Here is a 72089-nt window from a genome sequence, read left to right as displayed (position 1 = left end):
TTTTCTTTAGCAATTGGAAGCAAGGTTCAAAGTAATTTTTTTTGTTGTAGGGTTTTTGGGACCAAGAAAATCTCCCAATCCTTTTTTGGTTCTTAGCAAATTCAATATAGTTGGGAAGGATATCTTTTCGTGAATACATTTTTGATTTAAGATTCAGAACCAACTGATCAGTAGTAGATATTTCAAAATAATTATATTTGTAAATTTATAGAAATTAGGAAATCTAGATGACTCACTGTACAATCCATATAAGGTATTATTACCTTATATGGAATAATGAGTAGGTGATGATCCAAATATGGACATAGCGTAGGTGATGGAACTACTATATAAGCAATTCAATATAGATAAAAATCATTTTCAACAAGTAATCGGTGATGGCATCTGCTATGTGTCAAGCATATCCCACTTTTTATTCGGACTACAATGCAAAATCTCTTTTTATCTGTCTCAGAAAACTTTTCTGAAAAATTTATTGTCAACCAAGACTACTGTGTATCTAACCATTCATCATTCTGCCCAGTAGAAAATTGCAAATTTCACTTAGTATTAATCGGATCATCGCTCGATCAGATTTTGCAAAGATTAGATAAATATCATTTCACTTATCAAATTGTTGACTGTATATATACTTTATACAAATACAGATTTTATTTCAATATTATTTCATCAAGAGGTGAAGTTTTCAATCAATTGAATCGTGCGGTCGAACACAACTTGAAATGTAGAATACCGGAAAATCTACCCAGTGTTGCAAAGAAACGACTGCTGCGAAAAAAATTCAAAAGACATTATCTCAGTTCTGCTCAGAAGCTTGCGTCCACTCAGACTCTTGGATCAGTTTTTTTGGAAAGGATTCGAAAAGTTCAAAACTCAAAGCATGTGACTGACTTGTTGAAAATTGTTGATTGTTTTATTGATGGTTTTGGTACCGTAAATAGTGAGCATATCAATTTTTCTATTAATAATTGAATATTTGTTAATAAAAATCTTCTCAAAATTGTTTTTATTTAAATCAAGAGTTTTTTCGCAAGATGCAAATTTTGGTTTGATTTTTTCAACACGTTTGCAAAAATTTAATTAAAATTTTTTACAAGATGCAAAAACTGTTTTGGTTTTTTCAACAAGTGTGCAAAAATTTTCAACAAATTTTTGTGTTAGATGCAAGTTTTTTCGTGGTTTTTTTGAAAACAAATGCAAAAATCTAACTTATTTTTTCTTATTCATATGCAAAAACTGCAAATTTTATTGTAAAAAACTTGTTAAATTAATGCTAAAAATTTTTCATAATTGTTGGCTTTGAGTGCTATTCTTTATCTTAATACATTGTTTTTCCAGTATTTTTTATCAATATACATGCAAAGAGGAGATTTTTTTATGATCAAAATTAAAACAAAGGTTTTCATTTTCTTTAATTATTAAATGTGCAAGAAAATCCTCTTTCAGTTTTCTTTAAAATGCGAAAATATTTAATGAAATTGTTCTTAATTTGCGAGATTTTCTTTGACTTTTTTAACAAGTGTGCAAAAAAATTATGAAAAGTTTTGCATGGTGCAAAAATTAATGTAAAGTTTTTAACATGCTTGCAAAAATTGGTTTAATTTTTTTGCCATCTTTCTAACAAAATTCTATAAAAGTATTTACCAGATGCATAATTAGTTTCATTTTTAACAAATTTTTACCATTGAAATTTCTTAATAAACTTTTCTATGATCTCTTTGTTCCTATCTCTTGAAAATAAATTTACTAGATGTAAGGAAATTAAATTAAAAAGCACAAGACAGTAACCAATTTATTTACAAATCAAAGAGCTGTCGAGCAGCTGAAGAATTTTGCAAGTTCTCAATGGAGCGCAAAGCTGGTCTTGCCTCCATCACTGGTGGTTCGCTGACTGGAGTTCTTGGCTCAGAGAACCCCTCATACTCTTCGATGGTAATTGGGTTGTCCACAGATCCCTCTTCCCAAGGAAAGAGGAAATCGTCGAATGGTTGGGCCACACATCTAGAGTCAGGAATTTCGGGGTAGTTCATTCCACATGTTCGGCCACTTCCTCCATCATTTGCATTTCTCCAAATTGATTCTCTGTAGGAGGTACTTGCGTTATATGATGTTCGTTGAAATCCCTGCGCATCACCTCCACCATATGCCAGACTTGGATTGGGATGTCCATTCGTGCCAGAAAAACTCCACAAACTGTTTCTCGCACTTGGATTTGTACTAAATCAGCCGAAAATTCCACCGAGAACATAAGGTTGTTGTTTTGTACTGAGAAGATCATTTTGAGCAATAAGTTGAGTAAATGATTAAAAACAAGATTTACAGTTAAGAGGGAGAAAGTTGCCGGTAGTTATGTTGAAATTAATGTATTAAGAGCTGAGAGAGGAGGTAGTTGACGGTAGTTAAGTTGAAAATAAAATGATTTTTAGTTAAGAGAGAGGGGTACCTTCAACTGGAATGTGTGGGTTTAACCAATCAGAATGAATTTTCCTTATTTGGATTGTACTCGTGTCCAATCAGATTTTAGTTTCCTTTTATGGAATTCTTATAGAAAACTCGTGTCCAATTGGAAACAAAGCTCCATTTTACACATTGTCGTTTCCAATCACAAAAATGTTCATTTTTGTTCAAGTTGTCGTATCCAATCAGAGGAACCTTTCAAGGACTTAAGTCTTCCAAATAAGTAAAAATATACACAAAAGCAATCGCAAAAATAAATGACCAAAAGTTGTTTGCTGTAAAAATAAGAAATATTGCCGATATAAGTAACAAAAGAAGAAAAATTAATAAAAGTAACATCTCTGCAAGTCTTCTCATCAAGTTAACTGAATTTTTTGTATATAATCGATGAGAAATTGCTGATTTTTGAGCAGATAATCAAGTTCTTTGATTTTGATGTAGATTTGAGACGATAACTCAAAGTTGATGAGTTTTTCAAAGCAAATCTCTGGAAATCTAATACCAAACCTGATCATGCAAGATTTTGAACTTTGAAATTCCTTAAGAAAATGGAGGAATAACGAACTTTGCTGGGGAGTTTTGACAAATTTGGGAGTTGGATATGGAATAAAAAGAGTATTTGAAATATTATCGTACGACTTTTTTATTAACTTCAAATTTTCTAAAATGAATAAAATTTCTTTTCTAGTCAACTGTAACTCAGCAGTAAGTTTATAGCTTTGATACGCAATATGTGGATCAAAAATAAACTCTTTGATTGAGTAAGTTTCCCTAAAGAGACCTTTACTTAGTCGAATAACTCTATTTTGGACAATATAAACGTCCAAAAAATTGTGAAAAAAGTAAGAATCTACATCTATTTCATCAATAAGGAAATCACACGGAATATTTTCTTTTTTCTTGTAAAGTAATTCGAGAAAGTTCAAATGCTTTTTAACTGACATTCTTCAAAAATGAAAATTTTGGATCTAAAGTTATGTCTAGAAACAGCTTAGTTCTGATTGGTTGAGAATTTTTCTGGAAAATTCTAGAATTTTCCGAAAATTTTAGAATTTTCCAAGGAACAACGTGGTGATGACGTCATTACCATAAAAGGAAAATTGCGTAGGCGGTGACATCACTTCTATTCAAAGAATGACGTCATTACCATAAAAGGAAAATTGCGTAGGCGGTGACATCACTTCTATTCAAAGAATGACGTCATTACCATAAAAGGATAATTGCGTAGGCATCCTTGATAGTATAAATACACTTATTTTATTGGGTTAAATCATTCATTTTGTTTGCCAATCAGAAACAGTCAACTGAATTTTACTTCAAATTTTACATTTCGTTACTTCACGAAAAGAAAAAAGTAAGTATTTTCGTTCAATTGGTACTTTATACTTTTAATTTTGGAACATTTCTTAAGTCCCAATTTTTTTAGATAATGCCTGCCCTTAACCGAAACGAGGAAGTCAAATGTGAGGGTTTTGGTCAGGAATACAGGAGATCTGATGCTGCGAGACATCAAAAAAGATGTGCTAAAGTAGTTGTTTCTTGTCCTGAATGTAAGTATTCCACTTACAATCAACAAGAAATGAACTATCATATGGCTAAGAAGCATGCTCAACCAAGTTCGAAGCAGTCGACGGTTTGTTCTTCTTGTGAACAAGAGTTTCCCAGTTACTACTCTCTCCAACAACATCGGAGAAAGGAACATGGAGTAAAACAACGGAAACCCAGTGATACGGTGGCAGACTTGAACAAGATTGTGGAGGAGGAAGGGGAAGATGGAGAGAAACTCAAAGAGGAGTTGAGTGCTTGTCAGCATTTCCTGGTGGACACTGAGATGGAGAATGGGAGGCATAAGGTATTTAACTTTCAAATGTCAAAGTTAGATACCATGATTATCAACGAGAAGCTTGAAGAAGTCTTCAACAAGCTAGATTCCGCTGCAAAAATTAAAATTGCTCTTGGATTTGTTCTCCGTAATGTCGAAACGGGAGAATATCGGTACTACTATGCACACGAAAACAATACTTTGTTCGAAAAATCGCATTTACTGTGTACGAAAGCGGATTTGATTACAATCCAGGGAAAAGTTGAAAAGTTTGATATCGTGGAGCAATGCACCCAAGAACGTCAGAACACAAAGTGGAGGTTCAAGTTGATCACAAATGTTACTATTTTTGCTGCACTACTGGAAAACATCCCAATGCGATGTCCAGACTCTGTGTTGCCTGAACCTTTACTACGACATACGCAAGAAAACTGTCTTTTATCGGACAAAAATAAACAACCATACAAAGATCATCTTTGTCTTTTCCGTGCGTTAACAATGTATTTGCATGGTCATAGTAACCTCGATGCTCATACATCTCAACTATTTACAGAGTTTATATCAAAATCTGGATACAATCCGAAGAACTTTCTCGGAGTTGCCATTGATGATTTACCTCTTGTAGAGGAAATAGTTGAACGAAACATATTCATTTATGATTTTGACATTCAAGAAGGAGAATATGTTGGAGAATTAGCGAGGCGAAGTATTGGAAAATTTGAAAAAACCGTGAAATTGCTAAGATTCAACAACCATATCATTCACACGAATGATATTGATTCCTTCTTCAAGTGTTTTCGATGTCCTAGCTGTGACTGTTTCTTCAACAGATCAGACAACTTCAACAGACATCTTATGTCTTGTAAAGATAGAGTCTGACACATTTATCCAAAGAAAGTATATACACTTCGAGAAACGCTATTTGAAAAGTTGGAAGGTTTCAATATCCCAGTTTCGAAAGATAACACACTATTCAACAACCTAGCCATTTTCGATTTTGAGTCGATATGTGTTCCATCAGATGAACTGAAAGCTACCCAAACAACAACTTGGATTGAAAAACACGTTCCAATTTCTGTATCAATATCCTCGAACCTGATAGATGAACCAATTTTTCTTTATAACAAGGATCCGCAAAAGCTTATTATAGATTTTGTAATCAAACTCGAACTTTTGGCTGAGAAAAGTAAGCTCGAAATGAGAACTAAATTTCAAGATGTTGAAAGAGTAGTGAATGAGCGGATGTCGAAAATTTTCCAAGAGTTGAATGAAAGATGTCGAAATCTTCCAACTGAAAACTTTGAATACGAAGATGAATGTATAGAAGATACAGAGGAAACTGATATGTCAACTCAGTTTTTGAGAATGCAGAAAAATCAGCTGATTGATTTGAAACAAAATCTGGAGAGGTATGTTAACACGTTACCTGTATTTGGGTTTAACAGTGGAAGATATAATCTCAACTTGATCAAGAGCTATCTGATTCCTTACTTAATCAATGATAAAGAAGCTGAACCTATGGTTATCAAAAAAGCTAACGATTTCATATCCTTCAAGTTTGGAGATATACAGTTTCTCGATATCATGAAATTTTTGGGTGGAGCAACATCTCTAGATTCCTTTCTTAAAGCTTACAAAGCCAGTGAGGCAAAAGGGTTTTTCCCTTATGAGTGGTTTGACAGTCCAGACAAGCTCGAGAGTGAAGAATTACCTCCATACGAAGCCTTTTTCAGTAAACTGAGAAACAACAACCCTCTTGATAAAGACTTTAAGGATTACCAGAACCTGAAGTCAAGTGGACTTGATGAGCAGCAAGCACTAAAGAAAATTCAAATCAGGTCAGTACCTGCATCTGGATGGGATAATTACAAATATTTACAGGAGATTTGGCAGAAACATGGAATGACTACATTTAAAGATTTTTTGCAGTGGTACAACAACAAAGATGTTGTTCCAACCCTTGAAGCAATGCAAAAGATGGTTCAGTTTTATCATCAGAAAGAAACTGATATGTTAAAACTTGGATGTACTCTTCCAAATCTGGCAAAAATTTTTCTTCACAAATCAACCAATGAAAAATTCTACCCTTTTTGCGAAAGTGATAGAGATTTGTGCGCGAGAAAATTAGAGAGGATATGACGGGTGGACCATCAATTGTGTTTACTCGAAAAGCTGTTGTGGATGAAACCTTTATCCGGGATTCATCAAATGTCTGCAAATCAATTGTTGGAACTGATGCGAGCCAGCTCTATCCCTATTCAATGTGTCAAAACATGCCAACAGGATTGTACACAAGATGGGAGTTTGATTCCGATATGCAAAAAATCAAAACTAGACATAACCGATCTTGCAATTTTGAGAACATGGTCATGTCTTACTACCAAGAAACCAGACCAGAATGTAGAATTGAGAGCTTCCACACATCTGGAAATCAAAAGAAAATTGACTGTTTCAATGTTGATGGATATTGCAATCACTGCAAAACAGTGTTTGAAGCAATGGGATGCTATTACCATTTTTGTCCTTGCCAGGAGACTCGTCCCTCACTTAGCGATGAAGATATTGAGAGAGGAAACAAAAGGAGAGAGATGGATGACTTGAGACGTGAATATATTCGCGAAAAAGGATACAAAATCGAAGAGATGTGGGAATGTGAGTGGTGGCAAAACTTCAAAACGATCGAAAAAATAAAGAATCATATCCGATCCAACTTTCCCTACAAAAGACCTCTCTCTACTGATTCTCTATTGGAAAAATTAAGAGATGGGTCTCTTTATGGCTATATTCAGTGCGACTTAGTTGTTCCAGACGAACTGAAAGCAAAATTTTCTAATTTTCCTCCAATTTTTAAAAACACTGATGTTGGAAGAAATGACATTGGGGAACATATGCAAAATTATGCCATTGAAAATGATCTTCTGAAGCATCCCCAGCGTATGCTAATATCTAGTTTCAAACTAGAAAATGGTTCCATCATTACTCCTCTTTTCAATTTCTACATGGAACTTGGCTTACAGTGTACAAAAGTTTACCGCTTTGTACAGTATCTCCCTCGAAAATGCTTCAACAAGTTTGTTCAGTCGGTTGTTGATGCTAGAAGGGAAGGAGATGAGAACCCGTTATCCGGTGTTGTTGCAGAGACTATGAAGCTTTTAGGTTTCATCCTACGGTTACCAGATAATGGACAGATCGAGACATACGATCACAAAGTATTTGAATGATGAGAAAACACACAAAGCAATTAATGAACCTTTCTTCAAACGATTGAACACTGTTCAGAAAGACTTGTACGAGATTGAGTTACTAAAGTCAACAATTGAGCACAAAGAACCCATAATAGTTGGATTTTTCATTCTGCAGTATGCAAAGCTGAGAATGCTTGAGCTTTACTACAATTTTTTTGACAAATTTTGTGATGTAAATAAGTTCGAGGAATTAGAAATGGACACGGACTCGCTGTATTTAGCTCTTGCTGAGGAAAATTTGTATGATTGTATTCGTCCGGAGAAAAAAGGTGACTGGGAAAAATTGAGAGAAAAAAATTGCAGAGATTCATTCAGAGCAGATTCAAAAACAAACTTTTTTCCACGAACATGTTGTAGCGTTCACATGAAGCACGATAAACGAGAGCCTGGTCTGTTCAAAGAAGAATTTAGGTGTACGGAGATGCTATGTTTATGCAGCAAGACTTATTGTTGCTATGACAACAAATCAGACAAAATGAAGTTTAGCAGCAAAGGATTGAATAAAAGAATTCTAGAGGAATCCGGTGATGAACCTATGGAAAAATACAGGAAAGTACTCGACGAAGCAATCAACTTGACTTCAACAAACAGAGGATTTAGAACCATTAATCATATGGTTGCTACATACGAGCAAACAAAGAAGGGATTGAGCTACTTTTACTCTAAAAGACAAGTTCAGGATGACGGAATACACACAAAACCTTTGAACTTGTAAATAACTGATGGGGTAAGAGCATTCAATTCAGTATTGATTAAGTAACTGTAAACTTGTGGTTAAATGATTATACGAAGCAGTGATTTATATACTTTCTTTGTAATTTAAACTTTTTTCTCAAAAAACTTGACTTTTTTTCGATGTCTCTGTAGGTTCAGAATAGATTCAGATAGGTAGAAAGTAAAAGTATCTAACACATTTTTATTAGATCAAATTAAACAAATCTTATCGTGTTTTGAATTTTTTCGAAAAAGTTTTTTTGATAAAAATTCCAAGTTTTTGCACAACTCACCATTGACTCACCATGCACCAAAAAACTAAATACATAACCTTTATTCTACAATCTACACGTAATTAACAATTAATTGTTCCCAATTAGGTAACGCGCGCCCAGATTTTTGTGAAAAAATTAGACATTTCCGCACAAAAACTAAAAAAGTTACGTTTTTCTTTCCATTATCTTACCATCACACAAACCATAAAACCTTACCATCGGTATTCCCTATCTTAATACATTGTAGACTCTATACCCAATCTTAATACATAGGTGGCTGACCGGATACTCTATAGCCTATGTTAATACATGAGGGTCAGCCACCTCCCCCCACCCCCCCCCCCCCCACTCTCCCTCACCCTTCTACTACTGAGCAATTTGAATTTTTCAAAATTTGTTGTTAGAGTTTAACCGGTTTCATTTAATAACAACGAAAAAAAACAAGAGGTAATTAAGCCGACAGAAACAAAGCCGACCGAACTCGGTGCGGAAATTCAACCGAAATAATTTGGTACAGAAAAAAAGTAATTTACAACTTTCAATTTTCACCCAAGTTACATATACGTAGTTCATAAACTCCAAACAAGCTATTAGGTCGCTGTTTAAAAAATTACTTTGTGACCATTTTGTGGGCAAAGTAGTTTACGGGAAAAAAATTAGTACCCGGATGCAATACTCTTGATCATCGCAAGGGTAGGCCAAAAAGCGCAATTTGTGCAATTTTATGTTTTTCGACGCGCAACTTTCCTCAAAACAACTTTTCTTTGGCACCCTCAGCGCTGTTAGAGAAACTTCAAGTGATAGCTGACTTTGCGTGGAAAACAAAAAGAAAAAACTAAAACACAACCGAATACAAAGTTTCGATGGTCGGAACAACAAGCATTATGCTCATATCATGGCGATGCCCTGAAAGCTCTGACTTCCATCTACGGTTTTTTTTTTAAAAATGATACCCATACTATATTTAAAAAGTGATATGTTCAACATACAGAAACTTATTGATTAGAATGGATAGCAAGCCTCAATCTATGGCTTAGATGGCAGCTTACGCGTTAATAGCACAAATTAAATCGCGCGTTAATTTTGAAGACTGGCTATGTTTAAACCCCCATTAAACTTAACAAAAAATAATCACAGGTAAAAATAACTTATTCAGTTTGAGCTTAAGAGAACATTACTTTTCAGATGGTAACAAAAGTTTCCGCCAAAAATACCCTTTTAAAAAGCCGAAATCGATCTGGATAGAAAAACCCAAATATTCCGTCACATTCTTCAAAAGTAGTCGGAACAATTATAAGCAAATTGGTTAAAAATGAAAAAGAACTTACAAACAAACAAAAATGAGCCAGAAAAAATTGCCACTTTTTCTTTTTGATTTGGAGACCCACTTCAGAAAAAGTATGTTCTTTGTATTCGGCGCAGTTTTGGCAGATAAATAAACTTCCATCACTCACTTTTGAATCTGTTGTATTCTACCACAATTTCAGCAGACAACCTTTAGACGTCAGACACACGAGGTCGAAGACAACGCGCAAAGAAAAGAACTGAAAATAAAATAACTTAAAAATTCATTGAAATTTTACTTCTGCGAGTACCCTGCCTAAGGTTAATCAAGCCTGAGCAAGAATATTCTGATCTATCATTTCTCCACATTCTACACTCCAGGAAGCTTCTTCAGCAAAGCTTTTTTGTATAATTCAAGGTCTGTTAATTTTATGCTGAAAAATTTATGCTACCATTATTGAAGCCTAAATCGGCCAGGCTGTGGAAGCACTGACACTAGAGATCAAGTGAGAGCTCGTCCTCGCACACTATTTATCCTTCCGATTATAGATCGAATGCACTAACTGACGATCCCAAAGATATTAAAGATCTAATTAGTAGAAACAGCACTTGAATTTGATTTAATTTGCCGTGCATTACTGTTTCCTGGAACATTCCCATTGGCCCTACGCATTTAATTTTATTGCTAGTTATTTCTCATAACGTGTTGGAAGTTGGCCGATTACGCATGTTGAAGTTTGAAGCCCTTCGAGACGTCATTCGAGCTTTAACCAAAAATTTTCCAAAGCTCTTTAGGGGTAACTTGGTTCTGAGTTCGAACTCTCGGCAAATCAGAATAGAGCGTTTTACACGCAGCGCTTAGCAAATTCAGTTTAAAATGAACGCTGGGGTGGGGGATGTTAACTTGGTCTATATGGGGGAGGATGTTAACCTGATCCAAAATTAGAATGCAGCTCCAAGAGTGCAGGACAAGATATTTGGATGGAGTGTGTTATCCACACGGATACAGTACATACCAATATGAACTGTTATCCATTCGGATATACTAGAACTATGTGTATCTAAAACATTACATCCATCCCAAGTGCTAACCATATATACTTATTTAACACTATGTAAACTGAACTATATAGAAGTCTGATCTAAATTAAGTACCTACTAAACCTAACACCATATTCAATAGTTATTTATGAGTCTCTGTCTCTCTCATGATTTCGAGGTCAGATTCGAATCAGACTTAACTTTCTAAACTGAATTTAAGTTACTCTCAATCTCTTCATATTCCTATTCTTAGTTAGCGATCAAGCATAGACTTTGACTATCGATATTATACCGTATATACCTCACCTAACGGCTGAGGGTATAACATGGCGCAGCCAGCACTCACAACAAAAAACCCACTAGGTATCGCCCCATTCTGGCAAAAAGCCTCGGCGGAACCGCCAACAGAGTGGGAGAAGTGGAACCAGCAACTCTACTTAGGGATTGTCGCAAAAGATGGTATCAACCTACAAAAGCTGTTACGAGATCCACCCGCAATAAGAAAACCGCACGAACCTGGTTATGAACTTCCTATAGAAGGGGAAACTCAATCACAAACCAGGGACAGGAACATACGTAACCAAGAAAAAAAGATCCAATGGGATAACCAATGTGCACAATTGGACAATTTGGGACCCACCGTGGATGGAATACCATGGGAGGAAGCCGACATAAAAATCAAAAGCTACATATACCTATGCCTAGGTAACGAAGGTCAGAGACGTTTGAACCAACACTACCCAGACCTCAAGATACAAGAAATATCAACAAGAGTATTCTGGGATCGTTTGGAACACCTTTTCATTAAAGACCGTAATGTTACATTCGACAGATACGAGGCATTCACACGAAAGCAGAATAAAACAGAAACACTGGAACAGTTCCACTGCGGTCTCACGGAATTAGTCATCAAAGGAAACTTCAAATGTCCTAATTGCAACAATAACACGTTAGAAACAGAGATTATCCGAGACTTATTCACAGCAAATATGACAAATGATGAAGTACAAAAAGATTTACTAGCTGAGACTAAGACCCCGGAGCAAGCGTTCGAATATGCAATACGCAGGGAAAAAGGACTGGAAAACCAAATCCAAATCCGCAAGCAGGGTTCATCGTCATCTCCTTCACAAACAGGCATAAAAACCGAACCAGTTGGGTTCATCCAAAGACGAGGTGGGGACCCTTATCGTAACAACAGAAGAGGAAACAACAGAGGCCGAGGACAATCACAGCGGGGAAGCTCACAACGACCAGATAGAGACAGGAAACAATCTTGTTTTAAGTGTGGTAATCCGTTCGGACCCGGTCACCTTCAACAATGTCCAGCAAAGGACAAGATTTGCAATAAATGTACAAAACGAGGGCACTACGCAAGACTCTGTAATTCCCCAAACGTTAATGCCATCAGTGAAGAAACAAATCAGGAAGTAAACATCCAGGACACCGACATAGCGGCGTATGTTGACTACCTCCAAGCAGGGGACGTCGCTCCGGGGTGGGAACTCATCCATCCAGAGGACAACAGCGTAAATGCTGTACACTTCGAAGAGGAAACGGCAGGAAACTTATCAACAAACGACTTAATAGGACATCTCATCCGAGTCAGAATTGGGAAACACAATATTACCTTCATTGCAGACACAGGATCTCCAACATCGTTTGTAAATAACAAAACAGCGGCCATTTTGGAAAATACGGTGTCACAAGCTCGTCGTATTCAACTCAATCAAAATGATGAGGCTAATAGAATGGTCTGCTACAATGGATATAAAATTCCCGCGTTCGGTAGGCTGATTGCCCCTATAGAATCAGGAGGGTGGACAATCAACACGGCGCCATTTGTGGTGGTGGACGATAAACGGGCAAACATCTTGGGTCGAAATTTGCTACCACAACTGGGCATTCATCTTCAACAAGAAAAACCAACTGGTAAGTCAATCAATTACATTACAGAACCAGATCAATCAGACACGGCCATCACAAATTGGGTTAAATCAACATACCCGGGATTGTGCACACGCATTGGTCGGTCAAAAAACCACGTAGTCCACACCAAATTCCTTCAGGACTTCAAAGCACTGCAACAAAAAGGACGCCGGATCCCGATTCATATTCAAGAAAAGGTTGAACAAGAACTAAAATCCCTGATAGACCAAGGCCATATCGTGAAACTCGACAGCTGTAGCGACAAACAATTTATTAGTCCAATCGTAATAACGGTCAAGAAAGACTATTCAATAAAATTGGCAATGGACTCAAAACAAATCAACAAAGCGATACATAAAAATAAGTACCAGATGCCTAACATCGACGTCCTCCTTGATAATGTGGCACAATCAGCTCAAGAGGGTACTGGAAAACCAGGTACAACATATTTTTCTACCATTGACCTCCGATACGCTTATAGCCAATTAAAATTAGATGAAAAAACTAAAACGCAGTGTAACTTTAGTATAATTGGTGGACAAGCGACGGGAACATATCAGTTCCAAACGGGATTTTACGGGCTCACGGACATGCCCGCAGAATTCCAAAAAGCCATTGATCTGACGTTAAACAACGAAAAAGATACTTTCGCGTTTCTAGATGATATACTAATTATATCTCACGGAACAAAAGAACAACACATTGACAAACTAAAAAAGGTATTAGATAAACTGGATCAAGAAAATATGGCGATTTCTTTAAACAAGTGTAAATTCGGATGTAAAGAGGTCGAATGGCTGGGATTCATCATAAATGAATACGGTACAATACCAATACACAAGAAAACTGAGGCGATCACAAATCTTCAACACCCTAAAACTTTCAAACAACTCAAAAGTTTTATGGGCTCAATCCATCATCTAAATAAATTTATACCAAACCTAGCACAACTGTGCACACCATTAAGGCCACTCTTATCTTCTTCTTCTAAATTCCATTTTATGTGGAATCAAAAACATGAAGAGGCATTTCAAGCAATTCTGACAGCGGTGCGAAACATCACAGAAAATCGTCATTTCGTGAGTAACCGAGAAACACGAATAATCTGTGACGCCAGCCGCGAGGGTATCGGAGCTGCTCTCGAACAAGAAACGCCAGACGGATGGGCTACGGTGGCGTACGCGTCCAGATTTCTAAACGCATGTGAAAACAAATATTCGGTAAATGAATTGGAACTTCTGGCGGCAGTATGGGCTATTGATCATTTTAAATACTATCTGTATGGCCGCAGGTTTACACTAATTACGGACCATCAAGCTCTGGTCAGTGCCCTAAATAGCAATAAAAGTAATAAAACATATCAAAGTCGCCTAACTAGATGGATTGACCGTCTTATTCCATTTGATTTTGACATCAAACATCTTTCCGGCAGTAAAATGGGCTTAATAGATTATATTTCGCGCCATCCGGTAGGAAAACCACAGCCGCCTGCATATTGGGATGAACATTTCGTGGTCGCACTTATTGATGATTTCATTTCTTGCCTGGAATTCCAAGACAGCACTATAGCTAACATCGAAATGAACGAAAATCCAAACGGATTTAAACACACAGCACAGCTCGACCGGAACGAAAACTCTAATCGTTCAAATTCGCGCACAAAAGAAACACAGTTCACTGTTAACGATATTTCTCTAACAAACAGTCACACTCTCTCAAACTCAACAATTTCAAATTGCTCAAATCTCTCTCAGTCACATCCAATTATTTCAAAGTTTTACTCGATAAACTCAAACAGTTGCATTCAGCCCTCAATAGCAAAAGCACGGAAAGAAGAAACATCATCTATTCATCACTATCAACAAGTGTACCCTAAGTTAACATCCCCCGATCCGGTAGCAGACATGAGTCGCCAACTTCAGACAGGAATGTCATTACCCCCTTTTAAAAGAATTATGCGGAAATGCCACAGCGGCCAACAAACCAATTTATCGATTCCACCAACTAAGGTCACATCATTGAACGAGTTATCAGAAGAACCAGGCCGATCAACACTGTCATTTAGCGATGTGCGTTACCAGATAATTCCTTCCAAAGATAGCTTTACATTCACAAGGAAATCGGACCAAATATGTCAGACAGACCCAACGGAGGAGCAACCGGAGTGCCAGGCCATCTCTATGGAAGATGAAGATGTACCACTGTTCCGAAAGAACCTGAGAAAGGCACTAGATGTGGAATTTATTGCGGCCGCAACAAAACGAGATAGAAACCTCCAGCCCCTGATCAACATGATCCGGAATCAAAAATGGGAGCAAATAAAAGCCTGCTACGGTCCTTATTTCTATAACGTGCGAAACCGTCTGTCAGTTCGAGACAACGTGCTACTATATGACGATAGAGTAGTAATTCCGAAGCAGCTTAGACAGATTATTCTTGACTCAATTCATTTGACCCACCCAGGACAAGGCGGTATGCTAGAAGCTGCCAAACATATTTGGTACCCATTCCTACATCGTGACATAGTAACGGCAGCACAGAACTGCAAGGAATGCCGCACCAAAGGTAAGAATCTTCGGGTGATATCTGGAAAAAAACACTATACTAACCTTGACGCCGTAGTAGAACCAAACGAGGAAATCCAATTGGATTTCGCTGGACCTCTACCGGACGAAAATAATAAAGACGTGTACATTCTAGTTGGGGTAGATCGATTCTCGCGATTTCCTTACGCAAAAGTGGTAACGAATAACAAAGCAGACACAATCATAAAATTTATGCAAACACATTTGGTTAATCAAGGAGTACCAAGAAATGTCAGGTGCGACCAAGCTCAAGGGTTTCGGGCTAAAAAATTTATAATCTACTGTAAAAGCAATAACATTAAGTTAATATTCGCCCCAGTGGATGACCATCGCTCAATGGGCATGGTAGAAAGACTAATTCGAACTTTGAAAACTCGTCTCTCTATAATGAAGATCGATAAAAACAACACACCGTACAAACTAGCGTCAGACGTAGCGGAATTAATCAAAACACTACGCATTACCCCACACGCAACAACAAAAATTACGCCGTTTGAAGCGCACTACGGGCGTAAACCAAACACACCACTAACTAATATTTGCACTACACCTAAAATTTCTAATCTCTCATGGGAAAATACAAAACTTTCGTGCCTAGATGAAAAAGTGCTCACCAAACCTGCCCTCACGCCGGAGGCCATCTGGAATAGGGAAACCAATAGCGAGGATGAGCTCAGTGTGGTGTACAAACAAACGTACCTTCCCGAACCAGTGTGTGAACCAGCGGGACCATCCTCACAGGCGGTTCGAAGCAAAACCCTAGGACAAACACTACATAGACAGACTCCCTCAGAGACAAAGAAGCAAATCTCACTGTCGGACACAGACGAAGATGAACTGTTCGACCAGGCCTTGCTACGAAAGTTCCCAATAGGTGCGCACCTTCCGCTTAATAATATACCGTATGATTTACAAAAAGTAAAACGGTCCTTTCTCGCAGAAAACCCAAAACATGACATAGCAAATCTTAGAACACGAAAACCAATTCGGTGGCTTACACAACAGGAAAAACATAGAATAGAAAAAGCTCCCTTGGTGTTCCTGAAAGATCGATTTAAAGGACCCCAAAAAACTATAGATCCGGCGGTGGGAAAACGCATTGAACAAATAGCTCGGAAATCGGGCACCATTGCACGCAAAACAAAAAATCCGGGGGTATTTGGGCCACAATTCAAAGTTATTGAAAACGGGTCGATAATTAATTACTCCCCGCACACGGCATGGGTCCGGGAGGACGGAAAACAACCAATGGTCATAAGGCACGACGGACTAGCATTTGTACCTGACCCAAGGGTGTACGGGAAATGTAGACCGGCTCAACTAAAAGATTTCGTAGCATACAAACACTTACCATGAGCAAAATCCCGTATTTTAGACAGAAACATCAATCAGAAAGAACCAACTGGCTCAAAATTCCCACAGAAGAAAACAGTAAACCATGGAAACCGGGGGAAAAAAAACTCAACTGCAACAACAAGCCCAAAACGAAAACCACCCAAGAATGTCGAGGAACTGATTCGACAAACAACCAGCAGACGGAAACTAGGACATGATAGGATCCACAGGATAATCCCAACAACAGCTAAAGCCCCGGCGACAAAGACCCAAACGTCAACCACGAATCTCAAGTCACCAAGCCGAAAAGGTCAAGGCAGCCCGAGTAAGATACGAAAGGAGGCAAACAAAAACATAGAATTCGAATGTGATACATCAATTTCCATCTCATCAGACGATTCAATAATCCAAGAATTGAGACATTCACCGCAAATGCCGCCAGCCAAAAAAGTAGATCGGAAAACCACGCCGCCTCAAGATACGAATGCCAGCAAAAATTCACAACCATTAGTTCCAAACCGTAGATCAACACGGACCAAAACAAGCGCCCTGGCACAAAAATTCGGTAATGCAATCCCGATCAATACAATCACAAAGAGCACTCCAATGAGTGAAGTATGCCTCATAGCGGTGCAACAAGATACAGCAGAACCAACTGGCCAGACAATCACTATCCAGGAATCCTCAACAGACATAGAGTGTGTAGAAATAGAATCAAGTGACAAAACACCGTGCCATTCATCAGATAAAACACCAGAACAGATGAGGGTTACGGAATCTTGTGAAGGAACAGGCGGCCCAACGGAAGTGGTATACGATCCCATAGATACCGTAAAAACACCAACGAAAACACACACACACACACGGCGTCACCACAAAATAGCCCACGAACTAATTTCGCCTCAGGAATAGATACGTCAACTACGTCTCTTAGCACGAATAGCCCCCAACAACGAGCGATTAGTTCACGTTACGTCATAGGTAGATCGGATGAAACGACATACTCTCCGGATAAATTCTTCATTGACAACTTTAACGATGCCATGAAAATACTCCAATCCATCTCTCCCCCCAAAAACTCAATGACTTTCCAGAGGGAATTCGAGAAACAAGAGCGACCTAAGCGTACAAACAAATACGTAAACGAGGAGAATGACAACAAGCCAAGCACTACACAAACCCCACAGACATCATCGGAAGCATGTACTCAACCGATATCGATATTATCATTGGATGGAAACGACCCCAAAACTTCACACAAGGACGCTACGGACAATTCAAAAGATATATGATGTATTCATCATATACGAAACAAGGGGAATGTTATCCACACGGATACAGTACATACCAATATGAACTGTTATCCATTCGGATATACTAGAACTATGTGTATCTAAAACATTACATCCATCCCAAGTGCTAACCATATATACTTATTTAACACTATGTAAACTGAACTATATAGAAGTCTGATCTAAATTAAGTACCTACTAAACCTAACACCATATTCAATAGTTATTTATGAGTCTCTGTCTCTCTCATGATTTCGAGGTCAGATTCGAATCAGACTTAACTTTCTAAACTGAATTTAAGTTACTCTCAATCTCTTCATATTCCTATTCTTAGTTAGCGATCAAGCATAGACTTTGACTATCGATATTATACCGTATATACCTCACCTAACGGCTGAGGGTATAACAGAGTGATAGAGAAGACATGTGAAGTGTGGTACAAAGACTATTCTGACACACTAATTATTCATTTGATTTTTCAATTTTCTATCTTTCTCTCTGTAATAGTTGAAAGTGCGGTGGTGAGGTGGTTACGTCTCCGCCTCTCAATTGAACGGTCGGATGTTCGAGGCCCACCATGATCCGTGCTCGTAGCTTCAGGATGAGGCAACATTACCCGGCCCAGAAAAATAACATGTAGGTCTTAAGCACGGGCACAACTGCAGTTAGAAAGCATTGAATTAAGATATTAATTACTAATCAGATGAGCATCAAAACAATCATCATCATCATCGTCAATAGCAATCAAATCATATCCATCCATAAATCAAACAAAGAAAACGTTTAAGGAATAATGCCGTGAGAACAGAACAGAGTTCATACATTTCAGTGCACCTCCTAATCGGACAACAGCAGCAGCAGCAGCAGCAGCAGCAGTGGCTACGCTTCACCTTTACTTCTTCAGCACAGCGTACACAGTGCCTCCGAGGAGGATGCCAGCCCAGCTGCGGTTCCACAGCCAGGCGCCAGGTGACGTCATGAGAATGGCGGCAGAAGACATGGCCCAGAAGCAGACACTTTGCAGTGTGGTGAAGGTGGATCTGGGACACAGGTATGATTGGCCCGCGAATCTTCTAGCCTTGCCCATGTCACTGTTGTAGAAATGGTCCAAGTCTCTGCATGAACATAAGAAAAAGCAACTAGCTCAGGCAGCTCCACTTCCACCACACAATTTTACTTAACGAAATCAAAAATATAATTTTTAAGCTAGTGGCTAGTGATAGGGGACTGAATTGGTTAATAAGTCATAAAAATCATTAAGAACAGCTAAAAGATAGAAAAAAAAATCCAAAATGAAAAGAAAGAAATTCAGCTTGAAACATCCTAACTTTGAAAAAATTACAGAAAAGAAATCTGTTGAGATTCCCGCACAAAACAAGGGTTTCCTGAAGGAGAAGAGAAGTACTGCCGCCTATCTTGTCCAACAATTATGTATCCTCTTTGCCTCTGCCAACAGCAAACAAATTAGACTAGTAGAGTTACAATCTACGCGGATGACACTGTAATTGTTAATACAGGCTCTGACATGCCTACCACTGTCTGACTATACCTAAGCAATCTCTTTTACTGCATGGAAAACCAAAACCCAAACTATCAACTCATTAACCCACTTCAAATCTTCACTACTTGGACAAGAAATGTCATCACAGCCGGAAAAAAACGAAGCCGAAATAAGATTTGTGTTGACATGTTTTTTGGTCTTAGATGGCATCTTTCTTTCAAAATTTACTACAGCGAATGTAAGGCTTTCAACTGCCTTATGATTCGTAGGGTGACGCAACCAAACGCAATGATGATTTCATTGCTACCATGTCCACACTTAGTCAAGATTGCCTCACGCTCTTTTTTGGAAATGCAGTCTTCAAATCATCTCTCTTATTCCTGGTTCTGGTTGAAACTGACCATTGATAAAATTTAAATGGCTCAGACATCTAACGCATTCAGTTGCATAAAGCACGACAAAAACAATTAAACCGTTTTTTGTTTTTTTTCTACGATAAACTCATTTTCCTCAGTTTATACACGACTGTTTTTAAGGCACTCAGTTGCATGTTAAGAACGACCACTATTTCACTAAAGATTTTCCCTATTTTAGCTGAAGGATAATCTTAAGCTTCAATTTGTACAGGGGTATTTTTAACATGGGTGACTGAATGTAATGATTAATGAAAAAAATTACACTTGTTTTGTTTTCAAAGTCGCCAGCTTCTTTTTCAGCTGTTCAACATGATGGCACTCATTTAATTTCTCGACGATTTTACAGAATCTCATCAGTTTGTTGCTTTATTTTGAAGTACGTTCTTCAAAGCTAAATATAGTGTACCTCCATGCTCAACTAATGACCGAAAACCGCTTCAGAGATAACGTACACTCAGGTCATCTTTCCCACATCTTTCAATTTCGATTCTAATCTCAACTGTGCAACAAAAGTGTTTTCCAATTCGGGTAATCGAAACTAAAACTAAAGTATTTGTATGTGGGACGCTTTTGTTTTTTCAACAGCTTCTATTGTTGTCGATGGAGGTGATGCCTCTCCCAAGAAGACCTCGAAGCCAGGTGGTAATGATGAGCACATGGTTAAACCATTCAAGGTGAACACCTCTCAGAAAACGATATGAGGCTTCTATACAAGGAAAAAACATTTTGGCGGGCTTGTATAGGATGAAGGTTACCTTTCTGTATATAAATGAAGCAATGAAAAGATGTGTTAAAACCTGACAAACGAGAAAAGTCTCAGCAGCAGCTCAGCTTACGTAAGCCGTAAACCGCTTGCATCCAGTTATAAAGCCCGCGACGCCTCATGTTTTCCTCAAGTTCAGACAAACGAAACATCTCTTATCGAGCTCCTATTATTGTCCTGGAGATGATGTTTGGTTGGTGCTGCGGATAAAAGCCAACAAAAAACCCAGCAAAACTCGAATGATTGTGAGAGAGGAGGAGCCTTCGGTTTCTGTTGCGAACGCATTGGTAATCGTTAAAAACGGAAGTTCAGCTAGCAGTGTCAAGCATGGGTCTTATATAATCTTTGAACTTCAGAAGAAAGCGAACGAAGTCTTGCAGGCTTCACAACAAAAGTTCCGGTGCCTTGTGCGATGATCACTTTGAAAGCGCGATTTCTGGAGACAAAAATCGGGCATCCAAACGTTTTCTTGTCCCCAAATGGATAATGGGGCCAATGATGAATTCTCCACTTCATCAAATATGCTGACTCGGCTTCTATTTAACAAGGAAGTCAGATGCTGGTCGGCCTCAGACACCAAGAGTTGACACATTTGACATCTATGCTGATCTGAGTTGTTACAAAGAAGTTCGTTTATCTTAATAACTGTCTTGTCTTCTTGTGACCAACGAAGTAACTTGAGAGGTAAATTGCCTTTAATTTGTTGGTTTGTTAATAGGTGCTTATCCTTGTCAGTCAAATGAATCGGAAAATTAGGTTTCGAAAAAAGGATGGCTTAAGTCATCAGTCTCCAAAAACGATACCACAGCGGAATTCGATAGCTTAGATGTGTGCAAGGTTTCCCCTGCGCCTTGCTAACGTATATCCGAAACCTACATAGGCATGGTGTTGAAACAGTCAAGATCATCTTTCAAGGATCATCTTTTCAACATTTTTCAATTTCAATTCTAATCTCAACTGTGCAACAAAAGTCTTTTCCAATTCGGGTAATCCAAACTAAAACTGAAAGTATTTGTATGTGGAACGCTTTTGTTTTGTCAACAGATTCTATTGTTTGTCGATGGAGGTGATGCTTCTCATAAGAAGACCTCATGACTAGGTGGTAATGATGAGCAGAAGTGTGAGAGTGAAGCGGCTTTCACTTTCTGTTGCGGACGCATTGGTAATCGCTAATGACGGAAGTTCAGCTAGCAATGTCAACCATGGGTCTTACGTAATCTTTGAAATTCAAAGGAAAGCGAACGAAGTCTTCCAGGCTTCACAACAAAAGTTCTGGTGTTTTGTGCTATGGTCACTTTGAAAGCGCGATTAGTGGAGACAGAAATCGGGCATCCAAATGTCATTGGAAGTTGAAACTCACATTTTCTTGTCCCCAAATGGATCATGTGGCCATTGACGAGTTCTCCAATTCATCAACTAGGCTGAATCGGCTACTAATTGACAAAAAAAGTCAGTAATTGACAAAAAAACCTACTTAGGCATGGTGTTGAAGCAGTCAAGATCATCTTTCAAGGATCATCTTTCCCACATTTTTCAATTTCAATTCTAATCTCAACTGTGCAACAAAAGTATTTTCCAATTCGGGTGATCCAAACAAAAATTGAAAGTATTTAAATTTGGAACGCTTTTGTTTTATCAACAGATTCTATTGTTGTCAATGGAGGGTATACCTCTCCTCTCCAAAGAAGACCTGCAGGCTAGAGTGTAATGATGAGCACATGGTAAAACCATTCAAGGTAAAAATATCTCAGAAAACGATATGAGGCGATATACAAACAAAAAACAATTTGTGGGGCTTCTATAGAATGCAGGTTACCTATCTATATATCAAGGAAAAGATGTGCTAAAACCTGACAAACGAATAGAGGCTCAGCAGCAGCGAAGCTTACTGAAGCAGTAAACCAGTTCCATACATTCAAAATCCCCACGACGCCTCATGTTTTCCTCAAAAACACAACAAAACATCTCTTATCGAGCTCCTATTTTGTCCTCCAGAAGAAGTCTGGCTGGTGCTGCCAATAAAAGCCAAGAAAATCCATCAATACTCGAGTGAAAGAGTGGAGCGGCTTTCACTTTCTGTTGCGGACGCATTGGTAATCGCTAATGACGGAAGTTCAGCTAGCAATGTCAACCATGGGTCTTACGTAATCTCTGAAATTCAAAGGAAAGCGAACGAAGTCTTCCAGGCTTCACAACGAAAGTTCTGGTGTTTTGTGCAATGGTCACATTGAAGGCGCGATTTGTGGAGACAGAAATCGGGCATCCAAACGTCATTGGAAGTTGACACTCACATTTTCTTGTCCTCAAATGGATCATGTGGCCATTGACGAGTTCTCCAATTCATCAATTAGGCTGAATCGGCTACTAATTGACAAAAAAAAGTCAGTAATTGACAAAAAAAACATACTTAGGCATGGTGTTGAAGCAGTCAAGATCATCTTTCAAGGATCATCTTTCCCACATTTTTCAATTTCAATTCTAATCTCAACTGTGCAACAAAAGTATTTTCCAATTCGGGTGATCCAAACAAAAATTGAAAGTATTTAAATGTGGAACGCTTTTGTTTTATCAACAGATTCTATTGTTGTCAATGGAGGGTATACCTCTCCTCTCCAAAGAAGACCTGAAGGCTAGAGTGTAATGATGAGCACATGGTAAAACCATTCAAGGTAAAAACATCTCAGAAAACGATATGAGGCCTCTATACAAACAAAAAACAATTTGGGGGGCTTCTATAGAATGCAGGTTACCTATCTATATATCAAGGAAAAGATGTGCTAAAACCTGACAAACGAATAGAGGCTCAGCAGCAGCGAAGCTTACTGAAGCAGTAAACCAGTTCCATACATTCAAAATCCCCACGACGCCTCATGTTTTCCTCAAAAACACAACAAAACATCTCTTATCGAGCTCCTATTTTGTCCTCGAGAAGAAGTCTGGCTGGTGCTGCCAATAAAAGCCAAGAAAATCCATCAATAATCGAGTGAAAGAGCGGAGCGGCTTTCACTTTCTGTTGCGGACGCATTGGTAATCGCTAATGACGGAAGTTCAGCTAGCAAGGTCAACCATGGGTCATACCTAATCTCTGAAATTCAAAGAAAAGCGAACGAAGTCTTCCAGGCTTCACAACGAAAGTTCTGGTGTTTTGTGCAATGGTCACATTGAAGGCGCGATTTGTGGAGACAGAAATCGGGCATCCAAACGTCATTGGAAGTTGACACTCACATTTTCTTGTCCTCAAATGGATCATGTGGCCATTGACGAGTTCTCCAATTCATCAACTAGGCTGAATCGGCTACTAATTGACAAAAAAAAGTCAGTAATTGACAAAAAAACCTACTTAGGCATGGTGTTGAAGCAGTCAAGATCATCTTTCAAGGATCATTTTTCCCACATTTTTCAATTTCAATTCTAATCTCAACTGTGCAACAAAAGTATTTTCCAATTCGGGTGATCCAAACAAAAATTGAAAGTATTTAAATGTGGAACGCTTTTGTTTTATCAACAGATTCTATTGTTGTCAATGGAGGGTATACCTCTCCTCTCCAAAGAAGACCTGAAGGCTAGAGTGTAATGATGAGCACATGGTAAAACCATTCAAGGTAAAAACATCTCAGAAAACGATATGAGGCCTCTATACAAACAAAAAACAATTTGGAGGGCTTCTATAGAATGCAGGTTACCTATCTATATATCAAGGAAAAGATGTGCTAAAACCTGACAAACGAATAGAGGCTCAGCAGCAGCGAAGCTTACTGAAGCAGTAAACCAGTTCCATACATTCAAAATCCCCACGACGCCTCATGTTTTCCTCAAAAACACAACAAAACATCTCTTATCGAGCTCCTATTTTGTCCTCGAGAAGAAGTCTGGCTGGTGCTGCCAATAAAAGCCAAGAAAATCCATCAATACTCGAGTGAAAGAGTGGAGCGGCTTTCACTTTCTGTTGCGGAGGCATTGGTAATCGCTAATGACGGAAGTTCAGCTAGCAATGTCAACCAACGGTCTTACGTAATCTCTGAAATTCAAAGGAAAGCGAACGAAGTCTTCCAGGCTTCACAACGAAAGTTCTGGTGTTTTGTGCAATGGTCACATTGAAAGCGCGATTAGTGGAGACAGAAATCGGGCATCCAATCGTCATTGGAAGTTGAAACTCAAAATTTCTTGTCCCCAAATGGATCATGTGGCCATTGACGAGTTCTCCAATTCATCAACTAGGCTGAATCGGCTATTAATTGACAAAAAAAGTCAGTAATTGACAAAAAAAACCTACTTAGGCATGGTGTTGAAGCAGTCAAGATCATCTTTCAAGGATCATCTTTCCCACATTTTTCAATTTCAATTCTAATCTCAACTGTGCAACAAAAGTTCTTTCCAATTCGGGTGATCCAAACAAAAATTGAAAGTATTTAAATGTGGAACGCTTTTGTTTTATCAACAGATTCTATTGTTGTCAATGGAGGATATACCTCTCCTCTCCAAAGAAGACCTGAAGGCTAGAGTGTAATGATGAGCACATGGTAAAACCATTCAAGGTAAAAACATCTCAGAAAACGATATGAGGCCTCTATACAAACAAAAAACAATTTGGGGGGCTTCTATAGAATGCAGGTTACCTATCTATATATCAAGGAAAAGATGTGCTAAAACCTGACAAACGAATAGAGGCTCAGCAGCAGCGAAGCTTACTGAAGCAGTAAACCAGTTCCATACATTCAAAACCCCCACGACGCCTCATGTTTTCCTCAAAAACACAACAAAACATCTCTTATCGAGCTCCTATTTTGTCCTCGAGAAGAAGTCTGGCTGGTGCTGCCAATAAAAGCCAAGAAAATCCATCAATACTCGAGTGAAAGAGTGGAGCGGCTTTCACTTTCTGTTGCGGACGCATTGGTAATCGCTAATGACGGAAGTTCAGCTAGCAATGTCACCATGGGTCTTACGTAATCTCTGAAATTCAAAGGATAGCGAACGAAGTCTTCCAGGCTTCACAACGAAAGTTCTGGTGTTTTGTGCAATGGTCACATTGAAGGCGCGATTTGTGGAGACAGAAATCGGGCATCCAAACGTCATTGGAAGTTGACACTCACGTTTTCTTGTCCTCAAATGGATCATGTGGCCATTGACGAGTTCTCCAATTCATCAACTAGGCTGAATCGGCTACTAATTGACAAAAAAAGTCAGTAATTGACAAAAAAACCTACTTAGGCATGGTGTTGAAGCAGTCAAGATCATCTTTCAATCTTTCCCACATTTTTCAATTTCAATTCTAATCTCAACTGTGCAACAAAAGTGTTTTCCAATTCGGGTGATCCAAACTAAAATTGAAAGTATTTAAATGTGGAACGCTTTTGTTTTATCAACAGATTCTATTATTGTCAATGGAGGGTATACCTCTTCTCTCCAAAGAAGACCTGAAGGCTAGAGTGTAATGATGAGCACATGGTAAAACCAGTCAAGGTGAAAACATCTCAGAAACGATATGAGGCCTCTATACAAACAAAAAGCAATTTGGGGGGCTTCTATAGGATGCAGGTTACCTATCTATATATCAAGGAAAAGATGTGCTAAAACCTGACAAACGAATAGAGGCTCAGCAGCAGCGAAGCTTACTGAAGCAGTAAACCAGTTCCATCCATTCAAAATCCCCACGACGCCTCATGTTTTCCTCAAAAACACAACAAAACATCTCTTATCGAGCTCCTATTTTGTCCTCGAGAAGAAGTCTGGCTGGTGCTGCCAATAAAAGCCAAGAAAATCCATCAATACTCGAGTGAAAGAGTGGAGCGGCTTTCACTTTCTGTTGCGGACGCATTGGTAATCGCTAATGACGGAAGTTCAGCTAGCAATGTCAACCATGGGTCTTACGTAATCTTTGAAATTCAAAGGAAAGCGAACGAAGTCTTCCAGGCTTCACAACAAAAGTTCTGGTGTTTTGTGCTATGGTCACTTTGAAAGCGCGATTAGTGGAGACAGAAATCGGGCATCCAAATGTCATTGGAAGTTGAAACTCACATTTTCTTGTCCCCAAATGGATCATGTGGCCATTGACGAGTTCTCCAATTCATCAACTAGGCTGAATCGGCTACTAATTGACAAAAAAAAGTCAGTAATTGACAAAAAAACCTACTTAGTCATGGTGTTGAAGCAGTCAAGATCATCTTTCAAGGATCATATTTCCCACATTTTTCAATTTCAATTCTAATCTCAACTGTGCAACAAAAGTATTTTCCAATTCGGGTGATCCAAACAAAAATTGAAAGTATTTAAATGTGGAACGCTTTTGTTTTATCAACAGATTCTATTGTTGTCAATGGAGGGTATACCTCTCCTCTCCAAAGAAGACCTGAAGGCTAGAGTGTAATGATGAGCACATGGTAAAACCATTCAAGGTAAAAACATCTCAGAAAACGATATGAGGCCTCTATACAAACAAAAAACAATATGGGGGGCTTCTATAGAATGCATGTTACCTATCTATATATCAAGGAAAAGCTGTGCTAAAACCTGACAAACGAATAGAGGCTCAGCAGCAGCGAAGCTTACTGAAGCAGTAAACCAGTTCCATACATTCAAAATCCCCACGACGCCTCATGTTTTCCTCAAAAACACAACAAAACATCTCTTATCGAGCTCCTATTTTGTCCTCAAGAAGTCTGGCTGGTGCTGCCAATAAAAGCCAAGAAAATCCATCAATACTCGAGTGAAAGAGTGGAGCGGCTTTCACTTTCTGTTGCGGACGCATTGGTAATCGCAAATGACGGAAGTTCAGCTAGCAATGTCAACCATGGGTCTTACGTAAATCTCTGAAATTCAAAGGAAAGCGAACGAAGTCTTCCAGGCTTCACAACGAAAGTTCTGGTGTTTTGTGCAATGGTCACATTGAAGGCGCGATTTGTGGAGACAGAAATCGGGCATCCAAACGTCATTGGAAGTTGACACTCACATTTTCTTGTCCTCAAATGGATCATGTGGCCATTGACGAGTTCTCCAATTCATCAACTAGGCTGAATCGGCTACTAATTGACAAAAAAAGTCAGTAATTGACAAAAAAAACCTACTTAGGCATGGTGTTGAAGCAGTCAAGATCATTTTTCAATCTTTCCCACATTTTTCAATTTCAATTCTAATCTCAACTGTGCAACAAAAGTGTTTTCCAATTCGGGTGATCCAAACTAAAATTGAAAGTATTTAAATGTGGAACGCTTTTGTTTTATCAACAGATTCTATTGTTGTCAATGGAGGGTATACCTCTCCTCTCCAAAGAAGACCTGAAGGTTAGAGTGTAATGATGAGCACATGGTAAAACCAGTCAAGGTGAAAACATCTCAGAAACCATATGAGGCCTCTATACAAACAAAAAACAATTTAGAGGGCTTCTATAGGATGCAGGTTACCTATCTATATATCAAGGAAAAGATGTGCTAAAACCTGACAAACGAATAGAGGCTAAGCAGCAGCGAAGCTTACTGAAGCAGTAAACCAGTTCCATCCATTCAAAACCCCCACGACGCCTCATGTTTTCCTCAAAAACACAACAAAACATCTCTTATCGAGCTCCTATTTTGTCCTCGAGAAGAAGTCTGGCTAGTGCTGCCAATAAAAGCCAAGAAAATTCATCAATACTCGAGTGAAAGAGTGGAGCGGCTTTCACTTTCTGTTGCGGACGCATTGGTAATCGCTAATGACGGAAGTTCAGCTAGCAATGTCAACCATGGGTCTTACGTAATCTTTGAAATTCAAAGGAAAGCGAACGAAGTCTTCCAGGCTTCACAACAAAAGTTCTGGTGTTTTGTGCAATGGTCACATTGAAGGCGCGATTTGTGGAGACAGAAATCGGGCATCCAAACGTCATTGGAAGTTGACACTCACATTTTCTTGTCTCCAAATTGATCATGTGGCCATTGACGAGTTCTCCAATTCATCAACTAGGCTGAATCGGCTACTAATTGACAAAAAAAGTCAGTAATTGACAAAAAAACCTACTTAGGCATGGTGTTGAAGCAGTCAAGATCATCTTTCACGGATCATATTTCCCACATTTTTCAATTCAATTCTAATCCCAACTGTGCAACAAAAGTAATTTCCAATTCGGGTGATCCAAACAAAAATTGAAAGTATTTAAATGTGGAACGCTTTTGTTTTATCAACAGATTCTATTGTTGTCAATGGAGGGTATACCTCTCCTCTCCAAAGAAGACATGAAGGCTAGAGTGTAATGATGAGCACATGGTAAAACCATTCAAGGTAAAAACATCTCAGAAAACGATATGAGGCCTCTATACAAACAAAAAACCATTTGGGGGGCTTCTATAGAATGCAGGTTACCTATCTATATATCAAGGAAAATATGTGCTAAAACCTGACAAACGAATAGAGGCTCAGCAGCAGCGAAGCTTACTGAAGCAGTAAACCAGTTCCATACATTCAAAATCCCCACGACGCCTCATGTTTTCCTCAAAAACACAACAAAACATCTCTTATCGAGCTCCTATTTTGTCCTCGAGAAGAAGTCTGGCTGGTGCTGCCAATAAAAGCCAAGAAAATCCATCAATACTCGAGTGAAAGAGTGGAGAGGCTTTCACTTTCTGTTGCGGACGCATTGGTAATCGCTAATGACGGAAGTTCAGCTAGCAATGTCAACCATGGGTCTTACGTAATCTCTGAAATTCAAAGGAAAGTGAACGAAGTCTTCCAGGCTTCACAACGAAAGTTCTGGTGTTTTGTGCAATGGTCACATTGAAGGTGCGATTTGTGGAGATAGAAATCGGGCATCCAAACGTCATTGGAAGTTGACACTCACATTTTCTTGTCCTCAAATGGATCATGTGGCCATTGACGAGTTCTCCAATTCATCAACTAGGCTGAATCGGCTACTAAATTGACAAAAAAAGTCAGTAATTGACAAAAAAAACCTACTTAGGCATGGTGTTGAAGCAGTCAAGATCATTTTTCAATCTTTCCCACATTTTTCAATTTCAATTCTAACCTCAACTGTGCAACAAAAGTGTTTTCCAATTCGGGTGATCCAAACTAAAATTGAAAGTATTTAAATGTGGAACGCTTTTGTTTTATCAACAGATTCTATTGTTGTCAATGGAGGGTATACCTCTCCTCTCCAAAGAAGACCTGAAGGCTAGAGTGTAATGATGAGCACATGGTAAAACCAGTCAAGGTGAAAACATCTCAGAAACCATATGAGGCCTCTATACAAACAAAAAACAATTTGGGGGGCTTCTATAGGATGCAGGTTACCTATCTATATATCAAGGAAAAGATGTGCTAAAACCTGACAAACGAATAGAGGCTCAGCAGCAGCGAAGCTTACTGAAGCAGTAAACCAGTTCCATCCATTCAAAACCCCCACGACGCCTCATGTTTTCCTCAAAAACACAACAAAACATCTCTTATCGAGCTCCTATTTTGTCCTCGAGAAGAAGTCTGGCTAGTGCTGCCAATAAAAGCCAAGAAAATTCATCAATACTCGAGTGAAAGAGTGGAGCGGCTTTCACTTTCTGTTGCGGACGCATTGGTAATCGCTAATGACGGAAGTTCAGCTAGCAATGTCAACCATGGGTCTTACGTAATCTTTGAAATTCAAAGGAAAGCGAACGAAGTCTTCCAAGCTTCACGACAAAAGTTCTGGTGTTTTGTGCAATGGTCACATTGAAGGCGCGATTTGTGGAGACAGAAATCGGGCATCCAAACGTCATTGGAAGTTGACACTCACATTTTCTTGTCTCCAAATTGATCATGTGGCCATTGACGAGTTCTCCAATTCATCAACTAGGCTAAATCGGCTACTAATTGACAAAAAAAGTCAGATGCTGGTCGTCCCCAGACCCCCAAGGTTGATACATTTGATAACTATGGTGATTTGAGTTGTTACAAACAAAATCGTTTATCTTAATAACCTTTTTGTCTTATTGTGAACAACGAACTTGAGCTGTAATTTGCCTTCAACCTGTTGGTTTGTTATTAGGTTCCCATGTTTGTTAGTCAAATGAATAAAAAAACTAGGTTCCGAAAAAAGGATGACCTAAGCCATCCGTCTCCCAGTATGATACCACAGCGAAATTAGATGCCTTAAACATAAGCTAGTTTTCCCCTGCTAACGGACACCCGAAACCTACTTAGGCATGGTGTTGAAGCAGTCAAGATCATCTTTCAAGGATCATTTTCCCCACATTTTTCAATTTCAATTCTAATCTCAACTGTGCAACAAAAGTGTTTTCCAAATCGGGTGATCCAAACTAAAACTGTAGGTATTTGTATGTGGAACGCTTCTGTTTTATCAACAGATTCTATTGTTGTCGATTGAGGGTATACGTCTCCTCTCCAAAGAAGACCTGAAGGCTAGAGTGTAATGATGAGCACATGGTAAAACCATTCAAAGTGAAACCATCTCAGAAAACAATAGGAGGTCTATACAAGCAAAAAAAAACATTTTGGGGGGCTTTATAGAATGCAGGCTACCTGTCTGTATATAAAAGAAGCATTGAAAAGATGTGTTTAAACCTGACAAACGAGAAGTCTCAGCAACAGCTAAGCTGACGGAAGCAGTAAACCGCTTCCATCCATTCAAACTGCCCGCGGCGCCTCCTGTTTTCCTCAAGTGCACATAAACGGAGCATCTCTTATTGGGCTCCTATTTTTCTCCTCGAGATGAAGTTTGGTTGGTGCTGCCAATAAAGCCAAGAAAATCCATCAATACTCGAGTGAAAGAGTGGAGCGGCTTTCACTTTCTGTTGCGGACGCATTGGTAATCGCTAATGACGGAAGTTCAGCTAGCAATGTCAACCATGGGTCTTACGTAATCTTTGAAATTCAAAGGAAAGCGAACGAAGTCTTCCAGGCTTCACGACAAAAGTTCTGGTGTTTTGTGCAATGGTCACATTGAAGGCGGGATTTGTGGAGACAGAAATCGGGCATCCAAACTTCATTGGAAGATGACACTCACCTTTTCTTGTCTCCAAATGGATCATGTGGCCATTGACGAGTTCTCCAATTCATCAACTAGGCTAAATCGGCTACTAATTGACAAAAAAAAGTCAGATGCTGGTCGTCCACAGACCCCCAAGGTTGATACACTTGATATCTATGGTGATGTGAGTTGTTACAAACAAAATCGTTTATCTTAATCACCTTCTTGTCTTATTGTGAACAACGAACTTGAGCTGTAATTTGCCTTCAACCTGTTGGTTTGTTATCAGGTTCCTATCTTTGTTAGTTAAATGAATAAAAAAACTAGGTTCCGAAAAAAGGATGACATAAGCCATCCGTCTCCCAGTACGATACCACAGCGGAATTAGATGCCTTAAACATGTGCTAGTTTTCCCCTGCTAACGGACACCCGAAACCTACTTAGGCATGGTGTTGAAGCAGTCAAGATCATCTTTCAAGGATCATCTTTCCCACATTTTTCAATTTCAATTCTAATCTCGACTGTGCAACAAAAGTATTTTCCAATTCGGGTGATCCAAACAAAAATTGAAAGTATTTAAATGTGGAACGCTTTTGTTTTATCAACAGATTCTATTGTTGTCAATGGAGGGTACACCTCTCCTCTCCAAAGAAGACCTGAAGGCTAGAGTGTAATGATGAGCACATGGTAAAACCATTCAAGGTAAAAACATCTCAGAAAACGATATGAGGCCTCTATACAAACAAAAAAACAATTTGGGGGGCTTCTATAGAATGCAGGTTACCTATCTATATATCAAGGAAAAGATGTGCTAAAACCTGACAAACGAATAGAGGCTCAGCAGCAGCGAAGCTTACTGAAGCAGTAAACCAGTTCCATACATTCAAAATCCCCACGACGCCTCATGTTTTCCTCAAAAACACAACAAAACATCTCTTATCGAGTTCCTATTTTGTCCTCGAGAAGAAGTCTGGCTGGTGCTGCCAATAAAAGCCAAGAAAATCCATCAATACTCGAGTGAAAGAGTGGAGCGGCTTTCACTTTCTGTTGCGGACGCATTGGTAATCGCTAATGACGGAAGTTCAGCTAGCAATGTCAACCATGGGTCTTACGTAATCTCTGAAATTCAAAGGAAAGCGAACGAAGTCTTCCAGGCTTCACAACGAAAGTTCTGGTGTTTTGTGCAATGGTCACATTGAAGGCGCGATTTGTGGAGACAGAAATCGGGCATCCAAACGTCATTGGAAGTTGACACTCACATTTTCTTGTCCTCAAATGGATCATGTGGCCATTGACGAGTTCTCCAATTCATCAACTAGGCTGAATCGGCTACTAATTGACAAAAAAAGTCAGTAATTGACAAAACAAAACCTACTTAGGCATGGTGTTGAAGCAGTCAAGATCATCTTTCAATCTTTCCCACATTTTTCAATTTCAATTCTAATCTCAACTGTGCAACAAAAGTGTTTTCCAATTCGGGTGATCCAAACTAAAATTGAAATTATTTAAATGTGGAACGCTTGTTTTATCAACAGATTCTATTGTTGTCAATGGAGGGTATACCTCTCCTCTCCAAAGAAGACCTGAAGGCTAGAGTGTAATGATGAGCACATGGTAAAACCAGTCAAGGTGAAAACATCTCAGAAACCATATGAGGCCTCTATACAAACAAAAAACAATTTGGGGGGCTTCTATAGGATGCAGGTTACCTATCTATATATCAAGGAAGAGATGTGCTAAAACCTGACAAACGAATAGAGGCTCAGCAGCAGCGAAGCTTACTGAAGCAGTAAACCAGTTCCATCCATTCAAAATCCCCACGACGCCTCATGTTTCCTCAAAAACACAACAAAACATCTCTTATCGAGCTCCTATTTTGTCCTCGAGAAGAAGTCTGGCTGGTGCTGCCAATAAAAGCCAAGAAAATCCATCAATACTCGAGTGAAAGAGTGGAGCGGCTTTCACTTTCTGTTGTGGACGCATTGGTAATCGCTAATGACGGAAGTTCAGCTAGCAATGTCAACCATGGGTCTTACGTAATCTTTGAAATTCAAAGGAAAGCGAACGAAGTCTTCCAGGCTTCACAACAAAAGTTCTGGTGTTTTGTGCTATGGTCACTTTGAAAGCGCGATTAGCGGAGACAGAAATCGGGCATCCAAATGTCATTGGAAGTTGAAACTCACATTTTCTTGTCCCCAAATGGATCATGTGGCCATTGGCGAGTTCTCCAATTCATCAACTAGGCTGAATCGGCTACTAATTGACAAAAAAAGTCAGTAATTGACAAAAAAACTACTTAGGCATGGTGTTGAAGCAGTCAAGATCATCTTTCAAGGATCATATTTCCCACATTTCTCAATTTAAATTCTAATCTCAACTGTGCAACAAAAGTATTTTCCAATTCGGGTGATCCAAACAAAAATTGAAAGTATATAAATGTGGAACGCTTTTGTTTTATCAACAGATTCTATTGTTGTCAATGAAGGGTACACCTCTCCTCTCCAAAGAAGACCTGAAGGCTAGAGTGTAATGATGAGCACATGATAAAACCATTCAAGGTAAAAACATCTCAGAAAACGATATGAGGCCTCTATACAAACAAAAAAACAATTTGGGGGGCTTCTATAGAATGCAGGTTACCTATCTATATATCAAGGAAAAGATGTACTAAAACCTGACAAACGAATAGAGGCTCAGCAGCAGCGAAGCTTACTGAAGCAGTAAACCAGTTCCATACATTCAAAATCCCCACGACGCCTCATGTTTTCCTCAAAAACACAACAAAACATCTCTTATCGAGCTCCTATTTTGTCCTCGAGAAGAAGTCTGGCTGGTGCTGCCAATAAAAGCCAAGAAAATCCATCAATACTCGAGTGAAAGAGTGGAGCGGCTTTCACTTTCTGTTGCGGACGCATTGGTAATTGCTAATGACGAAAGTTCAGCTAGCAATGTCAACCATGGGTCTTACGTAATCTCTGAAATTCAAAGGAAAGCGAACGAAGTCTTCCAGGCTTCACAACGAAAGTTCTGGTGCTTTGTGCAATGGTCACATTGAAGGCGCGATTTGTGGAGACAGAAATCGGGCATCCAAACGTCATTGGAAGTTGACACTCACATTTTCTTGTCCTCAAATGGATCATGTGGCCATTGACGAGTTCTCCAATTCATCAACTAGGCTGAATCGGCTACTAATTGACAAAAAAAGTCAGTAATTGACAAAACAAAACCTACTTAGGCATGGTGTTGAAGCAGTCAAGATCATCTTTCAATCTTTCCCACATTTTTCAATTTCAATTCTTATCTCAACTGTGCAACAAAAGTGTTTTCCAATTCGGGTGATCCAAACTAAAATTGAAAGTATTTAAATGTGGAACGCTTTTGTTTTTATCAACAGATTCTATTGTCAATGGAGGGTATACCTCTCCTCTCCAAAGAAGACCTGAAGGCTAGAGTGTAATGATGAGCACATGGTAAAACCAGTCAAGGTGAAAACATCTCAGAAACCATATGAGGCCTCTATACAAACAAAAAACAATTTGGGGGGCTTCTATAGGATGCAGGTTACCTATCTATATATCAAGGAAAAGATGTGCTAAAACCTGACAGACGAATAGAGGCTCAGCAGCAGCGAAGCTTACTGAAGCAGTAAACCAGTTCCATCCATTCAAAATCCCCACGACGCCTCATGTTTTCCTCAAAAACACAACAAAACATCTGTTATCGAGCTCCTATTTTGTCCTCGAGAAGAAGTCTGGCTGGTGCTGCCAATAAAAGCCAAGAAAATCCATCAATACTCGAGTGAAAGAGTGGAGCGGCTTTCACTTTCTGTTGCGGACGCATTGGTAATCGCTAATGACGGGAGTTCAGCTAGCAATGTCAACCATGGGTCTTACGTAATCTTTGAAATTCAAAGGAAAGCGAACGAAGTCTTCCAGGCTTCACAACAAAAGTTCTGGTGTTTTGTGCTATGGTCACTTTGAAAGCGCGATTAGTGGAGACAGAAATCGGGCATCCAAATGTCATTGGAAGTTGAAACTCACATTTTCTTGTCCCCAAATGGATCATGTGGCCATTGACGAGTTCTCCAATTCATCAACTAGGCTGAATCGGCTACTAATTGACAAAAAAAGTCAGTAATTGACAAAAAAAACCTACTTAGGCATGGTGTTGAAGCAGTCAAGATCATCTTTCAAGGATCATATTTCCCACATTTTTCAATTTCAATTCTAATCTCAACTGTGCAACAAAAGTATTTTCCAATTCGGGTGATCCAAACAAAAATTGAAAATATTTAAATGTGGAACGCTTTTGTTTTATCAACAGATTCTATTGTTGTCAATGGAGTGTATACCTCTCCTCTCCAAAGAAAACCTGAAGGCTAGAGTGTAATGATGAGCACATGGTAAAACCATTCAAGGTAAAAACATCTCAGAAAACGATATGAGGCCTCTATACAAACAAAAAACAATTTGGGGGGCTTCTATAGGATGCAGGTTACCTATCTATATATATCAAGGAAAAGATGTGCTAAAACCTGACAAACGAATAGAGGCTCAGCAGCAGCGAAGCTTACTGAAGCAGTAAACCAGTTCCATCCATTCAAAACCCCCACGACGCCTCATGTTTTCCTCAAAAACACAACAAAACATCTCTTATCGAGCTCCTATTTTGTCCTCGAGAAGAAGTCTGGCTAGTGCTGCCAATAAAAGCCAAGAAAATTCATCAATACTCGAGTGAAAGAGTGGAGCGGCTTTCACTTTCTGTTGCGGACGCATTGGTAATCGCTAATGACGGAAGTTCAGCTAGCAATGTCAACCATGGGTCTTACGTAATCTTTGAAATTCAAAGGAAAGCGAACGAAGTCTTCCAAGCTTCACGACAAAAGTTCTGGTGTTTTGTGCAATGGTCACATTGAAGGCGCGATTTGTGGAGACAGAAATCGGGCATCCAAACGTCATTGGAAGTTGACACTCACATTTTCTTGTCTCCAAATGGTACATGCGGCCATTGACGAGTTCTCCAATTCATCAACTAGGCTAAATCGGCTACTAATTGACAAAAAACGTCAGATGCTGGTCGTCCCCAGACCCCCAAGGTTGATACATTTGATAGCTATGGTGATGTGAGTTGTTACAAACAAAATCGTTTATCTTAATAACCTTCTTGTCTTATTGTGAACAACGAACTTGAGCTGTAATTTGCCTTCAACCTGTTGGTTTGTTATTAGGTTCCCATGTTTGTTAGTCAAATGAATAAAAAAAACTAGGTTCCGAAAAAAGGATGACCTAAGCCATCCGTCTCCCAGTACGATACCACAGCGGAATTAGATGCCTTAAACATAAGCTAGTTTTCCCCTGCTAACGGACACCCGAAACCTACTTAGGCATGGTGTTGAAGCAGTCAAGATCATCTTTCAAGGATCATTTTTCCCACATTTTTCAATTTCAATTCTAATCTCAACTGTGCAACAAAAGTGTTTTCCAAATCGGGTGATCCAAACTAAAACTGTGGGTATTTGTATGTGGAACGCTTTTGTTTTATCAACAGATTCTATTGTTGTCGATGGAGGGTATACCTCTCCTCTCCAAAGAAGACCTGAAGGCTAGAGTGTAATGATGAGCACATGGTAAAACCATTCAAAGTGAAACCATCTCAGAAAACAATAGGAGGTCTATACAAGCAAAAAAAAACATTTTGGGGGGCTTTATAGAATGCAGGCTACCTGTCTGTATATAAATGAAGCATTGAAAAGATGTGTTTAAACCTGACAAACGAGAAGTCTCAGCAGCAGCTAAGCTGACGGAAGCAGTAAACCGCTTCCATCCATTCAAACTGCCCGCGGCGCCTCCTGTTTTCCTCAAGTGCACATAAACGGAGCATCTCTCATTGAGCTCCTATTTTTCTCCTCGAGATGAAGTTTGGTTGGTGCTGACGACAAAAGCCAAGAAAATCCATCAAACTCGATTGTGAGAGTGAAGGAGTCTTCGGTTTCTGTTGCGGACGCATTGGTAATCGCTAATGACGGAAGTTCGGCTAGCAGTGCAAGCATGGGACTTATATAAACTTTGAAATTCAGAAGAAAGCGAACGAAGTCTTCCAGGCTTCACAACAAAAGTTCCGGTGCTTTGTGCGATGATCACTTTGAAAGCGCGATTAGTGGAGACAGAAATCGGGCATCCAAACGTCATTGGAAGTTGAAACTCAAAATTTCTTGTCCCCAAATGGATCATGTGGCCATTGACGAGTTCTCCAATTCATCAACTAGGCTGAATCGGCTACTAATTGACAAAAAAGTCAGTAATTGACAAAAAAAACCTACTTAGGCATGGTGTTGAAGCAGTCAAGATCATCTTTCAATCTTTCCCACATTTTTCAATTTCAATTCTAATCTCAACTGTGCAACAAAAGTGTTTTCCAATTCGGGTGATCCAAACTAAAATTGGAAGTATTTAAATGTAGAACGCTTTTGTTTTATCAACAGATTCTATTGTTGTCAATGGAGGGTACACCTCTCCTCTCCAAAGAAGACCTGAAGGCTAGAGTGTAATGATGAGCACATGGTAAAACCATTCAAGGTAAAAACATCTCAGAAAACGATGAGGCCTCTATACAAACAAAAAACAATTTGGGGGGCTTCTATAGGATGCAGGTTACCTATCTATATATCAAGGAAAAGATGTGCTAAAACCTGACAAACGAATAGAGGCTCAGGAGCAGCGAAGCTTAATGAAGCAGTAAACCAGTTTCATCCATTCAAAATCCCCACGACGCCTCATGTTTTCCTCAAAAACACAACAAAACATCTCTTATCGAGCTCCGATTTTGTCCTCGAGAAGAAGTCTGGCTGGTGCTGCCAATAAAAGCCAAGAAAATCCATTAATACTCGAGAAAAAGAGTGGAGCGGCTTTCACTTTCTGTTGCGGACGCATTGGTAATCGCTAATGACGGAAGTTCAGCTAGCAATGTCAACCATGGGTCTTACGTAATCTTTGAAATTCAAAGGAAAGCGAACGAAGTCTTCCAGGCTTCACAACAAAAGTTCTGGTGTTTTGTGCAATGGTCACATTGAAGGCGCGATTTGTGGAGACAAAAATCGGGCATCCAAACGTCATTGGAACTTGACACTCACATTTTCTTGTCTCCAAATGGATCATGTGGCCATTGACGAGTTCTCCAATTCATCAACTAGGCTAAATCGGCTACTAATTGACAAAAAAAAGTCAGATGCTGGTCGTCCACAGACCCCCAAGGTTGATACACTTGATATCTATGGTGATGTGAGTTGTTACAAACAAAATCGTTTATCTTAATAACCTTCTTGTCTTATTGTGAACAACGAACTTGAGCTGTAATTTGCCTTCAACCTGTTGGTTTGTTATTAGGTTCCCATCTTTGTTAGTCAAATGAATAAAAAAACTAGGTTCCGAAAAAAGGATGACATAAGCCATCCGTCTCCCAGTACGATACCACAGCGGAATTAGATGCCTTAAACATGTGCTAGTTTTCCCCTGCTAACGGACACCCGAAGCCTACTTAGGCATGGTGTTGAAGCAGTCAAGATCATCTTTCAATCTTTCCCACATTTTTCAATTTCAATTCTAATCTCAACTGTGCAACAAAAGTGTTTTCCAATTCGGGTGATCCAAACTAAAATTGGAAGTATTTAAATGTAGAACGCTTTTGTTTTATCAACAGATTCTATTGTTGTCAATGGAGGGTACACCTCTCCTCTCCAAAGAAGACCTGAAGGCTAGAGTGTAATGATGAGCACATGGTAAAACCATTCAAGGTAAAAACATCTCAGAAAACGATGAGGCCTCTATACAAACAAAAAACAATTTGGGGGGCTTCTATAGGATGCAGGTTACCTATCTATATATCAAGGAAAAGATGTGCTAAAACCTGACAAACGAATAGAGGCTCAGGAGCAGCGAAGCTTAATGAAGCAGTAAACCAGTTTCATCCATTCAAAATCCCCACGACGCCTCATGTTTTCCTCAAAAACACAACAAAACATCTCTTATCGAGCTCCGATTTTGTCCTCGAGAAGAAGTCTGGCTGGTGCTGCCAATAAAAGCCAAGAAAATCCATTAATACTCGAGTGAAAGAGTGGAGCGGCTTTCACTTTCTGTTGCGGACGCATTGGTAATCGCTAATGACGGAAGTTCAGCTAGCAATGTCAACCATGGGTCTTACGTAATCTTTGAAATTCAAAGGAAAGCGAACGAAGTCTTCCAGGCTTCACAACAAAAGTTCTGGTGTTTTGTGCAATGGTCACATTGAAGGCGCGATTTGTGGAGACAAAAATCGGGCATCCAAACGTCATTGGAACTTGACACTCACATTTTCTTGTCTCCAAATGGATCATGTGGCCATTGACGAGTTCTCCAATTCATCAACTAGGCTAAATCGGCTACTAATTGACAAAAAAAAGTCAGATGCTGGTCGTCCACAGACCCCCAAGGTTGATACACTTGATATCTATGGTGATGTGAGTTGTTACAAACAAAATCGTTTATCTTAATAACCTTCTTGTCTTATTGTGAACAACGAACTTGAGCTGTAATTTGCCTTCAACCTGTTGGTTTGTTATTAGGTTCCCATCTTTGTTAGTCAAATGAATAAAAAAACTAGGTTCCGAAAAAAGGATGACATAAGCCATCCGTCTCCCAGTACGATACCACAGCGGAATTAGATGCCTTAAACATGTGCTAGTTTTCCCCTGCTAACGGACACCCGAAGCCTACTTAGGCATGGTGTTGAAGCAGTCAAGATCATCTTTCAAGGATCATTTTTCCCACATTTTTCAATTTCAATTCTAATCTCAACTGTGCAACAAAAGTGTTTTCCAATTCGGGTGATCCAAACTAAAACTGTAGATATTTGTATGTGGAACGCTTTTGTTTTATCAACAGATTCTATTGTTGTCGATGGAGGGTATACCTCTCCTCTCCAAAGAAGACCTGAAGGCTAGAGTGTAATGATGAGCACATGGTAAAACCATTCAAGGTGAAACCATCTCAGAAAACAATAGGAGGTCTATACAAGCAAAAAAAAACATTTTGGGGGGCTTTATAGAATGCAGGCTACCTGTCTGTTAATAAATGAAGCCTTGAAAAGATGTGTTAAAACCTGACAAAAGAGAAGTCTCAGCAGCAGCTAAGCTGACGGAAGCAGTAAACCGCTTCCATCCATTCAAACTGCCCGCGGCGCCTCATGTTTTTCTCAAGTGCACATAAACGGAGCATCTCTCATTGAGCTCCTATTTTTCTCCTCGAGATGAAGTTTGGTTGGTGCTGACGACAAAAGCCAAGAAAATCCATCAAAACTCGATTGTGAGAGTGAAGGAGCCTTCGGTTTCTATTGCGGACGCATTGGTAATCGCTAATGACGAAAGTTCAGCTAACAGTGTCAAGCATGGGTCTTATATAATCTTTGAAATTCAAAAGAAAGCGAACGAAGTCTTCCAGGCTTCACAACAAAAGTTCTGATGTTTGGTGCGATAGTGAGTTTGAACGCGCGACTTATGGATGGACAAATGCGCATCCAAAGCTGATTCGACATTGACAAAAAATCATTTTCTCCTGTCCCCAACTGGATTATGTGACCAATGGCATTTTATCAAGAATTAGAGTTAGTTCTGAAGTTAGTTTCATAATTCTGATGAGGTTCGTGTCTCAACAATAATTTACAATTTACAAAAATACTGCGGGTTGGTGCCTCTTTTTGATTTGTTCCATCCATAACTATCGACTTAAAAATATTGAGAAAACCAGCTGGAATGATACACACGCGTCTAATGTCCCCGTGCTGGCTATGGAAATTGCCTGTAAGCTGCCATGGCTGTTTTTTTTTACTGGCGATTCGAACAAGCTGTATTGGCAGTAGTTTTACAAGGAGAGAATTCACTTGCAACTGTTTGCTATCTCTCCTTTTCACTGGTGATCACTTCAGTATCTACAGTGAATTCGACTGTGCGAACGCCATGGAATATATCCAAAAAAAAGAACATATGCAGCAGCAGAACATGCGCGGGTGACGTCATTTTTCTAGGGGTCATTTATAAAAATCTAGTCTCTTTTATAAAAAGATAGCACGCTGACCAAGCTGCAAAAAAACAACTTCAAAAAAATAATTGATATCAACTAGGCATGGTGCAGTCTATGGTGCAGTCTTGTCTCGGTCGCTAAGCAATACCAAACAGAATGATGTCAAGATTCAACTGCTGGATAGAATAAAACGAGTCCAATTAGCTGAGCATCCGTGGTCGAGTGGGTTAGGAACACGTCTCTCAACACGAGGGTCACACGTTCGAAACCCGCTTCGGTCACGGCTGGTGGGGTCCCAGTGTTATCCGCCTCCTCAATGTAGGACCGGCTGCGGAGAAATGGATGACATCCCCATCTCCCACATGGTTGGTCCTGCACTAAGCAGGCCGGGGGACAAAAAAAAGTAAATTTAGCGAAGAATTTTTGGTCGGAGCTCACCAAAATTACAGAGCTGATCATCGCTGATCATCACTCAATTTTTGTGAACATTAAATGTAAAAACTCTGTTGCACATTGCAACTGGCTGCACTAAAACGAGGACACTTGAGCACCTTCATTGTAAAACGGAAATTGTTTCAGAGTCAAGCTCACAATGATGAGCTGCGCTTAGAAATCTCCGTCGGAGCTCACAAAATCATAGAGCTGATCACTACACGACTTTTCTACGCGAATCTTTCACAAAATGGATCTCAACAGCGATTTAATTTGAACAACAGCGAAACAGATCACCTCCTTGACGAAGAAAAAACCTTCTCGCCGCTCAATTGAATAGATCCAATAACTATCGAAAAAGCCAGAAACCTACTGGTTCAAAAGCCAAAGTTTCAACGAGCCTCAATATTTCAACTCCCACAACTACACGGGTTCAACGAATCTCCATGTAGCACAAAAAGTATTGCTCGTGGACTTACACGCCTTCTTGATATCTGCACTACGGATACAGCACTCACCTCAACCACTTATCGAAAGTCAATAAAGACACCAGCAACAGCCATACAAGTTGTTCTTACAGTCTTCACGACATAGTAAACTTATTTAAATGTCAGGCCAAACAAACAACATAAACAATAGAAGACTGTGAGATAAACCCGTCGAAGTCGCTAATTGAATTACGAGAGCATTTTTTTCGGCGCCCCGAAAACTGGCCACTAGAACGATCATAGGTAACGTCGCCTTAGTTTTTCTTGGTTCTCCGCATCAAAAACTGCCAATCAAAACCGGGCACGGTAGATTTTCTCCTCGGTTTAACGGGTCAAAACCTGCTCTGCTCACTGGACACTACTTTAGGACTGCTGGAAAAGATTTTTTCCCGGTCTTAGTGAACCCCGAGATTGCCACAGCTACTGTTTTACAGACAAAAAGACGCTCAAAAGCTTCTTTACATTTGGCATTAGTGAGTACTGAAAAAGGACGAAGAGAGACACGAGTTACGACGGCAGTGGAGACGCCATTTGTTAACAGCTACCGACAAAAAACAGCAGTAATGTTTCACATTATCATTCCAGTTAGAAAACATGAGTTAAAGTATCAACAGTTAAAACAAAACAAAGTTGAAAGATTTCAATGATCAAGGAAAGCGACAAGTATACAACGATCACTTTTAAACAAAGATTTTTCAAGTTCAAGAACATGTTCTGACAGGCACTTTCTTCAAAACTAACCCAGTCAGAGAAAACTGGTTCAATAGCTACCCTTTTCCCACAAGGCAATTTATTTATTCAAACCCACTTTCGAAACCAAATATATTCACGTTTTTTTTTCGCGCCAATTCCGCTTTCTTAATTAAGGAGCCTAATTTGCCCTCCTTATAGCAAATGAACTTGAGATAAACTTAAGTAAAATCTCATCAAACCGCAAAAAGTCAAATTTGAGCCTGAAAAAGTACATGACCTCAATAAATGTCTTCACTACATTGAATGACACAAAAAATGGTTGTGAGCAATTTTCACTGAAAGAGAAAATGTCTTAGCCGGGCTCAGAAACACTTAAGACCTCAGTGAAGGAAACCTACTTGTCTTTCTGCTGGAACTTGTCATGCAGCCATGTCTGGAACTCCTCTTCCGTTTCAGGGGCACCTTTGATGTCTATTCTGGTCACTTTCACATGTACTCTTTTGTAGAAACCCATGCCGAAGTCTAAACTGAAGCTTATGTCAATTAAACTAGCTCCAAAAGTAAAACTAACCCCCCTAGTGAATATTAAGCTTTTGAGGAGACAAGAAGCAGGATTGGAGTTGACAATCTGTTCTCGGATAAAAGCGATATTAACTGAAACCCGACTTAGATCTCGGTTAAAAAATGCTTGGCAAGTAAACAGCAATTACGAAGCAGAATAGAGTTCAATGTTATTAGAGAAGTACCATATGAAATGGGCACACAAGATAAGCGACTCGTAAGTTTCCTACTATAATCACCTGTGAAGCTAATGTTGCTGTTTCTGATTGCTAAGTTGGTGGGCAAATAGCGCTCCTCATAACCAATGGTAACGTCATAGACTGCATCCGCATAGTTACGTAACTGCTGTACACTCAAAAAAGCTGCTTTAACTCGAGGCGTCAAGTGGTGTTTCAGCACTGGCAGATCTGAATGCGACAAAAAGCTAAAGTTATTATCGAATAAAAACAAAACATAGCCAAAACACAGTTGGAAAAGAGCCAGTGCACTACAGGAGACAGAAAAAAAATGGTCACGAAAAAGGTGACGAAAAAAAGGTCACGAAAAAAAATAAATCACCTTAAATTTCAAAATGTTTGATGATTAACATTTTTTTGCTAAGTTGAAGACGCAATTTGAGATATCTGAATCAATCGGTAAAGTTTATCCCGTTGGGAATTTTAAAAATTAAAACCCATCTCTAAACCTCATGTTTTCGAAGAGCTTCATTTGCCTTCCATTCCAAAAAGAAATTGAAATGAAATTTATAAAATTCACTTCTTTCAATGACATTTCTCTACTAGAGAAACAAAATGTAACTTCTGTTTTGGTTCATTTTTGCCCAGCAATTCAATTGCATAAGCACGAGCAATCGCATGTATGCACTCAGTGAAGCTATTCGCATTATTAGAAGTTGTTCAAAGGGATTTTGGCGATTGCGTGGGCACATAGAATCAGTTCAATTTCTATTTCATGTTCTATTTCAGCGTGTCCGTAGACGAACATAATCTTGAATTCGTTATGAGCTGAATCTAAACTTACCATTTCTAATTTTGAATATACTGTGAACAAAGTCATTTCCCGGGGAAAAAAGGTCTATTACCCGATTGCAGTACCCTTGCAAAATTAGTGGATATTCGAAAAGGAAGCGTTTAAATCAAACAAAATTTGGCTGAGAAACTGTGAAAAATAGTTTTCTAAACCAGACTAAACGGAGTCAATGCATCTGCCGATCAAATTCGTGTTTTGAGTCTGGTAAAAATCCCATGTGTTAAATTTTCTGGTAAAATGTCGGTCTGGTAAAAGGTCGGTTGCCGCGTGGAGTGAAGAGTGCTAACTTAATTTCTGTGCGAACTGCTGACTCTTTTCAACTACTTTGGGCTTGTCTGGGTTGTATCTAGTTCCCTCTGGAAATATCACCAACCACACTGGCATCTGCAGCCTCGGATACACCTGCAGCTGTCTCTCGATATCCTCGATGTCTCTGGGAGTGCCAGTGCGTCTGACGTAGACACAGTTGTGCTGAGGAAAGTACCATCCGAAAATGGGCATGTACTTGATGGTGTCCTTGAGAATGTATCGCACTCCTGCCAGAGAACCCTGATTGAGAGCCAATATCTCACACACAACCCAGTCGGCTAAAATCGATCTCTTTCAATACAAACCAGATAGAATGATGACTCAGAAAAATAACAAAACCAGATTAAAAAACTACTCAGCACTCAACATACACTTAAGTGTCTGCAATAATGGATGATTTAATGAGCAAAAAGCAACTTGATAACTTGATTGAGCACCTGCACTCTGATGATTTGAGAGCCAGATGACATTCTCTCTCTTCTTCAGGACTTCTTTCCCATCACCGTACAGTACTAGCTGAAAACATAGCCAACAGAAGGTTGGAAAAGTGTAAAGGAACTCAGAAAACCGAAAAAAGGACCGTTTTTTTTCAACTCAACTCTATGACAACAATTAAGAAAGATTTTGTGAACCCAAAACACGGCTGAAAGGGCTTCAATTTGACACCGCACTTAACCCCCTAAGAGTTGTCTTAGATGTAGTCAGAATCTGCTGTAAAAAAAACAGACCCTACGCCATAATCCCTTCCAACAGCTAAACCCCATGCCCCCCCCCCCCCCCCTCACGGCCGAGAGTCGGATTAAAAAAGACTGAGATTTTGGTTCGACTAAGTTTTATACAATCACAACTGAAAAAAAAGACAACGGGCATGGTGATGTACCTGAGCTCCGGCACAGCTCTCGATGATGAATATGATGAGCTGCTGGTATCTCTCAAACAGGAAGTCATCCCCCTTCGGATAGTACTTGCTGGGCAGACAGAGAGACACCAGTCGCCACGAGGTCCACAGAATAGAGTAGGCCCCACATTGCAACACTGCCAGCCCCAGCATAGGCAGCGCCATGATGTACCGGGGCGCATCCACCAACCGCATTGCAGAAAGGTCACCCGAGCAAGATCAAACAATAACCAAACATTTCTCTGAAAACTGCAGTCAAATTAACTATGCAGAACAACGATTGTTATTTAAAAGACAGAATTGGCGAGACGAAAAAACCGAAATGATATTTTCGACGACGAGAGCACGTGCCCATTTGTTTCTTCCTTAGGCTGCAGCAAAACAGCAAGCGAACAGTCTAACTGAAGGAGTCCTCTCGCAAACAGATAAAAAAATGTGCAATTTCAAAACTAACCGAACTGAGTAATTATGCATATCTCTAGCGACACGAGGGTATTTCGAGCCAAAATTCCAATGAGAAACACAGATGCACCATTACCCTCGAACAACTTGGATAAAAAACAAGAGCAAACGACCAAATTCATCAAGGGGTATCAGCGAGACTACAAAAATTGTAGTTTCCGATAAAAATAAAACGCACTATGACCTTCGTGAAAACGGTAAAAATAACGTCAGAAAAAAAATATAAATGCACATGACCTAGATTTGAGAAAGTTGACCGAGCTGGCCCACTTACAGTAACGCTTTTTTACAAAAAAAAAGTAGGAGAAGCTACCTATAAATATGACACCCCGCAGATAAGCTCTATTCAGAATAAACATATTATAAATCCGCGATGCCTTATGCTATACAAAAACCACTCAGGAATTTCAAATTTCCGCCAAAATTCTGCGAGGCGTTCCACTTACGGGTTTCCGGGATACGAATCAATAAAACTATTCGAATCAATGAACCACAAGATAAGTCAAGCAGTTTCTGGAAAACATCTACTCACCTTCTCTTCTACACTTTCTTGAACTTCATCACTCAATCGTAATCACCAAATTTTAATCACCTTCACTTATTTGAAAATAGAAAAAAAACTTAATGATTTCGGATAATTTCTAGTGCCTTTTACCTCTACACCCCTTCCCAATTCTCATCACGTACTTTTATTTAAGTTTTCGTCCAGCTTCAAAATTTTACAATAGAACTGAAGCAATGTAACTGGTGTTTATCTGAACTCTTACTATTACCACTAACAAGTTAAGTGATACAACGAAGTGTACTTGGACCTTTGTTGTTAATCATTTTCAAAGATGACATGGTCGATTTGCCATTTCAGCCTGTTGTAGTTTCCCTGATGATACAAAACTGAAAACATAACCCGCTCCTCTCTATTTCAATCAGCAGGATGTATATGTACTTGTATGTACTTGAACTTTGGGCGACTGATCACGAGCCTAGTTTTAATATATCAAAATGTTGTGTTTTACCAATCGAGATCAAGAACTTTGCACCCCTTTTTATAGAAAAAACGAAGCTCCAAATTATCTATCTTAGTTTTGATTTAAGACTAGAAGGTACTTCTATTGTGAAATGGGTTTATCATGCAAGAAACAAATTACAGAAGACGCGAAGAATTTTCAGAATTTTACAGCAATGTACTCCACGAAATATTCCTGCGGGCGTGAAATTAAACATTTTCCGGGCGTGCGCAATTTCTATCTTGCTACAGTGCTGATTTAAATTAACCGGACAAAATGCGTTAAACTTGAAATTTAAAACGCATTTTTCTCAAATTGGGTTGAGTTTAGGTGAAAACTTATGAAGACAAAACTTGCTTAGAATTTCAGCAGAATTAATATGGTGTAATTTGTTTTGCGAAATTCAGGTCCGAAATTTTACCCCAAAAATGGTTCATTTTTACTTTTACCAATCGAGATCAAGAACTTTGCACCCCTTTTTATAGAAAAAACTAAGCTCCAAATTATCTATCTTAGTTTTGATTTAAGACTAGAAGGTACTTCTATTGTGAAATGGGTTTATCATGCAAGAAACAAATTACAGAAGACGCGAAGAATTTTCAGAATTTTACAGCAATGTACTCCACGAAATATTCCTGCGGGCAATTTCTATCTTGCTACAGTGCTGATTTAAATTAACCGGACAAAACGCGTTAAACTTGAAATTTAAAACGCATTTTTCTCAAATTGGGTTGAGTTTAGGTGAAAACTGATGAAGACAAAACTTGCTTAGAATTTCAGCAGAATTAATATGGTGTAATTTGTTTTGCGAAATTCAGGTCCGAAATTTTACCCCAAAAATGGTTCATTTTGGCTTTTCTTAGTTAATCAAAAATTATGCCAAAAATACCCAGTCGATCACAGACACAATTATATCAAAGTGAGCCCCTTACGTAGCCCAACAAACTTTAATAAGGGTATAATCTCCAAAATGTGGTATAAGTTAATTTTTTTTGTTTGATAGACAAAAAAGGTCATTTTTACTATATAAAATACCACCTTTTTATTTAAAAACAATTTTAAAACAATATGCAATTATTTTTGGAAAAAATACCCTTCTTAAAGTTTGTTGAACTACGTAAGGGGCTCACTTTGATATAATTATGTCTGTGATTGACTGGGTATTTTTGGCGTAATTTTTGATTAACTAAGAAAAGCCAAAATGACCCATTTTTGGGGTAAAATTTCGGACCCTAATTTCGCAAAACAAATTACACCATATTACTTCTGCTAAAATTCTAAGCAAGTTTTGTCTTCATAAGTTTTCACCTAAACTCAACCCAATTTGAGAAAAACGCGTTTTAAATTTCAAATTTAATGCGTTTTGTCCGGTTAATTGAAATAAGCACTGTATATGCTTATTGTTCCGACTTTCGATACGAAAGTAACGGAATATTTGTGCTCGGGGTGGGTTTTTTCTTCAGACAAATTTCGACTTTTTAACTAGCCATTTTTGACAAATTTTTTTATATCATTCGAAAGCCATTGTTGTCTTGAGCTTAAATTTGAAAAGATATTTCACCTGTGATCGTTTTTCGTAAAGTTATGAGGGTTTAAAGATTGCCATTTTGACCAATTTGGGACAATTAACGCGCGATATAATTCGCGCTATCAACGCTTAAGCGGAAATTTAATCCGTCTTATAAATCGTTCCAAATTGGTTGAACGAAGCTTATTTGCCATAACTGATTCCTTACAAGGGACGAAATCTATCTTTTTGTACTTTATATGGCGTGTGGGGATATGATGTTTTTCATAAAAAAACTATCAAATTTTGGAAAAAAAAAATTTTCATTTTATTTTATTTGATTTAATTTTTTTATGTTTTTACTGCTGCTCCATAAACCTTAAAAGGCAGTCGGAACATTTAGGGCTTCGCCCTGATACGAGCAGTCTTGTCTTGCTTGGTTTCTGAATATAAAAGGTTGAGTCAATTCGAGTCATCCAATTACTCTGATGTTTACAGTTTTACGGCTCTAAAAATGTTTACGAGCTGCTGTAAATTTCAAATACGCTGACGATAGCTTACCAAACAACTGAAAGGGAGGGACATACGATTCTTCAAGTAATTAACCAATCTGACCCAAATTTTCTATCTTTAAACCTCTAGCTAGTTTAAACAGCTTTTCTGAATCTTATCATAAACATTTTTTTGCACTTACCCAAGTACTTCAACAACCGCCACAACAATAAAAACAATTAAAGCAGAGCAAACAAAATCAAAACAAAACTGATAAAAGATTTGTAGGAAGGTTTATCAGATCACGCATTAAGAAAAACTATAGTGCTTCAAATAGCTCGTTGAACGTAGAAACAGCTTCTCAAAACTTAAACAAAAACGGTGATATGTAAAGCAACCGTACAATTTATCTAGACTCATCTATCAGGGGTTTCTATTTCAATAATACAACAACTTATAAAATCAAATTTTGAGTTATTTGTTCAATAATACAACAACTTATAAAATCAAATTTTGAGTGATTTGTGACCAACATGTCTCCAAAACTACTGAAATGCACAAACATTTTAACTTTCAAACTAAAAAAGGAATTTAAAAGGCCGATGTCATACAATGCCATTTTCATATTTCAAAAAGTGAAAAAGAATTTATTTCTCTGTTATTATAGATTAATATCAGATAATTTTGAAGAATATTTATATGCATCAGTGAGGACAGCTAACAAATCCATGGGGATCACATGCTTTGCTGCCTTAATCTTAAATAATCAACTTGGCGCATAAAATTCAAGTTCTTTTAGTTGATTTAAGCCTAAGGTAAAAACCTGAATAATTTAAAGAATTTCAGGAAAATTCCTATTGGTCGCAGAAATTACCGTACTAAAATTCCGCTTGTTACAATGAAAAATCTCTAACCCTCGAGCAGGCAGGAAAATGTCTATACTCATTTCCTTTAAAACAAAACCAAATTGTTACAACCCCTTTGGGTTTACTGAAAATTCAATTCTTCATTACTTCAAACTGAGTTATAAATTGTTATATTAGTTCAAAGCTATAAATTGGTTTTTAAAATGAGAAAAACAAGTTAGTTTTGAGGGAAATTACTCTCGTTCAAAACAACAGAAAGCTTTGCACCACGATAGCTCAAAAATGCTTGTTTAATTTTAGTCCTTCAAAAAGGAAAATTTGATTAGACCTTTGGTAGCTCTACTAGTATTGTATATTGAAACTTCTTTTTCTTTTTAGAAAAGTCAAGCTTTATAGGCGCGAAATTGCTCATAAAACAAACCATAGCAGCTCAAAAATATAGTTCATGAACGTTCAAAAAATTAGCGTTTTGAAAGCCAGTCCTTATATTTTTACAGCTCAACTTAATGAAAATACGTGGCTCGATTTTCTTCTGCTACATATACAAAAGTAGCGGGGAGCTATAACTCCTACCTCTATATCTTAGTATTCCGTACTGCATTATGTATCTAAAGAGACAAAATCACTTAAAATATGATTAGACATAATGTCTCAGTTTTAAAAATATAACGCACTGCTCGGGCAATTTAGTTTTTACAGACTTTATATGAAAAAAAAAAATCATCACTTTTGAGTTAATGTGAATGTGCTTGCATGATTTGGAAATATCCTGTTTTTGTGCAAGCACTTTGGCGTGCCAATTTAACTTATCACACAGAGGCGAAGCTGCGCTTCGCAAACAAGCGAGGAAAATGCAAAAAAAAATCTCTAAACAAGCAAAACACAGTGAATTAACAGAAGGTTTAAAAGACACCTTCAGAAACTTTTTTGCAAGGCTTGGGAGTAACACGTTCTCACATCTGCTTCATGGCCGCTCGTAAATTTACTAACACTCGTCACCAATAAAGCAGCTGCAGTTTCAAATTGCCAATGCGATGCAGGAAACTCGACCAAAAAAAGTGTAACTATTTCAATGTTCCGTATTTGTATCTTCTACCGGTTGATTAGGATTTCCACTTCCTCTCAATCGCGCCACGGACGCTTGGAAGAAAAACTAGTTGCCCAGTTTATGCAAGATTCACATATTTTAATATTTTGATCATATTTTGTACTGATACCGAAATGCGTAATTTTGAAAGTTTCAAAAATGGACTTAACGCAAAACCCCAGTGCTTTTTCTGCTTAAGTAGTGGACTAGCTGCATATTTAAAGAAAAAAAACTACTAATCAACCTTTCAACTGAATTCTTTATCTCAGATTTTGCTGGGTAGTTTTCGAAAAAAAAATTGAAAAAGATTTCAAAAAGGATCAAAAATTGAAAAGTTGGCTTTTCCTAAATTCAAAAAAAAATTTCTCTACTAAAGCATGAGAATATTTTCGTATGCAGGGAAGATTTCCAAACCCTGATTTTCAGAATGAATACTTACTTTCGGCTTTAGCTAGTAGCTTTCGAGAACAGTGATGAAATTTCTTTTCAAAAAAAAACAGTAAAAACTTCAAAAAATGGATTTTTCCGATGTTCATATCGGATTTTCTACAAAACAAATAAGGCGAAACAGATAACGCAGAAAAAAATCTTAGCACGAAGTTGGTTAGAATGAATTATCAACCAACCTCAAGATCAGCAGGTTAGTTTTTGAAGAAAAAAAAAGAAGTTTCCAAAAAACGGGCAAAGTTTCAAAAATTGTACATTTTCTAAAGCCATATTTTTTCAAAACGTAGGGCAAAACCGCTTGAGCAGGGAAGATTCGCATACCACGTTTTTTTTTCCGGTTGAATTCTTATTCTCCGATTTCGCAGAGTAGTTTTTGCGAACAGTCAAAAAAATACACCAAAATGTCAAAAAAATGGGCTTGTTTGAGGCCATCACTTTTTCTTCAAATTTAGGGGGGAATATCCGCTTGAGAAGGAGAGATTCCAATGATAAGTGTTTTAGTTTAAACTTTCATCTCAGATTTACACATTTATTATTTGAGAAAATGAACAAATTCAAAATCAAATATGTCTAAAATTCCCCTGAAATGTTTTTTATCTACTGCTTTCGAACATTTCAGGGGAATTTTAGACATATTTGAACGTGGTGTAAACTGAAAAGAGACTAGCAAAAAATGCAGGCACATAGAATAGCAGCCAGCTTTTCTAATGACACCATTGTTTAGAAAACTGGTTCAGTAGCTTTTGAGAAAAAATGAAATTTCTGCGAAAAGCAAAAATTTTCCAAAGGGTCGCAAAAAAAAATTAAATCCCATACATTTTCATAACACCTGTTGATTTCAAACAGGACCTAATACTAGCCAAAAATGAAACAGCACTATATGCTTTAAATTATAAAATTCTTAAATACGCTCAAATATGATCAAATTGAAATATACCAAAAAAGCCACTAATGAGCACTTTTATTTGCGACTTAGGAAAAAAAATTTGTTCGTAATAATACACTTCGCTTCGCTTATGTAATGAACATTGAAGTTTATTATCGTTAAGCCAAATGCTGACTGCATTGAGATCGCTATTGAAAACTTCTATAGAGCAAATAAAACCTGTAATATTCGTATCTTCAGCAAATAAAAAAACTTCCCCTTTACCAAAAAGCTTTCGCAAGATCATTAACACCAGATCTAAAAACTGACAGTACACCTGAATGAACCCTGGCAGTTCCGAGGGTGAGAGTTTCAAGTTCTTAAGTTTATGAAATCTTGGATGCTCCGCAAAAAAGTTATTCAAGCAAGCTACTGAACCGATGAAACTTCGATATCTAGAACATTTTTCGCATTCTCTTAGACATTAAGCTTTATAGAGAATTTCCTTAAGCTTTGCACTCGTCAAATTCAAAACGTTACGTTCGTTCAGTTAAAAACTGCGCATTCAGACTTTCAAATAATATATAGATGATACGCCATCTTTAAATTCAGATTTTTTCAAATTGAAATCATATCATTTTAGAAAGATCGCTTGGAGCCAACTCGAGTGAAGATAAGTCAACAGTAAAACTTTCACGATTTGTTAATTTAACTTTCAGCTCATCTTTTCTAAATTTTATCTTATGGTTTTCGTGTTTGTTTTTTGAGCAGCAATTCGTTTTTCTACTACAACTGTTCCAGATTTTATATCTTCTTTCTCTGAATTGTTTAACAAATAGCTAATGACATCGAGAATTCTGCGGCACGATCCTTCGGGTATAGCGATTCAAGCCGCCTTATCGTATTTTTTTCAGTTATGTCCACAACATTGTTGCAATTTTGAGTGGTTCTTGAGATAAACACTAAATTGTCTTGAGCAACGCTAGTTGTATCCACATGTCAATGGCATGTTTTCACGTTCCCCTTCCGTGTCTGAATGATATGCCATTTTAAATTCAGATTTGCTAGAATTAATGTTAAATCGTTTCGGTAAGAATGCATTCAGCCAACTCGAGTATAAACAAGTCAACGGTATCGGTTTGCCTGTCCGTTAATTTAACTCTCAGCTGCTCTTCCTATAACTTCAATAACGTCTCTTATAACGGAGAGACAATGATGGAAAACGACTTTCAGCAAATCAGAATTGAGTATTCGAAAATTTATCGTATTTTTTTCCAATCTACTATTAGTTTTCTTGCGCACTTGTTGCAGAATCTTTGTCCTCGTTCTCTGAAATTGGTTCACAAACAGCTAAGGACATCGAGTATTTCACGATCGAGTATTCACTGGCGCCTCACGATCGAGAGCTAATAATGGCGTCTCTCCGTTGTTAATGCAACGTAATTCAGACGAGATTTTTGACATTTAGCTGTTATTGTGCTGTAATTGAAAACTATTCGCTGACTGCAATTAACTTTCGGTTTCAGCTTTCCTTAACGCACATCAAGTAATTACATGTCACGGCTTTATTATTTAGGCATTTCACAATTGAACTATACTGTTTGGATTAAATACTTTATCCTTTTATAATAAAAAAAAAGTTTGATGTTTTGAGGTCATTTTCACTTTTTGTAAAACTGTGACTTCGTATTAAATAACATATCTTCTAAATTGCGTTTTATTAAGATTGCCTAATTTGTTTGTCGTCTAACTTCGCAACCCCCTTGAGTTAGCGTTAAACGATTAGTTAATTGAACCCAGTCATGTTTATGCAAAGAATTTGCTGTAGCATACCAACTATTCGGGGATTAGTAGGTGCTGTATGTTTAGAGACTGGGTAAGCAAACTACTTTGCGGCAACAGTGGCGTCTCTTATAACGGAGAGACAATGATGGAAAACTACTTTCAGCAAATCAGAATTGAGTTTCAGATTAAGAAAATAAACAAGACCATTAAATTCAAAAGAACCGATGACATAATAAGCAGACAAATGAACTTCTATATAATGTCGATCTAAGACGCATCGGAAAAAAATATAAGCTGAGGTTTCTAACTTCTCTGAGTGCATTCTAAGGCCTGCTGGCTACCTCGTCGAAGGGACCAGCGCGTGGACTCAAGGAAAGGAAGTGAGGAATAAGCTGAGGTTTCTAACTTCTCTGAGTGCATTCTAAGGCCTGCTGGCTACCTCGTCGAAGGGACCAGCGCGTGCACTCAAGGAAAGGAAGTGAGGAATAAGCTGAGGTTTCTAACTTCTCTGAGTGCATTCTAAGGCCTGCTGGCTACCTCGTCGAAGGGACCAGCGCGTGGACTCAAGGAAAGGAAGTGAGGAATAAGCTGAGGTTTGTAACTTCTCTGAGTGCATTCTAAGGCCTGCTGGCTACCTCGTCGAAAGGACCAGCGCGTGGACTCAAGGAAAGGAAGTGAGGAATAAGCTGAGGTTTCTAACTTCTCTGAGTGCATTCTAAGGCCTGCTGGCTACCTCGTCGACGGGACCAGCGCGTGGACTCAAGGAAAGGAAGTGAGGAATAAGCTGAGGTTTCTAACTTCTCTGAGTGCATTCTAAGGCCTGCTGGCTACCTCGTCGAAGGGAGCAGCGCGTGGACTCAAGGAAAGGAAGTGAGGAATAAGCTGAGGTTTCTAACTTCTCCGAGTGCATTCTAAGGCCTGCCGGCTACCTCGTCGAAGGGACCAGCGCGTGGACTCAAGGAAAGGAAGTGAGGAATAAGCTGAGGTTTCTAACTTCTCTGAGTGCATTCTAAGGCCTGCTGGCTACCTCGTCGAAGGGACCAGCGCGTGGACTCAAGGAAAGGAAGTGAGGAATAAGCTGAGGTTTCTAACTTCTCTGAGTGCATTCTAAGGCCTGCTGGCTACCTCGTCGAAGGGACCAGCGCGTGGACTCAAGGAAAGGAAGTGAGGAATAAGCTGAGGTTTCTAACTTCTCTGAGTACATTCTAAGGCCTGCTGGCTACCTCGTCGAAGGGACCAGCGCGTGGACTCAAGGAAAGGAAGTGAGGAATAAGCTGAGGTTTCTAACTTCTCTGAGTGCATTCTAAGGCCTACTGGCAACCTCGTCGAAGGGACCAGCGCGTGGACTCAAGGAAAGGAAGTGAGGAATAAGCTGAGGTTTCTAACTTCTCTGAGTGCATTCTAAGGCCTGCTGGCTACCTCGTCGAAGGGACCAGCGCGTGGACTCAAGGAAAGGAAGTGAGGAATAAGCTGAGGTTTATAACTTCTCTGAGTGCATTCTAAGGCCTGCTGGCTACCTCGTCGAAGGGACCAGCGCGTGGACTCAAGGAAACGAAGTGAGGAATAAGCTGAAGTTTATTACTTCTCTGAGTGCATTCTAAGGCCTGCTGGCTACCTCGTCAAAGGGACCAGCGCGTGGACTCAAGGAAAGGAAGTGAGGAATAAGCTGAGGTTTCTAACTTCTCTGAGTGCATTCTAAGGCATGCTGGCTACCTCGTCGAAGGGACCAGCGCGTGGACTCAAGGAAAGGAAGTGAGGAATAAGCTGAGGTTTATAACTTCTCTGAGTGCATTCTAAGGCCTGCTGGCTACCTCGTCGAAGGGACCAGCGCGTGGACTCAAGGAAAGGAAAAGAGGAATAAGCTGAGGTTTCTAACTTCTCTGAGTGCATTCTAAGGCCTGCTGGCTACCTCGTCGAAGGGACCAGCGCGTGGACTCAAGGAAAGGAAGTGAGGAATAAGCTGGGGTTTCTAACTTCTCTGAGTGCATTCAAAGGCCTGCTGGCTACCTCGTCGAAGGGACCAGCGCGTGGACTCAAGGAAAGGAAGTGAGGAATAAGCTGAGGTTTATAACTTCTCTGAGTGCATTCTAAGGCCTGCTGGCTACCTCGTCGAAGGGACCAGCGCGTGGACTCAAGGAAAGGAAGTGAGGAATAAGCTGAGGTTTGTAACTTCTCTGAGTGCATTCTAAGGCCTGCTGGCTACCTCGTCGAAAGGACCAGCGCGTGGACTCAAGGAAAGGAAGTGAGGAATAAGCTGAGGTTTCTAACTTCTCTGAGTGCATTCTAAGGCCTGCTGGCTACCTCGTCGAAGGGACCAGCGCGTGGACTCAAGGAAAGGAAGTGAGGAATAAGCTGAGGTTTCTAACTTCTCTGAGTACATTCTAAGGCCTGCTGGCTACCTCGTCGAGGGGACCAGCGCGTGGACTCAAGGAAAGGAAGTGAGGAATAAGCTGAGGTTTGTAACTTCTCTGAGTGCATTCTAAGGCCTGCTGGCTACCTCGTCGAAGGGACCAGCGCGTGGACTCAAGGAAAGGAAGTGAGGAATAAGCTGAGGTTTCTAACTTCTCTGAGTGCATTCTAAGGCCTGCTGGCTACCTCGTCGAAGGGACCAGCGCGTGGACTCAAGGAAAGGAAGTGAGGAAAAAATCGGAGAATCTTGGTTTCCCGGCTGAGTTGAGCTGGACCCTGGTTTGTCTTATCTTACTGCTCTTAATCTTACAAATTATATTAGTTTTTTATACCTTTAGGTTAATTTATGAAGCCGCATATTCAGCAGCTTCACCCGAGAGCTACCTGTGTTAAGTTTTTGTTTTGAATGCATATTTATACAAATTTTAATTTTTTGTTGCTAAATTAACTGCTCTGATTAATTTTTGTTGATTCATTGTTAGCGTAGCGTTCAACAAGCCTATTTCTGGCTTTCTTACTATCCTTTCTTGGGCTAAATTAGTAATCTGACGTCTGCTCTTTGATTATTTGATGTACACTCAAGATAAGTAAATAAATAAAAATGCGCCCTCCCCTAGCTCACCCTCTTTGCCCTTCTGCATTTTTAGCGCATAAGTGGAGGCGGGGCGGGGGATGGAGGCGGTGACTGTAAGACGTGGGGGCGAAGGAACGTGGGGTGTTTGGGGAGACGTGGGCAGATCCTGAACAGCAGGATGACGGGCGTGTTCGTGCGAGTTCACGTTTTGCATACAGCTGCAAAATAGAGTGAACATCTACACATGTGATCGTTTTTTATGGATTTCATGTAAAGAAAACAATCAATTATATTGAAATTAAAAATGAACTAAAATATGTTATAATGCATTAAAAACCCATTATGTGGTCTCTATTTGTCGCAATAATTGATTATTTACACATTTTACAGAGGCGAAGGTGCTCTTCGCCGAGAACACGACCAAAAAGCAGCTCTATCAAGTGACATTAGAAAAAGTAGAAATAAGCCTCGAACTTGCAAAAACTCGAGGCTTAGCAAAAACTCGAATTAGCTAAAATCTGCGACCTAGCAAGTTTGAGTCTCATGCACAAACCATTCAGCCACGGATGCTTAGAATCCCTAGAAAATAGCCACCAATAACGCAGCTACATAAGCTAATAAATTGCCAATTCGATGCAGCAAAAGTAGCATCACACACAAAAAAAAATATAATTTTGCATGTATTAAATCGCAAACCATAAAGCCACATTATGTATAAATCATGAATTTCAAAAAAACTGAGAGATATACTGAGTTAAAAATTTCTGAAATCGAGATTGTTTTTTTGTTGTTGTTTGAAGCTTTCTTCGGTTCACTTGATGAACCAAAATGCATCAACTGTGTAAACTTATAACTATTCGAATGTCAAAGCACAAATTATCAAAACGCTGTAAAGGTGCAACAAAATATCAATGGTGCAACAAAATATCTTATTGCCAAATTCGATGCAGCAAATACTGTTGCTTTAAATCGCAACAATATTTGCGACTTACAATGGAAAAAAAGAATGTTCGTACTAGCTTCGCTAGTGTAAATACCGAAAATTGAAAAAAAAAGAATTATTCGAGATCTGCAGGGATTGTACAGCAACTTGGCTGTAATACTATCAAATCTTTTCTGCTTATTTCGAAATTTCTGCTTATTTTGTTTCATGCAAAAAAATCATTTAGTGAATAGGAACGACTAACGTTTCTGATTGGTTTAAAATTTTCAGCAACAATATCTTTACATTTCTATTTCAAGAATTCAGAGAATTCTTTGTTATCTAAATGGAAGTGCGATGCTCTAGTAGTGTTTGTTTTGGTAAATAGTTGACGGCTATTGATTAATTGACCAAAAAAATAGAAAATCTGTTATTCGATCTGTTTATTTTTCTTTTGCTTTTCAATTAATTGCGGTTAATCGTTGAGCATTCTTTATTGGTACTAAATGCATCGCTAGTGGTTCTCCTTGTACCGAATATTCTTGGGAAATATACGCTTTTTATCAATAAAAAGACTGGCTTAGAGTTGGAGTTCGAAGGGCGTTGAATACTGCTGAACACAATTTTTCAATAATAGTGAGATCGCAATTTAGACTACTAAAGGTGTTTCTAGTAACTACAACACACGCGAAGCTGGACTTCTTTGCAAACACAAGGGAGAAATTGGAAAAAACAACACTAAAAAAGTATAAAAAACGAGAAAAATGACAGTGAAAGCAACAAGTTTTGACACAAAGGTGTACTTAATCGCTGGTTATTGATCTTATGCATATACTGCAATAAAAAAGCACTTTCGAAAAGACTTAGGTTGGAAAAAAAAGAGTTCGTAATATCACACAAGCTTCGCTTGTGTAAAAAAGAGAAACTTTCTGAGCCGGAATTGAGCCACGTACCTGTAGATTAAGATGCTCACGTCCTCCAACCTGCGCCACCACTAACTGATAATCAAGGCCACTCACTAAGCGGATATCGAACAAATGCTATACAGCATCAGTATAGCAAAAACTTTCGTATTACGAAGTCCATTTTTTCCAGCCTAAGCTAGACTTAGGCTGGAAAAAACTGGAGCTCGTAATATGACACTAAATTCGACTTATGTTAAAATCTTTTTCTGTGACTCAATCTTATAAAAATGTTTCCGGGCTGAGTGGATTGCTTCAATGCCTGACTTTTGACCTAGGCAGAAGTGCCTGCTGTCGCCAAACAATTTCCGGCCTTTTTTATACAATGATTATTGTTGGGAGTTGAATCACATGTTTCCGTATTGCCGCACATACTTCTGTATAAAATAACATGTTGCTGTCCTTTTATAAGCATAATGATGTGTATGAACTGATTCTTCTTCTTATTTTAATTGACTTCACTGTTCATTAGCTAAAGAATACTTCTGCTATGCTATCAATAAAAACTACACATAATACAATTGAAATCAAAGAAAACTAGAATTTGAGCAGTCATATTTGGAAGCAAGATTCGCAAACCCTGGGAGTACCCTGACACCACCCAACTACAGGGTAAGGAATTTCAAAATTTTAAAACAAAATTTATTTCAAATTTTTTGACAACTTTTTGAAAAAATCCCAAAAAACGTCATTTCTCGAAAATTACAAGGATTTGAGCAGTCATAATTGGACGCAAGGTTCGCAACCCCTGCGAATACTCTGATAGCTCCCAACTACAGGGTTGAGCATTTCAAGTTTGAAGAAAAAAATCATATAAGTTTAGCTAAAGAATACTACTGCTATGCTATGAATAAAAAGTACAGATAATAGAATTGAAATGAAAGCAAATAAGACGAAACGTAAGACAAAAATTGAGTCTGGATTACTTCTACTATGTTCTGTTCGACTACAATAGTGAGAGGCTAATAAACAACAATCTACTCTACTTTTTGGCATACATAATGAGCATGGGATGCGCAGGAGAAACATTAAATCCTTGCAGTGTGTTTTTGGCCACAGTTGCCGATGTTTCGTCCATAAAGTCCACAAAAGCCATTCCAGGTCTGCCCGGAATCATTCTAGTCTCTTTGTATCCCTGAAACTGCGTGAACAGCATTGAGACCATTACCTCGTTTGCGTCAGGTGGTAAATTTTGCACATAAAGTAGACTGTTCGGCTCTTCCGAGCCTTCTGGTTTTCGCTTCAGCTTCGGAACTCGTTCACGCTTGGGCCTGGCAACGAAAGTTCCTTTTCGTTTCGCAATCAAATCCGAATCACTTTTTGTATATTGAATTCTCATTGGTTTGTCAAAGAACGGGAAGCCTTGCATGGATTTGAGCGCTTTAGTTGCACTAGCTTCACTCTCAAAAACCACAAAAGCCTGGCCGCGTAGTTTTAGTGTCTTCTTCGACATAATATCCAGAATTTTGCCAAACTGTGAAAATATTGCAAACAGTTGTTTTCTCAGTTCCGTTTGGGATACCTTTTCATTGAGATTGTTGATGTAGATAGTGTTATTTGGAGGCAATTCGGAGAAAGTCATTGCTGTCTGAAAAGAAAAGAACCGATTGGATGAAAGAAAAATTAATTAAAACACGTGTTAACTTTTGCATGCCTCCAAATATAATTCTGCAAAGGTTGCTCATGTTTATCTCAATACTCATAGATTTACACCCTAAAAATTCGGCTAATAGACTGGGTGATATTGAAAAGAAAACATCATCAAAAAGAGAAATTGCTGAATAAATAGTGTATAGCAACGCTTTTCCAGCATTACATGCGGTAGAAAAAGCTACTGCAAATACAGAAAATCGAATTTTCAGACCCACAACAAACTGGTATGTTGTGGAAACCAAATATTCATAATTTCATATAGGGATGCTGAGATCATTTGTTCACGTTCGACTAGAAAATGTTTTCAATTACTAAGTAAATCTGTTTCCCAAAACATTGCTTCAAATTAGAAATTTCAGAGTAGAAACCACAAACAGCCTTTAATTTTTGACTCTAGTGTAAGAGTATAGAGTAGATTGGAATATAGTATAGGACTCATTTTCAAGCTGCGCAAAACTACAACATTTAGTTATAAATGAGACCACACTACTCCGAAACTAGATATTAAATTAGGACAAAAAATGGTTCAATTAATGCTTAACAATTAGACAAGAATGCTCGTATCAGGGCGAAGCCCTGAATGTTCCGACTGCCTTTTAAGGTTTATGGAGCAGTAATAACATTAAAAAATTCAATGAAATAAAACAAAACGAAAATTTTTTTTTGTAAAATTTGAAATGTTTTATGAAAACCAGCCCCCCACACGCCATATAAAGTACAAAGGGATAAATTCCGCTGCTAGTAACAATCAATATCAATTATGGCAAATAAGCAGCTTATTTCAACCAATTTAGAACGATTTCTAGAAATGATTATATCTCCGCTTACACGTTAAAAGCGCGAAATATATAATTTAAGCTCAGAACAACAAAACCTTTCGAACGATATTTTAAAAATCCGTCAAAAATGGCTAGTTAAAAAGTCGAAATTTGTCTGAAGAAAAAAAAACCCACCCCGAGCACAAATATTCCGTTACTTTCGTATCGAAAGCCGGAACAAAAACGCAATTTTCAATTCAACTAGTAATGCTCCCAAAACTGTGCATCTAAAGAAAAGTCCTGGAAAAAATGTCCAGTGTCAAAATAGTGGGTTAAAGAGTTTTCAAGGGCTCCCACAAAGGTTGTATCATCGCCTACTTCTCGACATCTCTTCAAATATTCATCATTAACAACTCTCATCAACTTCTCAAACTGGACGCCATATTGCCTCAATAAATCTCGCCCACACACTGACAAAAACTCACGCAGAATTCCAGCTGCAAAATCACTGAAAGGCGGGGTATTAACAAATGTTGCAAGCCATTGCCAGGCTAGTTTATATCCATAGGGGTGTATTTGGATAGAACCACTCATTGGCCTACAAGTCAGAACAGCAGAGTACAATTGCACGGTATAAAGGACCCTGTTCAGATATGTTTTGGCATCCTCCCACTCTCCCAGCTGCTTCAAGTATCCCAAGTCTTCTTTGAAGCTGTCTTCGCTTTGCTTCGGTTTCCTGCTGAGAAATATGGGGCGAGTGAAGGGGCATTTGCGATGGAATACAGCTAGGAGGATATTGCGGAATGAGGGGTCAGCCGCTGCCAGTTCTACTAGAAGAGAAGCCATTGCTAGCTCTCGCTTGTCGAACTGGTTCAAACCACACACCACCGTCTCCGCTAAACAGTTTAGTTCAATTACAGCACTCATCTCCAATTATGAATAACTTAAGTTCTCAGTTGAATAAACACTATTTTCCTTTCAATTTCAATATTTCACATTTTCTATAACCGAATCAAGTATTATGATTTTTTTAAACCATTTTGAGATGATTCCTCCTATTTCTATCTCAAAATCACAAAGTCATGTATGAAATCAAAACGAATCTAATAAAAAAATATGAGCGCATGCAAACGGGTCAAATAAAATTCAATTCAAATTATTTTTCATAAATTTTGATTTTGTTTTACTAGCACGATTTTTGCACGAGCTATGTACGAGCTGACCCTGTTAGTTCAGAAAATCAACTCATAATAAACTCATGTCAAACTAATTTTCAATGAACCGCTTGTTTTATTCAACAACTAGAGCCCAAATAAAATCTGACCTAGGACTAATCTAGTAATATCCACTCCATTATTCACAGCTGCTGGATTGACTGCAAAATTATCTGCCACAGTAACTGTTTGTCCTCTAAACAGTGCAATGACATTGTCTCTGTGCAACTTCAAATTATCCATATTTGCACTGAGCGAATTCTTGATGACATTGCAACCACCTTTCACAGTCTTCAGGAACAACTTGCATTGTGGACTGCTACTTTTCTTCAGTGCTTCATGGAATGTGAATATTACATCCAGATCATCCGAGGAAACTTCTGGACCACTTTCAGAGACAGTGTCAATAATCTGGATATTCGCACTCGGCTGAACCTTAAAATTACAAAAACAAAATTTAGGAGGCAATTCAGCAAATAGCAAAGATCAGAACTTTGAACTGAAATAATGTGCTGCTTTTTTTCTTTTCTGAGACATCTTTAAAAATATAGCCTAAATTTTTGAATTAAGAACTACCGTTCATGATAAAATCTCAACTCTAAATCAAGCGAATTACCTGTTGCTTTCCTCGCTCTGAGTTTTCGATTATTTCATCAACTGCTTTTAGAGACTTGTTCAAATGCGCGCTGTGTGCCTTCAACTTTTCCAGCTCTTGAGATATTGAGTGAGGATTGCGACCAATGAGTTGGTGAGAATGCTGCACCAATATGCACATATTTTGCAAGGAGTGTTTCGCTTCTTGTAAAAGCGATGACAAACTATCGAATGTTCCTGCTTCCGCCTTCACTTTCGACAGCACTTCTTGATGGAATTTCTGATCGGCTTCTATGATTTCCAACATCTCTTTCAGCCTCGCTTTTCCCAAATTTATCTGAAGCGCTATCACTTCTCGCTCCTCTGCTTCTCTTTTAGCTTTAGCTTCTGCCTCTTTTCTTCTCTCCAACTCCAATTTAGCTATTTGGACACTTTTTTCTTCAGCTGCTTTGTCTAACCTTTCTTGCTGCCTCTGTTTTTCCAGCTCCAAAGCAGCACGTTCTATGTCTTCATTGTGTCTTCTTTCAACTTCAATCTGCAATCTCTTCTGGGACTCCGCCCCCAGTTGCTTTTTGTTGGCATTTATTTTTTCAGCATATAGAAAATTTTTACCATCTTGTATCTCTCTGTACTTAAACTGAAGAGCACGAGCTTGTTCTGCGTCAAAGTCCTCGAACTTCTTCTGTTCAATTTCCAATTGATATTTCAATTTATCCTAAACAAAATTATGTTTATACAGAATGACAATTTTGTACAGAGATGCGAAGTTAGCGAATAAAAAAAAATGAGACAGAAACAATTAAGTCAGGAAAAAATGAAAACAAGGAAAACAGTCAAAAGACACAGCTACCAGAAATAAACAAGCTTTAAACTACTGAGAAACCATTAAGCCGACAATGTTTCGTAGATGCCCATTAAGTTAAAATGAAACACAGAGGCAAAGCGGAGCTTCGCACCATCACGATACAACACAGACAAAATTAACTTGAGAATAACTAATTTTTCACGGCTTAATTTAAACTTAAATTAGCTATAGCAATTACTAACTACCTGACTAATTAGCTCGAGAATAAAAATTTCAAACCGGGTTTTCTCGACACTGTGAAAACTTTTTTCAATTTTTTAAATGTGGTTCGAATCGCGAATGAAAGTGCTTTAATAAGATATATCACTCAACCCTGTCCGATGATGTTTTGTAGTAGCTGATTAAGCGTGGAAAAAAGAAGAAAATACTAAAACACCCGAATACAAAATTCCTCTTCATTTTCAATGGTCGGCACAAAAAAAAACAATGCCAAAAAAAATCTACCACAACTTTCAATTTTGTGTCTCAATGTTACTTCGCTTACCAAAACCATGCTATGAAAAACTTGCAAATATTAAATTAGCAACGCAACAGCTTACCAATCAGATACAATGCCGATAATACTTGAGCAGACACGAGTGGAAAAAATTAAATTTCTATAAGCAAAACATTTGCAACTACAACGAAAATCTCTAAGAGAGCAAAAAAAAATTCGTGATAAGGCAACTAAGCCGGCAAAACATTGGTCCGACAACTCAAATTTTCCCTAATTTGGAATCCGTTACATTGTCAAAGTGAGTGGGAAACGTTTTTCTATCAATGCAACTCTTCAATCGCCTTGTATATCGATATCTTCAAGTAACGGACTTTTAAAACTTCTCAGGGAGCTGTCATTGAAGATGTTCATTGCGGCTGATGACGCGAATGTAATAGTAAAGGAATCTTTGTTGCCTGTAATATTGTCAGACAATTATTAGTTTGATCTTTTCTTTTCTAACACCCTGATTAGCTCGGCTCGTAAAACAATCTTTTTTGGTTTATCGGCTACGATGAGATTAAAAGTTGACGTGTTCCTTGTTTGATATCAATATTTCAAAAACTTCATTAGTGAATGATTGCTATATCCTTTTAGGGATGTCAATTTTTGCTATTCTAACAACATCTTTGGTTGGCGAACTAGTTTCAACGATTGTTCCGCTCTTAATGAAATAAGACTAAGAACGTCCTTCTTGGTCACTTTTTGTCCTCCGATAACTTATGAATCAAACTCTTTAGTGATTGAGTGTTCATCTCCGAGAAAGCTGACTAGTTTCACTATATTGCATAGGATTCAGTATCTTACAAAACTTTTGAAGGACCCCTTGAATTCAGTGGTCCCTATCTGCACTTTTTTGTCTTAATTATTTGTTTGAATGCTATTGCAGCTGAGGTGGCATACTTTGATTTTATTACCCTTCACGTAAATAACGGGACATGCAACCCACTGTAACCATAAGAAATTTTATATCTTCGTTGTATTTTGCAATTTCATCAACTTACGCCAGGTCAACTGACCATATTTCGTGTATTGAGACACGGTGTTTTGCGACGAACTGCTCGGTATTTTGAATATGCAGGCTGCGTATTCAAAACTGCATCACTTTGCTTTGAGAAATTTTTGATGCGGCTTTTATGTTCTTTATATTACCAAACAGGCAGGACCTTTACTTATAAATTTAGTTTTTAAAAATTTTTCTCCAGCTGGTGTAATCTTGCCATTTTATATTTTTTGTCTTCTCTGTCGTTGCAGTCGTTCTGAACTATTCGGAGTCTTCTTCTTCTTCTTCTTCTCGTTTGGCTGTTTGCACAGCTTTTTGTTCTCTTTCACTATATGCGATAGTCTTTCTGGCTCTGCGTATTTTAATGCTTTTTGAGCAAAAAGTTGTTGACGGTTTTTTGGTCAAAAGGATGGCAGTAGATGTTGAATAAAAAAATTTGGGACCTCTATTTTTTTTGCTTCTGATGAGCTTGCACCCGTCGACTGAACCGCGAATTTGTTCATGAACAACTGTCAAATTTCAGTGCCTGAACACGTGCCTAACATTGATGTCTCAAATTTCAGAGCCTGAACACATGCCTAACATTGATAACATCCAAGCCATAATGCCTTCCTGCCGTTGCTAGCTTAACAAAATCTTCAGTTTAAATTTCTTCGCATGAGTCATTAAACACCAGTAGATTGTTTTCAATTTTTCTCAAATGACCAAATTTATCAGACTTTACGAAACCTATTTTAATACTGTGAGCGTTAAAGTTTTACCAAATTATAGGTCGAATATCTATGTAAAAGATATGGATACACTAGCATCAAAACCAAAATTCCAAGATTTTTGTTCGGTGTTATTTTGATTACACACAAAATCGGTAACAAAAGTCGCATGAGCCTCAACATTTGCTATTTCAGACATCCAAGTTGTCAATTAGATTTTCTCTCCTTCTGTCTCTAACTCTCTGACTATCTCTCTATATCTGAATTTCGGGATAAATTAATTAGCAACGTAACAACTTACCATTCAGTAACAATGCCGATAATACTTAAGCAGACACGAGAGGAAAAAATTAAATTTCTATAAGCAAAACATTTGCAACTACAATAAAAACCTCTAAGAGCGCAAAAAAAATTCGTGATAAGGCAACTAAGCCGGCACAACATCGGTCCGACAACTCAATTTTTCCCATAAATTTTTTTTATACATACTGAAAAAAAACATGGTCCGGCGTGGACTAGAATCCCTGGCCTTAAGGTGCAAAGGCGTCCGAAAAATGTAAGGGTTAATGAGTAAAGCCAGTTGAATTTCTTACAGACTTCTATGCTTGCTTTAACTTAATTTTGGTTTGGTTTGCCGCTGTAACCACGCTGACTCTGGCGAAAAAGTAAACCAAAGCTCGTAGTTTGATCTTTTTTCCGGCTCATGTTAGAACTTTAGCTGGCAGAATTGTGATGTGCGACTCCTGAGGTGAGCCATGCAATGTTTGGGTTGAACATGTCAAATATAGGATCACTGGTTAGAGTGCAACATTGTCGGGTACTTTCCCTGGCATTCCTTTCATCTGGTCACTGATGGACACTCTGCTGCCTCATGACCTGTAAGTATACAGACGAAACAAAGCTGGAGCTTCTTCACTCCTCTCTGGCACATATGCATATTGAAACTTTTGGCATTTCTAGACGTGATGATACTTCTGGCATGCTTTGACGCTGCACTTCAAAATTGTGGATGACCACGTAATTCATCAGCAAGAAGGAGTTCCTTGACATCTAGCTAAGTTCTGGACACACTAGGCGCGATGCTCTTCAAAGATCTCAACCGATTATACAAAACAATTTAAAAAAACCTCGAAAGGAAATACAAACTGCCTCTGGATTATGAAACTTCCGTGCCTTCTGTGACTCTGGATCCATCTTTGATGATAGAAGATGGTCTCACACATTGCTATCAACATCCCAAGCAATGACTGACATTGATTCGCTGACTTCATTAAACTTCTGCACTCCACGTCTTATGAAGCCAGCCAATCGAATTCGAAGTTTTATAACATTTTCCTTCTTAACCATTCCACAATTGATGAAGTCTCCTCAGGATGAGACAATCGTTCTTTTAAAATTCCTCCAGAAGTCGTGGTGCCGCGTCAAAGTTATCCTCAGTGGCGGAGAGACTTCGGGTGAGTCGCTCTGCAGAGCCCTTCCCGCATCTCTTGAGGTAAGCAAACTTCTGGACTTTAGACAACTTACACACATGGTTTGACTGATGTTTACTGGAAAGGAAGCCTTCATTCGCTGACGATCTTACAGTGAGATTCGCGTTAATTTCCTCGGGTGTTCTCGTGGTCTTGCATAACAATTCGAAACATGTGTCAAGCTGAATCATTAAAGCTTCTCAAGCAGCCAATTGATTTTTCAGGTGGCGTTGAGTCAACCTCTGCTTTCCATGAGACATTCGAGGAGCTTGTCTGTTACAATAATATTCCATGGGATTCTGTGGAGATCGTCGGTCCTTTCCTCACATGTCAAGAGATTGTTTGGCGGACCACTCTGACCAAGTTTAAATTTTTGAAGGCCTTTTAAGTTGGAGTAAAGCTAAAAGGAACTATGGATGTATTCACCTTTTGAGGTGCTGTTAAGTTAGAGAGTGTGAACGGACCTAGAAAAGTAAACCCTGAAATCTACAAGCATTTCAATTTTGTCAAGTTTCTCTAAAATGGTTACTTGAAGTTTTTTGAAAAAATCATAATCTTTCTGTGACATTTTTTCTACAATGCCTGGCAAGAACGAAGCCGTTGTTTCACTATTGTTTCGCCAAAACCAGACAGATGAAAATTTGTAAAGTTGTAAATGCGTAAACAATTAACCCAGAAAAAGGGTAGCACTAATCTAATGAACCATATTCGTGCCCCAGATTATGACTAAGAATGTGCCGAATCATTAGTGACCAAATTTTTCGGGCCTGGGGCAGCTGCCACAAAAACTGCTATAAATATATATGGATTGTTAGACTGGAAATGTTCTAAATTACTTCCATTCTCATTTGTTGAAGACTATTTGTCACGAACACATTCGTCCCTTTCGCCAATTTGCAGAAATACGCTTACATCCAACCTAGAGGCCACGACAAAGGAAGTTCAAAAGAGAATATCTCTTTAATTACCCAACAAGATAGCGTTGGCTATTGACGGGTGGTCTAAGGGGTCAACCCTTTTCTGCGCTGTTTTCGCCTCTTACTCTTGTGCTGACAAATCATATCAAAAATCATTACTTGGGTTTTCGCCCCTTTTGAGTGAAAAAAACGTTCACTGCCCAACAATTTGATTATATAAAAGTTCTGCTTTCACCTAACTAAAATTTGGGCAACATTGTTGTAAGCATCACCGGCGATAATGCAGAGGTTAACGAGGCGACTGCCGATCACTGTGGGTTGCCACTTAGTTGCTGCGCCTCTCATAAATTCAATTGGGCGGTCAAAGGATATCTAGATCGTCATTCTCAGACTTTGGATGGTATTCATTCCCTTATGGTGCAACTAAATACACCAAAAATGGGAGACGATCTACGTGAGTTCACCAAGATTCAGCCGATACTTCGCAATAAAACTCGTTGGTTGAGTTCTTTGAACATGATCTCAAAATTTTTGGAGTTTGCGCCGCATTTGAAAACGTTAGCCAGTTACTCAAAAATTGTGGACAACATTCCGTGAACAGATTTCACGTTGTGGACAACAGTGAACAGTGAGCCAGAATTCAACAAATAATTAAGTCCGACATCCCATATTGTACACCGCCCCATGTTTGAAGCTGCCCTGCGAAAAATACTTCTTTCGGAGGAGCGGTCTCTGCTACCTGATGAGGCGGCAAGTGTTAAAACTTTATTAAAAAGCGAGCAGGCAACCCTGCCAACATCAGAAGAGGGAAATTCAAATTTGTCCGATTTTGCAAGTCAGTGCTTGAAAAAGCGATGAGAGGAAAAAACAGATAGTTCCAGTGCCTACTTGCAGCCTACGTTCATACTACCCACATCAGACAAGGTGGAATGGTTCTGTAGTAGTTCCGGGTATGCAATTATTTTTTGAACAAGCGTGGTAACATGCAAAAAAAATTGCGTTTAAAAAGCTTTAATCTAGCTTGATGCAGCGATTAGCCGAAAAACTAAGTGGAAAAAGACCAGAAAGCTAACCAGAATCGATAAACTACATAAAAACTAAAATAAGCTTCGTTCTCCTGAGGAGCCCTATACTTTGTATAAGGGGGTGCAGATCGCTGTGTGATGTTCAATTTATCGACAACTCATTAACGCTATTGTAGAGGAAGCACGGCTAAGATAAAATAACATTACGACGACGCATTTAATGCTAATGATGACTTCGTTGATAAAATGATACAGTTTGCTAATATATATATGCATTTTTGTAACGCTGGTATGGCCATATCCAGCTTGTGCACTTACCGTAACTAAACGGAAGGGATTATAATTTTTTTTAAAATCAAGTGAGATATTGAAGCCCTCATTTAAAAATACAAAAAAGCGCAATTCGCACTTTTGGGCTGCTGATATCAAACTTGGCAAAACGTACGGAGTTCAAGCTCAAAAATTTTCTTAAGCATTGCAATAAACGATATAGATTAAAAGGGGCAAAAACTCTGTCGTTTAACACGAGAAATAATACCTTGAAGATAGCGAGATATTGAAGCCCGCATTTGAAACATATAATAGATAAATAATAGATTAAGTGGTTTTTCGGAACGTTTTTACGCAGCAAATCAGTGATAAATTGAAATCCGACGTCGAAATGAGCAATTTTAGGTTAGTTAACAACTTCGTGGAGATTCCTTGACCGAAAAGGATATTGCCAACAATTTGATATAAACTATAGATACACTTGCTCCAGTCTATCGAAACAATATCTATACTTCTCCTATTTGGACTTCATTCATACCTCATACTGCTGTTTCACTGACGCCATGTTTCGCCTCCGTCGCGTTTCCGAACACCAATTTCGGTCTCTATCAGGGTTAAGAACGTGTTCAACTTTCCTAGCAAAAAAATTTGGTATAAATTCCGTCTGCGTTTGTGCTGAGGCAGCATGACTCTCCAAAGATTTCCTATTGTGACTTGCTCCACTGGTCGGTTGCCGCGTTTGAACTGAAAGACGGTTGAAGAGGGAATTGATGTCATCATTGGCGTTGTAGTGCAACTTACCAAAACGAGATTTATGTAATGCCTCAATCACACTCGCATCCATTTAAAACTCAACTCTACCTGAAAATAATAATAATAACAAAGGTTTTAGGAATATAATCCAAGGGTTCGCATAAAACTCAGTCATTGCAGTGTTCAAAGTTTAATTTTCAGTTATAAGTTGTAACATTCGCCCGGAAGTACATATCGACGGAAATTAAAGCTAGGTTCTAAAACGACTGGCTAGCGTCTAAACACAGCTCTACATGCTTTTCACCGTCTCTGCCAAAGCCAGTTCTTTTGGTGATCTTTCTAACATCGGGTCGACAAAAACGTTACTGCTTCTGGCTTCGGTCAAAACACTCAAATTAACTTAATTATATGCAAAAATAGTGAGCTCATGGCTGGGTCTCAGTATCACCAGACCACGAGGTCACTCCTAAAATCAGCGCTACTACTATTTATTAAATTATTATTGTTTTTGTTCAGTAGATAAAAATCATCATCTCCAGCGAAGATGGATCAACCCTTTTCACCCAACTCCTAGCTTCTCATCGTTGCAAAATGAATTCAGATGTTAAATAAAGTCAATTCAAGACATAACCGGGAATCTAAAAGTTTATATAAAAGAGTTTCAGTTAAAATCCCGAGACCCCTCCGGATTCCTGAATCCGGGGAAATAACGTCCTTATCTTCCTTCCGGAAGGCTGTCTTCTACCCTTCACCGTTGTTGTGAACGGCCTTGCAACAATTGTAGCGACACAATCGTTGCAACTCGAAGCGGTCTCTGCTAACACTACTATTCGTTGTTGCTCTTCAATCGCAATTCTCGTAGTTATCGCTATCGCAAGTATTGTTGTTCTGATTTTCTTCTGGTTTTTAGTCCTTCATTCTACTCGTTTTTCACCGTCTCGACCTAGCCAGTTGATTTT

At 38.7% G+C, this 72089-nt stretch overlaps 3 protein-coding genes across 3 annotated transcripts; all 3 read right to left on the bottom strand.

Annotated features, from left to right (window-relative positions):
• Nucleotides 1-18694: 18694 nt before the first annotated feature.
• On the bottom strand, nucleotides 18695-46287 carry LOC134853514 (1-acyl-sn-glycerol-3-phosphate acyltransferase epsilon-like). The gene is made up of 6 exons (XM_063869516.1): nucleotides 46025-46287; nucleotides 45582-45660; nucleotides 45123-45422; nucleotides 44046-44213; nucleotides 43644-43767; nucleotides 18695-19094 (listed from the first exon to the last, which is right to left on the bottom strand). Exons 1-6 carry the CDS (start codon nucleotides 46235-46237, stop codon nucleotides 18872-18874), a joined length of 1107 nt encoding a protein of 368 aa, XP_063725586.1. The 5' UTR covers nucleotides 46238-46287; the 3' UTR covers nucleotides 18695-18871.
• Nucleotides 46288-60284: 13997 nt separating this feature from the next.
• On the bottom strand, nucleotides 60285-61008 carry LOC134853504 (U1 small nuclear ribonucleoprotein A-like). Its single transcript, XM_063869506.1, has one exon. It carries the CDS (start codon nucleotides 61004-61006, stop codon nucleotides 60407-60409), a length of 600 nt encoding a protein of 199 aa, XP_063725576.1. The 5' UTR covers nucleotides 61007-61008; the 3' UTR covers nucleotides 60285-60406.
• Nucleotides 61009-61996: 988 nt separating this feature from the next.
• LOC134853496 (mRNA export factor GLE1-like) lies at nucleotides 61997-71234 on the bottom strand. Its single transcript, XM_063869497.1, has 4 exons — nucleotides 70916-71234; nucleotides 63666-64358; nucleotides 63160-63484; nucleotides 61997-62731 (listed from the first exon to the last, which is right to left on the bottom strand). The coding sequence occupies exons 1-4, from the start codon at nucleotides 71219-71221 to the stop codon at nucleotides 62097-62099; spliced, it is 1959 nt and encodes a 652-aa protein (XP_063725567.1). The 5' UTR covers nucleotides 71222-71234; the 3' UTR covers nucleotides 61997-62096.
• Nucleotides 71235-72089: the final 855 nt, after the last annotated feature.

Source organism: Symsagittifera roscoffensis, chromosome 1, assembly GCF_963678635.1.
Source record: "Symsagittifera roscoffensis chromosome 1, txSymRosc1.1, whole genome shotgun sequence".
NCBI classification, from domain to species: Eukaryota; Metazoa; Xenacoelomorpha; order Acoela; family Convolutidae; genus Symsagittifera; species Symsagittifera roscoffensis.
Note: the sequence above shows the minus strand (reverse complement) of the source record. Positions and strands in the feature narration are given on the sequence as shown.

Coding starts and splice junctions, on each gene's coding strand:
- LOC134853496 (XM_063869497.1), bottom strand. CDS start 71,221: ATGGATGCGAGTGTGATTGAGGCATTACATAAATCTCGTTTTGGTAAG. Junction 63,485..63,665: donor CAGAGCGAGGAAAGCAACAG/GTAATTCGCTTG, acceptor TGTAATTTTAAG/GTTCAGCCGAGTGCGAATAT. Junction 62,732..63,159: donor TATTACTAGATTAGTCCTAG/GTCAGATTTTAT, acceptor TAAACTGTTTAG/CGGAGACGGTGGTGTGTGGT.
- LOC134853514 (XM_063869516.1), bottom strand. CDS start 46,237: ATGCGGTTGGTGGATGCGCCCCGGTACATCATGGCGCTGCCTATGCTG. Junction 43,768..44,045: donor CAGCAACATTAGCTTCACAG/GTGATTATAGTA, acceptor GCTTCAGTTTAG/ACTTCGGCATGGGTTTCTAC. Junction 19,095..43,643: donor AAGTTCCAGCAGAAAGACAA/GTAGGTTTCCTT, acceptor ATGTTCATGCAG/AGACTTGGACCATTTCTACA.
- LOC134853504 (XM_063869506.1), bottom strand. CDS start 61,006: ATGACTTTCTCCGAATTGCCTCCAAATAACACTATCTACATCAACAAT.